Source organism: Oryctolagus cuniculus, chromosome 1 (assembly GCF_964237555.1).
Source record: "Oryctolagus cuniculus chromosome 1, mOryCun1.1, whole genome shotgun sequence".
Classification (NCBI taxonomy): domain Eukaryota; kingdom Metazoa; phylum Chordata; class Mammalia; order Lagomorpha; family Leporidae; genus Oryctolagus; species Oryctolagus cuniculus.
Window position 1 is genome coordinate 24276498 of NC_091432.1, and position 72089 is coordinate 24348586.

Sequence of the window (72089 nt, forward strand, 5' to 3'; positions counted from 1 at the left end):
CAAAGTACAGTTTATGGATTACAATGGCTTTTCCTCTCCATAACTTCCCTCCCACCTGCACCCTCCCATCTCCCGCTCCCTCTCCCATTCAATTCACATCAAGATCCAATTATCAATTGGATCAATTAGTATATATTAAGTAAAGATTTCAGTTTGCACCCACACAGAACATAAAGTGTAAAACACTGTTTGAGTACTAGTTATAGCATTAATTCACACTGGACAACACATTAAGGACAGAGATCCCACATAAGGAGTAAGAACACAGTGACTCCTGTTGTTGACTTAACAATTTGACAATCTTGTTTATGGCTTCAGAAATCTCCCTAGGCTCTTGTCATGAGTTGCCAAGGCTATGGAAGCCTCTTGAGTTTGCTGACTTCAACCTTATTTAGACAAGGTCATACAAGGTCATAGTCAAAGTGGAAGTTCTCTCCTCCCTTCAGAGAAAGGTACCTCATTCTTTGATGGGCCCATTCTTTCTACTGGGATCTCATTCACAGAGATCTTTCATTTAGGTTTTGTTTGTTTTTTTTGTTTGTTTGTTTGTTTTGTTTTTTTTTGTTGTTGTTGTTTGTTTTTTTTGCCAGAGTGTCTTGGCTTTCCATGCCTAAAATACTCTCATGAGCTCTTCAGCCAGATTCGAGTGCCTTAAGGGCTGATTCTGAGGCCAGAGTGCTGTTTAGGACATCTGCCATTCTATGAGTCTGTTGTGTATCCCGCTTCCCATGTTGAATCGTTCTCTCCCTTTTTAATTCTATCAGTTAGTATTAGCAGACACTAGTCTTGTTTGTGTGATCCCTTTGATTCTTAGACCTATCAGTGTGATCAATTGTGAACTGAAATTGATCACTTGGACTAGTGAGATGGCATTGGTACATGCCACCTTGATGGGATTGTATTGGAATCCCCTGGCACATTTCTAATATCTCAGAAGATACTCATCTACAAAATATGATAAATTTCCACTCTCAGTAACGAATCAAAACAAAACAAAACAAGAATGAACAGCAAAGACTCTGGAGAATCTAAATTTAAAAATGAGCTAAGAACTTTCACAGATATTTATTTAAAGAAGACATACAAATGGTCAATATATATATATATATGAAAAATTGCTGAACATGATGAATCATGGAAATCTACATGAAAACTTAATATATTACTTCACATCTGTAATAGTCACTATTATCAAAAACATAAAAGACAATGAGTGTTGAAAGGATGTAGAGAAAAATAAATTCTTTTATATTGTTTATTTCAATATAAAATTATGTGGTGATATGGAGAATCCTCAAAAGCATAGACTACCATATGATCTAGCAATTCTACTTTTGAAAATTTTATCCAAAATAATTGAAATCAGGATCTCAAAGTGATATTAGTATTCCTATGATTATTGCAACACAATTCACAACAGCAAACGTGGAAATAGCCAAAATGTTCCTTGACAAATGAATTAAGTGTTTCGTACATGTACATTGGAATGGTTTTCAAACTTAAAATAAATTCTTCTATATGTAACAGCATTGTCATACCTTGAGGACCATGTGATAAGTGAAACACACCATTCACAGAGAGAGAAATGCTGCATGACTCCACATTTCTAAAGTATCTGAGATAGTCAGCTTCATAGAATTAAAGACCAAACCCTGGTGGAGATGGAAGCAGGGAGTTAGTAATCTGTAAACATAAAGTTTCAGTCTAGCAGGAAAATAGCTCTAGAGATGCTATCCAACACTTGCATATATAAAAACTAAGAGAGGACGCAGGCCACGTTCATTGTCCTTACCAAAATAGTAAAGTCATACAGCTTTTGAAGCAACTTTGTGGTTTATTACTTGAAGGAAATTGCCTTAGACCTAACCTATGAATCTAATGAGGCAGATCTCCTTCTCTTCTTTCTTTTCTTTTTTGTTTTCACAGAAAGTACTTTTTATTAGTCAGCTCTTTGTACCACGTATGGGAACAGTATATTTAATCTGTTAAGCCCACTGATGTAACATCCGCATTTCTTCATTTAACACTTCACAGGAATTCACGGACAGCATCAGGTACGCCAGACAGCTACACTGGACCTCTACAAAGCCATGGCTTTGACTATTAGAACAGTCTCTCTTTTCCAGAGCTGGAGTCCCTGCACCCTCAGCAGCTCCTGCAGCTGATTTACCACATTGCTCGCTGCACCCCAGAAAGCTGCCCGTGGTCAGCTAAGTGACAGAAGACGATATGACTAAGCCTGCAGCGCCGCTTCACACCACGTGGCCGGGACGTCATAGCACACCGGTTTCTGATTCTAACAGGACAGCTATCCCAGGGAAGGGCAGCAATTTCTTCATCAGCCACTTCCTGAAGATCTTTTGGTAAAATGGTATTCTTCCTCAGCGAATTGATCCGTAGCCTCTCATCTGCATACTCATAGGCCAGTTTTCCTCTCTTCAAATCACGCGACGTTTTCCAGTCTAGGTAGTAACCTCGAATTTGCCCTGAAGCTGATAAAGGAACCATCTGCTGGAACCGCCGCAGCACGCAGCCCACCACGGCCACCGCCGTGTCGCCCGCCCTTCTCTTCTTTCACATGCTATGTACTCCACTGCCATACTCGATTCATGACAGACTTTCTTCTGCCCTGAGTAATGTTGTTGGTTGTCTTGTTTCTGGCTTTCATTCACGGTCTCTAGAGGTGAGGCACGGGGCCAGCATTGTGGCTCATCACACACCGGTTAGAGCCCAATATGCTCTGCTTGCAATCCAGCTCACCGCTAATGTGCCTGGGAAACCAGCAGAAGATGACTCGAGAGCTTGGGCCCCTGTCACCCACATGGGAAACCTATATGAAGTTCTAGGCTCCTGGCTTCAGCCTGGCCCAGCTCTGGTGGTTGCTGTCATCTGGGGAGTGAACTAGTCAATAGGCGATTTCTCCATCTATCCCTCTCTCTGTAACTCTGACTTTCAAATAAAAGATCAGTCTTTAAAAACGATGCTCATGCATTTACTTGAATAAACTTCTGATTGAGAAGCAACTCCTTATAGCTTTCATCCTCTCCAGCATGCTCTAGCATGGAGTCTGCTTGCATCCATAGCAGACATAGCAAAATCAGAAAAGCAAACACATTATATTCCATGCAAGCCCTCAACACTTCCCTCTAAAACACTCTTTCCTGTTATCATTCTTTTGGGCATTGGATGAATATTCATCATGCATTGAATCTTTTGAAAATTTTAGATATCTGTCACCATTCTATCAATTACCCTGGCTTGCTCCTGAACATTAGAAAAGTATTCTAATTTCAGGAAGCATATTTTAACTTTAAAACTTTTATTGCTTTTCAGTGGCCTGAAAATCCCTTGAGAGAGCACCAGAAATTATATTTATTTCACCAGGTGTGGGTTTTAATATGAACATTTCTAATTAACCAAGTATTAATGTGACTAAATATATACCTCACCTGTTCCATATAATTTAATGTGGTATTTATTTGCATATATGTATGGGTATTTATAAACACCAATATTTTATTTTTATTTTCTATAAACATTGTCATGTCAAGTCTAAAGCAAAGTGCTTGCCAACAAAACCAATGTAACCACACATAGATTAGGTAATCATTTACACATATAGTGGTAGACACAAATAATGAATGAAAGAAATTAAAGCTTTGAATTTTTAATGCAAGAGTCCAAGGACACTCAGTACTAAATTAAAAATATTTTTTAAATATCCTGACATTGTAATAATTTAAAATATCTGAATTCACATCCTGGAATACTAATCATTAGGAGAGTAATCTGGTATAATTTAAAAATCCCACTGTTGACTTTCATCATTTATAAAATAATGATGTTGGATTAGATAGCCTGTATGTTCCTTTAGACTTTCATTCTGTGCTTCTGTGATTTAAAAAAAAAAAATATGGGCAGTGCATATACTGAACCTGTCCAGCAAGAAATACATAAATGAGCTTCTATGTATTCAATAGAATTTATCAGCCAATCTTACACCATAAATCAAGAGATGCTATCAATCTTTCTTTAAGTTTTCATTTACTTTGTTTCATTTATTGAGGGAATAAGGCACAGGTTCCTTTTGTTTGTTTGTTTGTTTTGTTTTGTTTTTGTTTTTTTTTTTGTAAAATGCTTTCCAAAGGACACTGCATCAGTGAAATAGAACTGGAATTTGGTTGTTGTGGGTAAAATCCACAGAGATTTCTGATAGAGTATATAAATTCCATGGTAGAGTAAATTCTACTCTTAGGAGAGCAACAGCAGACTGAGGGGTTTGCTTGTTGCTTCAAATGGAAGCTCTGAGTCTTTCCATTGCAAAATAGTATCTGACACTGCACACATAAAGAGAAACTTCATTTCTTGTTTTTATTTTCTAAGAAACTACAAAAATGTATTTTGTTTCTATGAAGAGATGGAGATGACCAGATACTTGCATAGTGTGGTTTTAGAAGTGTTACCAAAAGAGCTATCACAACAAATATCTTTCATGAACCAAACCATTTCTTGGCTAGAAATTATGTAAGACTTTAACTGGTATGCATTATTCTGACCACTTTACTCTAGCTCTTCCCACACAAAGGAATAGGCAACTTTCTTCAGCAAAGTTCAAATCGGGTTTAAAAGCTGAAAAGTAACCACATTGTCTAAATGAGAAAGCATAAAGTCCAAAAATAAATCAAGCAATTTTTTCTGATATTGAATTAGTCTGTTTACTGATGGTATACCAAAATACTTAAAGCCAGGTAATACACACAGAAAGGCATATTTAGTTGACAGTTGAAGGCTACCTTAATCATGACCTAATCAATTTCTATTAGGTACCTCTTTTAAAGGTGCCACCACCTATACACTACAATACTGAGAACCAAGTTTCCAGCACTGAACCTTCCAGAGACACAATCAAGACACATCCGGGGGAAGGAGTGCATTTAGCCTAGTGGTTGCTTGGTAAGACATTCCTAACCCACATGAGAGTACCTGAGCTGAATTTGTGGCTCTAGCTGCTGATTCCAGCTTCCTGCCGATGCAGATTTTGGGAGGTGGTGCTGATGGCTCAAGTAGTTGGGTTCCTGGTACCCATGTGGGATTGAATTCTAGGCTCTAGCCTTCCATCTAGCAGAGCCCTGGCCTTTGCTAGCATTTGGGATGGTCTAAGTTGATGGGAGCTCTCTCTCTTTCCCTTTCTGCCTATCTCGCTCTCTCTCTCTCTGTGTCCACCTCCCAAATGTGCCGATCCGGCCAGGAGCCAGGTGCTTCCTCCTGGTCTCCCATGCGGGTGCAGGGCCCAAAGACCTGGGCCATCCTCCACTGCACTCCTGGGCCACAGAAGAGAGCTGGACTGGAAGAGAAGCAACCGGGACAGAATCCAGCACCCCAACCGGGACCAGAACCCAGTGTGCCGGCGCTGCAGGCGCAGGATTAGCTTAGTGAGCTGCAGCGCCGGCCGGGGAAGTACTTTAAAAATAAAAGGTCTTCTTAATTCCTACAGTACTTCTAATGTGAATTGTGTTTATGAATGGTATGCATACAGAAAACTACAACTTACGAGTCTGTAACTTGGCGAATTTTCACAAAGTGAACATACCTAGTAATCAGAACCTATGTTAACAAACAGTGCAGTAGAAACTCAGTAAGATTATCTTCTTATTTCTTCCCACTGTCACTTCATCCCAAGGGTAACCATTACCCTGATTGATTTTTATTACCTTGTATTACCTTTGTCTTTTTTGAGCTTTTTGAAATCATAAATATACCCTTACTTTTCTTATATGAACCTTTATTTCTACATTGTGCTTGTGAGATTCATCAGTGATCTCGCATGCATTTGTGTATATATAAATATATACATAGATACATCTGCACATACACATATCTTTGGAATCTAGACAAAGAAATAGAAGTGCTAGATATACATATGATGAGTTTTACTAGATACTGCCACTGAAAAGTGTTTAAACAAGTTTACATTCACAGAAGAAGTCTTGAGTTTCCAATTGCTGAAGGTTAGCTAGTTGAAAACAGTTCTGTTGTACATATTTTACTAGTCATTGTTGGGTCAATGGACTAGCACATAATATGGGAAAACCTGCAAGAGGGGTGAGTGGAAGTATACATTGTCTCTTCAGGCTTTGGTTGAAAACTAGCATACTGTCATGTATGCCCATATTTTATTGGACAAATCAAATCTCATAGTCAAGCCCCAATATCAATAAATGCCAAATGTTTAGTGGAAAGAGTTGTGAAACAGGCAACAGGCAAATGAATGCAGACATACATTGGGGATAATAATGAAATATAGCACTATAATGTTTATATTACTGCCACACTTATAATGCACTTAATACTTAAGACACTCCAGGTCTAATCTGATCCTCGTATTAGGCTCAAAGACTAGAATTATATATTTTATATAAGACCAGTATTATTCTCCACATGTTTGAAACCTTTGAATAAAAGACACATCTATGCCATAAGCACCTAACTCAGGAACAGAGCAGTCTCTTAAAATAGTGATGAAAAGGGGATTGCAACAATCATTGTATCATGATTTTTTAAATCTTACTGGATAAAAGTTTCTGGGTCTGGCTATCTTTGGGGTATGAAATGATTGCACTCTGATTCTCCTCAGTGGGATGTCTCCTAGTTTCATTTGTCTCCATGATTCTCAGATCCCAGTCTGAAAGAACTTCCTCTCTTCCCATCACCATTTTTCTTGATCAATTCTAATTTAGCATTGTAGTACATATAATCCTTGAGAATGGGATAGTTTCTCTGGTTGATTTCTGGTTATAAAAGTTTTGAGTTGGGGCCGGCGCTGTGGCGCAGCTGGTTGAAGCCCTGGACTGAAGTGCCAGCATCCCATATGGGTGCCTGTTCTAGTCCCAGCTGCTCCTCTTCTGATCCAGCTCTCTGTTGTGGCCTGAGAAAGCAGTAGAATATGGCCCAAGTCCTTGGGCCCCTGCACCCACATGGGAGACCTGGAAGAAGCTCCTGGCTCCTGGCTTCGGATTGGCACAGCTCCGGCCGTTGCAGCCATCTGGGGAGTGAACCAGCAGATGGAAGACTTCTCTCTCTGTCTCTGCCTCTCTCTGTCTCTGCCTCTCTCTGTAACTCTGTCTTTCATTATAAATAAATAAATCTTTAAAAAAAAGTTTTGAGTCATAAGATATGAGCACTTGAATGGATTTAGCCTTATCAACTCTATGTGACAAAATAAAATAAAAATAAAATAGCTAAACTCCATTCAGAAAACATATCACAGGCAAACCTATATTCAAACATTGTCATATAATTTTTGTGGATTAAACAACCCCACAATTCCATCCATTGATTGCCTAGGTTTTAGAGACTGTAGGTTCAAAAATTCTGCTGTGAGATTGTTGACAAGTCAGTGACTTCCATAATTTTTGTTATCATATTAGTAGAGTCTCATATCAAATGATTATGTTCCAACTGTTATTTTAGAAATAAAACAGAGTAGCTAGAGACGTAATAGTTTTAAAGACATTTGAGGGTTTGATTGCCCAACATTAAATTTTCCTTTCTGAAATCAGTTAAAAACTTTAGGGAATTTTTATCTTTATTTACTTTTGAGTAAGTCAAGATGTTTTATGTTAGTATCAAAATAAAGAGATATCCTGGAGACATCCTCTGCCTTGAAGGGTCTTTTTCCAGTAGTACTTTCAAAGTATTGGCTATAACCATGATCTTAGCAATTAGATCCTGCCTTTCAGGACTCTGATTTAACCTGAATGAGGCTGGTAAGAATCAGTAAGAATTAGTGATTAAAATATTTGCTGATATTGGTGTCTGAAAGAGATAGAACAATTCCTGATACTGATGCCTTGTAGAGTTTCACAATGGAATTTGTTGCATGACTTCTCTGTAAGATCCTCATTGCTATCTTTTTAGTAATTTCTTTTTTTTTTTTTTTGCAGCAAACATGCCCAGATACCTACATCAACACATACTCAAGTATTAAGCCTCATCTGAGCATAATAATTCCTCATTATCTATTTCCCTTTCAGATCAAGTAAAAAAAATTACGGAGCACAGGTTATAAGACCGGAATCTTAGTGAAGAGATGAATCCTGAAGACAGAATGGTCATATAGCACCACATGGGGGCAGCAAATGTTGCTATAAATTGAGATAACCAAATTCTGTAAGTTTAACCATTTTTCCCCTATAAGATTAATTCTGAAGTTGATACTCTCAACATCATCACCATCTTCATCTTCATCATTTCCATCTTTAATATCTGATGAACTGATAATAGATTTTAAAGCAAATTCTTGTACATTTGTGTGTTGCTTCTACCCTATGATGATTAAATCAGTATAGTTGTAGTAGAGAGATGTTAAAACATGGATTTTACAGTCCAACAGCCATGTGATTTAAGACTAAGAATGCCGGCTCTTCCTTTCACTCATTAAGTGATTTTATGGGCTGATCTTGATATTTAAACCAGATTTTTCATCTTTAAGAAGGGGATACTTATACATTACTATTATGAAAACTGAATGAAATGGTATACATAACATATTTGGTCATTGGCTGTTTTATGGGAAGAAACCAAAAAATACTAGGTATTACTATTTTTTTAAGAATCTCTTACTTAATTTTAAATTCATAGAAAGTTTATCTTGCCTCCAAGGTAAATAAACCAATACTTTAAAATGTGACAGACCCACCCAAATTCACAAATGAAAATCTAATGAAATAGGACTCTATAGATTTTCATTCAGAGTTCATAATTATACCACTATTATTTGATGTGCATACCAATTAGCTGCTTGTCTTTACCACATGATGAGAAAGAGCAAAATCATATTAAAGTATAGAATATTTTTCCAAGAGAATTATGCTATTATCCCCCTGCAGGAAATTATCTGAGAGAAGTGTATCTTTATGAGAGACATTGGTCTACACATCTTTAATCTAAATATTCTTCAAGGAGAACCCATTATTGAGTTTTGCTAAATAGATCTGGAAATCTCTGCAAATGAAATCAAAGCCTTCTAGACGAACTGCATATTGTTGAAAATAAGAGACAAGCCAGAACAGTTTTACTTTGAATAAGTGGTTTTTCAAATGTGTAAGAGACCACAAAACAGAAAAGGATTTCTAAATCTGAGGAGGGAAATGTGTCTAGTGCATAAAAAGCATACATTCAATTTATTGTAGAGAAGAACATTTTAAGGATGCTAACCTTATGATTTGAGTTGACTTTATTTATTCATTCCAAAGAAGCCATTCAAAGTGTAATAGCCCTTTGTAATGAAAAATAGAAAAACAGCACGAATAGGCAAGGTACAGAATATGCATAAGAAAAAGAGAAAGGATAGCACTGAGTTTGTAGGAAACAATAATATTTTCATGAAATTTTAGAAGTAGAAAGAACTTTAGAGGTGTTAGTTCATTATTTTCCTTTCAGAAATGAGGAAATGGAGAATCAGAGAAGTCCAGTGCTATTTTTCAAGGCTATACAATTAGTTAGGGACAAAACCAACCAGGCCTTCTAATTTCTATGCTATTATTTTCCATTTTCAAGAGAGATTCCTCTTTCCAAACTGCTCATTTGTTAACTTTGAATATGAGCTATAAAAATGTAATAGCTTTTTGATAGCATCTTTATGGATTTTAAAAAGCTTAGTGAATATTTATTTGGATCTGGTCTCAAATATGACACCACAGGCATTGCATGTCCAAATGTTTTCTTGTTTTTCAATAAGTGAAAACAGTTGTAATATGAAATTAAAGTATATTTGAAAGCACATACACAGCATTTAGAAGATTATGAGTGCTGTCTAGCAGAGTATAAAACACAAAACTTAAAATACCCAGACAGTAAACAAAATGAAACTTACTGGCAAAATTTAATTTCCACTGTTGCTTGAATCCATTTGACCAGATTTTTTCTTATGCACTGAGCCAACAATGGATTTTGTGAAAAAGTCAAGATTTAAAAATTTTCTATACACTCCAGGGATGGACTGGAAATAATTGAAGAAATAGATTCTGAGAGAATAGAGAAATTCCTTCTTTCACACTGTCTTCAGAGTCTTAGCCAACCTGATGTTTGACCTGGCTTACTCGTCACTTCTCTTCTCCTGTGGCTGAAAACCATCACTGAGATATCTACAGTTGACTATATAAAAATCATTCAATGCCTCCTGCTGGTTTGAGATTATACATTTGTTGCTCCTATTGCCTAGAACATTTTATCATTTGATTAACCTGTGACCAAATTTTTCTAATTATCCTAATCCCTAATTAAATATCTGTCCCACCACCCAACCACTTCTTCCATTACACCAAATGTCTTGTGCCCCATAGCTTGTTTTATTATCTCTGTCACTTATTGAAATCATCTTATGTTTTTATGCATATTTTACCTTTCCTCCACAAGTAAGCATAATGAAGGAAGACACATTCTTTTATATAGTTCATCACTTTTTCACTTTCTATAGTTATATTTTGGTGTCAACCTATGTCTTCCATATTCTAAGACGCTTAATATTTGTTGCAAGAATGAATAAATTAATACATTATTGAAACATGTGCACCTGCCCTATCTTTGCAGCTTCCTCTTGAGATATTTTAGCTTAGAATTTTAGCTTAAAATTCTACAGTTTTAGAACGTTGATTGACTTACTTAAAAAGTTGTAGGAGTCTGATTAATATTTGCCTAAGGAGAATTTCCTTCCCACAGACACTACATATTTTGAGAGTAAATTGAGAAAGCAATGTGGTTTTAACCACCTCCTGCAATCTCCTTGATTACATAATTACCAACTCCTTGGGCTTTTCACCCTGTTTAGTTTCTTCCCTTTGTAACATCTACCAGCAATTGGACTAAGAGATATTTTTAATTAAGATAATATTTATGAGAAAATACAGAAAATACGAAAGAGTAAATGAGAACTGATTGCTGTCACTTCACCTTTAGTTAGATAATCCATGCCTAAGTTTGTCTTTTGAAATTCTGGAAGCAGACTGTATTAATTTCCAATGGCTGCTATAATGAGTTGCCAACAACTAGATAGCTTAAAAAATGTATTCTCTTACAGTTATGGAGGCCACACATCGAAAATCAAGGTGGTGGCTGGGCTGTACTTCCTTCAGGAGTTTCTGGGAGAATTCATTCCTTGCTCCATCCAGGTTCTGGTGGCAGTTGGCATTCCCTGGCTTATGTGTACATTCATGTCCCTTCTCTTCCATGTGCATGTGTATCCTTCAGCATCTTCTCAAAGGGGTGACTAGATAGTGCTTAAAATTAACATGAAGATGGTCGGCGCCTTGGCTCATTAGGCTAATCCTCCGCCTTGCGGCGCTGGCACACCGGGTTCTAGTCCCGGTCAAGGCGCCGGATTCTGTCTCGGTTGCCCCTCTTCCAGGCCAGCTCTCTGCTGTGGCTAGGGAGTGCAGTGGAGGATGGCCCAAGTGCTTGGGCCCTGCACCCCATGGGAGACCAGGATAAGTACCTAGCTTCTGCCATCGGATCAGCGCGGTGCGCCGGCTGCAGTGCACCGGCCACGGCGGCCACTGGAGGGTGAACCAATGGCAAAGGAAGACCTTTCTCTCTGTCTCTCTCTCTCACTGTCCACTCTGCCTGCCAAAAAATAATAATAAAAAAAATCAACATGAAGGGACCAGCATTGTGGCTCAGGGATTAAGTCACCACCTGCAATGCCACCATCCCATATGGGCCCTGGTTTGTGTCCGGATGCTCCACTGCTAATCCAGTTCTCTGCTAATGCTCTAGGGAAAGCAGTGGAAGATGGCTCAAGTCCTCAGAGCCACACTATCCATGTGGGAAATTTGGATGAATCTCTTGGCTCAAACTTCGGCCTGACCCAACCTAGCCTTTGGGACCATTTCAGGAGTGAACCAGTGGATAGAAGATCGTGTGTGTGTCTCCTCTCTGTAATTTTCGTTTCAAATAAATAAATCTATCTTTAAAAAAAAAAAAAAAGAACAACATAAACCACCCAGGATAATCTCCTTATTTCAAGAGCCTGAGCTTTGTCATATCTTTACCGGATTAAGTCACAATCACAGATTCCGAGAAATGGAACCTGAGACCTTGGATGACCACCATTCAGTGCACTACCCAGAGTTAGAAGGAACATTGTAAGAAATCGGCCAGATCCCATAATGACACGGGAATATTCACAACGATCTTCCAGGAGCCAAGCTTCTGATGTTCTTACATTTCCAGGGTAAGAGTGACCACAATTTCCTCTGTTCATTCTTACTATTATCAAAGTAAATTTCCTTGGTTTCCTGCCACTCAAAGAAGTCAGTAGTTCTTACCTCTTTGAGACAGATTGAGAAGACAAAAATAGTTCGAATAAGATGAAAAGAACGTATTTTCAAATTTATCTGGGTCCATAGCTTTGGCATAGCCGACCTAAATTCTAGACTATATGTCCAAAATGACTTAAAATTCTAATTCGGAAGCGCAGCAGGTTAAAGCCCTGGCCTGAAGCGCTGGCATCCAATACGGGCACTGGATCTAGTCCCAGCTGCTCCTCTTCTGATCCAGTTCTCTGCTATGGCCTGGGAAAGCAGTAGAAGATGGCCCAAGTCCTTGGCCCCTGCACCCACGTGGGGTCCCGGAGGAAGCTCCTGGATCCTGGCTTCGGATTGGCGCAGCTCCAGCTGTTGTGGCCAGTTGGGGAGTGAACCATGGATGGAAGACCTCTCTCTCTGTCTCTACTTCTCTATCTCTGTGTTTCAAATAAATAAAATAAATCTTTAAAAAAAATCTAATTCTAGAGTCAAAGGGAGCACATAAACAAGTCTAGTACCTGCTAACACTAACTGATAGAATAAATAAAGGGGAGAGCGATCCAACATGGGAAGTGAGATACTCAGCAGACTCATAGAATGGCAGATGTCCTAAATAGCACTCTGGCCTCAGAATCAGCTCTAAAGGCATTCGGATCTGGCTGAAAAGCCCATGAGACTATTTCAGGCATGGAAAGCCAAGACACTCTGGCAAAAGATCTCTGTGAGTGAGATCCCAGTGGAAAGAACAGGTCTTCAAAGAAGGAGGTACCTTTCTCTGAAGGGAGGAGAGAACCTCCACTTTGACTATGACCTTGTCTAAACAATATAAGAGTCGGAGAACTCAGAGGGCTTCCATAGCCTTGGAAACTCATGACTGGAGCATAGGGAGATTACTGATGCCATAGACAGGAGTGTCAATTTGTAAAGTCAACAACAGGAGTCACTGTGCACTTACTCCTCATGTAGGATCTCTGTCCTTAATGTGCTGTGCATTGAGATTTAATGCTATAACGAGTACTCAAACAATATATTTCACTTTGTGTTTCTATGGGGGTACAAACTGTTGAAATCTTTACTTAATGCATACTAAATTGATCCTCTGTAAAAAAAAAAAAAAAGAAATTATCAATTCCCAACTTGACTCTCACTGGGATTAAACATGACAATAGGTCTGATCTGATTTCATCATCATTAAAAAAATCATCTATTATTTTTCACTTTATGTTTCTGTGTGGGAGCAAACTGTTGAAATCCTTACTTAATGTATACTAAGCTGATCTTCTGTATATTAAGATAATCGAAAATGAATCGATGTGAATGGAAGGGGAGAGGGAGTGGGAAAGGGGAGGGTTGTGGGTGGGAGGGATGGTATGGGGGGGAAGCCATTGTAATCCATAAGTTGTACTTTGGAAATTTATATTCATTAAATAAAGTTAAAAAAAAAATCTAATTCTCATTTCAACATAACCAAACTCTTGGCTCTCCTCCACATAACTGCTAGTTTTCTCTAGCTAATAATGGACACTTATTCTGCCAGTTGCCCAAACAAAAAATATTGGCATAAACGTGATTCCTCTATTTCTCTTACACCACACATACAATCAGTCCATAAGTTCTGCATACTCTGTCATTAAATACATCCTGGATTTAGCACTTCTTTTCACCTCAGCTGCTATAACTCTAGTTCACTCTACCACCACCTAGATTACTGCGAATGTCGCTAAATTGGTATCTCTATTTTCTCTGCGATCTTTCACTATTTTTTTTTTTCTACATAGCAGAAGTAAACATAAGTCACACAATGTCTCTTTTGTGCTCAAAGCCAGCAGCCTCCTATCCACACTGAAAGTAACTTCCAAATCCCTTAATATGATGTACAAGGTCCTAATATATTTGTTCTCAAATGTCTCTTTTCCCTGCTTCAATATGCTCTCTTTCTCGCATTCACTGTTCTCCAGCTTGGTAGCCACATTATTCTTCCTAGAGCACAACTCAAATATTTGAAATATGCTTGCTCTTAGGGCACATGTGGCATCTCACACATAAAATGTACTTATCATGAATATATATGCATAAATCCATGTGTCCTTTCACTTTGTGCTTTATGTCAGTGTGTCAGTCAGGAATCTTCCATGGCAATCTTACTGAAAATAATATGCTTCCTTACTCTGTAGGCATCATCTATTCATGTATGTGTTTTTTCATAGAAGTTATCATTACCTGATTAATTACACATTGATTTTTTTGCTTACTTTTTTGTTTTCCATAGCCCCTATGAAGAAAATGCTTGGATTAGATTTGTTCTATATGCTGTTAGACCTGAAGTTCCCAGAACAGTGCTTACCACATTTAAGTATCAGATATACTTTTTGTCCAATGAATGGATATAAATATAGTAAGTCCTTACGAAGACCATGAGTTGAGATTTTTATTTTACAAATATATTATTTTACAAATAAATTATTATTAGTTTGTAAATAGTACACATGGTTTTAAATATTTTGTGCCAGAATAAATTTATTTTTTAATTCTGTTTTTCCATTAATTTGTTGACATGCCTTTGTGTGTGTGTGTGTGTGCTTACATATTTATATATGTGAGGGGATCCAAAGGGTCTTTATCACACTTGAAGTGACTTTCAGCTCATAAGTGAGGAAACAGAGCTTATGTACAGCTGTGCTCTGTGAGCATGGGTGCCAGGGCATTTACTATGTACAGGTACTGAGAAAAGTAATTAGCTTTTAAATCCATCATAAGTTTCCAAGGAAGTGGTTGCTATCTCCAATTTGCAGATAGATTATGTGAATCCAGCTTCCCTTACCTGGAAGAATCTTCCTGTAAGCCTGATTTAAGTGGCTATGAATTCTATATTCTTTGTAACATTTCATGCTACCTGCAAATGGATACTGAGATTCATCCTTTCTGAATTATGTATATTCCAGACTCCCTCTTAGTGAGTAGTTGTGGGTATCACACCTTTTTTCTTTTCTTTTTCTTTCTAAGATTTATTTTTATTTATTTTTAAGAGTTACACCAACAGAGAAGGAGAGGCAGAGAAAGAGAGAGATCTTCCATTCACTGGTTCACTCTCCAATTGGCCACAATGGCCGGAGCTGTGCTGACCCGAAGCCAGGAGCCAGGAGCTGCTTCTGGGTCTCCCACGTAGGTGTACAGGCCCAAGGACTTGGGCCATCTTCTACTGCTTTCCCAGGCTGTAGCAGAGAGCTTGATGGGAAGTGGAGCAGCCATCTTGAACTAGTGCCTGTATGGGATGCCGGCACTGCAGGCAGTGGCTTTACCTGCTATGCTACAGTACTGGCCCCATACTTTTTTGCACAGAATGACACAGTAATCTGTGACACTATGGGTTAGGCACGCTGAAAAAAACTAAATGAGATTATCCACGGTTTTGGCTGACCTACACTTTGTCTGGGCTAAAGAAGTGAGTATCTAAACATCATTGTTTGTTATGTAATTCCATATTACAATGTTGGGCTATATGAGAAAAATACATGTGACCAAGCAGATTATCAGCTTCTGCCTCTGTCTCTCCTTTTGAGATTTACCCAACCACAAGAGTATGGATGGCACAAGGAGATCAGTGGCACAGAGAATCCAACCACAGTCTCTGAGTAAGAAGATACTAGCAATTCTCCTTTGTCACATCAGTGAGAACTCTGCAGGATGCATTTCAGAAAATGAGAATTCTCTACAACACCCTTCCACATTTTGACTGTGCCATGAAACACCATATGTATTTATATCACACCAGTGACAATATTTAAAAGAAACCCTTTTAAGTCAGTTTTCACATTATTGCAAATTATGGGAAAAGATCTCTTTGTTTGTCTTCTAGGGCTACATGGCGATTTTTATTCATCATCAGTCATCAAAAGTATCTGGTGTTTCTACACTTGTGACAAGGATCATTAGCATATGCAGATTCTGGGACATGCCAGGGTAGATTAGTAATTTCTGTGTATGATTAGATTAAAGTGGTATGGGAGTGGTGGGTGTTGTGATGGAACAGGTGAAGAGGCTGGACAGGATGCCCACGTCCCACATCAGAATGCTGGTTTTAGCCCTGGCTATTCGGCTTCCAAAAAAGCTTCCTGCTAATGTGCCTGGGATGCAGCAGATAATGGTCCAAGGATTTGATTTTCTGCCACGTTGGGGGCACGAGACCCAGATGTAGTTCCTGGCTCCTGTTTTCAGCATGGCCCAACCCTCACTGTTGCAGTCATGGTCATTTGGGGTATGAAGCCACAGATGGAAGATCTTTCACCCTGTCTCTTAGTCTGTCACTCTGCCTTTCAAATAAATCTTTTTAAAAATGGTGTGGGTTTCCTTCCTTACTGAACAAACTTAGTGTCCTTCCCACCTTTAATTTGAATATATCTATAATCCTGTTTCTAGTCACTTCTGGGAATTATTTCATCATTTGTTTCCTGAATTTTCATCAGGTCTATAGGGCCAGAGTCATGCTTGGAATTAAATTGTTATTCTTTGACAGATCTGTACTTCAAACCAGCTTTTATGTTCTGGGTACTATTTCATCCTAAACTTGGAATTTTCTTCTGTTCCACTGTTACATACTGCTTTCTGTTCTGAACTCAAGGAATAGGACGTGTATCCAGACCTAGGGGTTTCCAGCAGATTGCCTTCTCTATTGCACTGATTCTGTAAATTTTACATAGCTTGAGTTGGGTGCAGGCCAAGAGGCCAACGTTTTAGACACATTATTGTCTCATGTATTATGCTAGGTTTCCAACAAGGGTGTGAGGAGCATTGTTGTCTGAGAGAACTCAGACACTTCATGTCTACACGCGAAATTGCTATATGGAAACTTCGAGTCACAGAAGAGGCTAACCAAGCGTTCTAATGATAATAAAGGGAAAGAAGATCCCTGAGGGGTCAAAAGGTTATGGAAAAGAGTGAACCTGCAGTTCAATAGAACAGTCAATGGGAAAAATGGAAGAAACACTTCTGTGTTCTTTTTTTTTTTTTAATTTTATTTTTTGTGAGATTTAAAAGCAAGATTAGAGTCAAAGTCCAAGAAAGGAAAAAAATCCCAAAGGGGCCTATGGGAAGGGGATTTTAAGCACAATTTTGGGGATGAGAAAAAGTTGACAAACAGTTATAAAGTGGGGACAAAACCCATCAAAAGACCTGATCTGCAATCTTTCACCCTGCCTGGCTAGCTCAGGATAAAACAAAGATCCCTCAGCAGAGTGGGATAGGTAACTTGTTTACCTTAAGCTGTGAGCTCAGAGGGCTGGAATCCCCACTCCCTCGCTATTCTTATGGTAAAACTGGAAACTTTCAAGGAGTAGGCAGACAGGCACTTTTGACCTTGCTAAAGATAACTTTTGGGAGAAAGTAAGCACTCTCAGTTTCCACTGGAAACACCCGGACTGCCTACTAAACGCATCTGACTCCTCGCATTCCAGCCCCCAGGAAACTGGGCAATGGCTGCTCCAGTTGTTCCAAGCTGAAAAGGGATGTTACAGTCAAGACAGGGTTCCAGCATGAGGTGGTTTCTCAGCAGGAGGTGGCTTCTCAAGGAGGATGCAGCGCCAGTCCACAGAAACTGCTTCCATCCCAGGCTGCAGGTGCATGGTCATCTCGAATTTACTGTTTCCAGTCTGGAGAAGACAAATCTAACTAGCAGATTAAACCCACAGGGGCTAAAACAAAGGACAGAGTCATTATTTAGGGGCCCTAAGAAAGGTGCTATCTAATCCACAAGCAAGTTTTCCCATTGAGAAGCAAATAGAAACTGACAGAACGGGCTTGATTGTAATCAGGTGGGTGTTGTTTGTTTTAAATTAAATTTTTTATTTTAATTTTAATTAGTTTTTAACAGATTCAATGTGATTTGTAGATATAACCCTAAGAACATAATGATCTTCCCTTCCCCCCCTCTCCTTCCCATTTCTTTTCTCCCTCCATCCCACTTATACTCCATCCTTCTCCTTTTTTTTTTTTTTTAATTTTTGGGATAAAATACTTTAAATTTACATTGAGGTAAAAAGGCTTAATACTTCACTGAATAAGAAGTTTAACAAGTAAAAAGCAATAAGATCCTAGAAGTAAAATAGACAACAATTATAAACAATAATTGAATGGAAAAATGAACATTTCACAAATACACAGTAAATTTTAAAATAATCACAGATCATTAAAACTATATTAGTGTAACATCCTTAACCACTGGTTTTACAAAGGTGTAAAACAAAGTTTTACAAAACTAAACTGGCAGCAATATTGATACATACAGGTCTTTATTTCTTCCTTTCTTTCCTTCCTTCCTTCTCTCTCATTCTTTCCTTCTTCTTCCTTTTTATATTTGTTCTTTTTTTTTAATTTTAGCTCCAGCATATAAAGGAGAACATGCTGTACTTGTCTTTCTTGGTCCAGCTGATTTCACTTAGCACAATGTCCACCAGTTATATTTCTTTTACTGCAAATGGTAGAATTTCACTCTTGCTATAGTTGAATAATATTCCGTTGTGTGTATATATATCACATTTTCTTTATCCATTCATCAGTGATGGACACCTTGTTGATGGCAAATTTGTGTTATCCTGAACAGTGCTGCTATAAAGGGTGGTGCAGGTTTCTCTTTGATACATTGTGCTCAAGTCTTTTTGATATACATCAGTAGTGGGATTGCTGGATCAATGACAAGTTGATTTCTAGCTTTTAAAGAAAACTCCATACCATTTTCCACAGTGGCTGCACTAATTTACATCCCCATTAACAGTGTACAAGAATTCCCATTCTTCTGTATCCTTACCAGCATTTGTAACTCTGTGTTTTGGATTCTAGCCATTCTAACAGGGGAGAAATGATATCTCATTGTGGTTTTGATTTGCATTTCCCTGATGGTAGTGATGTTGAGCATTTTTTTATGTATTTGTTGGCCATTTGCATTTCTTCATTTTAGAAATGTCTATTGAAGTCATTTGCTCATTTCTCAGTTTGATTGAATTTTTTTGTTGTTGAGTTTTTAAGTTGCTGATACTAATCCTTCTTCAGATAGGTGGTTTACAAATATTTTTTCCCATTCTGTTCTATGTCTCTTCACCCTATTGACTGTTTCCTTTGCTGTGCAAAAGCTTCTGAGTTTGATACAGTCCCATTTGTTTAGTTTTACGTTTGCTGCCTGTGCTTTGAGATTCTTGTCCAAAAAGTTGTCCTCTACACCAAAGTCTTAGACTGCTTCCCCTACATTTTTTCCAGCAATGTCCTAATCATAGGTATTAAATTTAGATCTTTGATCCAGTTTGAGTTGATTTTTGTATATGGTGAGAGGCGTGGATCTAATTTCATTCTTATATACATCCACTTTGCAAGTAGTATTTGTTAAAGAGGTTATCCTTACTTCACTATACGGTCTGAGCACTTTTGTCAAAAATCAGTTCCCTGTATGTGCGTGGATTAATTTCTGGGCTCACTATTCTGCTCCACTGGTCTACGTGTCAATCTTTATCCCATTATCAAGCTGTTTTAATCACTGGATCTTTGTAGTATGCTTTGAAATCAAGTATTCCGATGCCTCCAGCTTGCTTTTTCTTTCTTAGAATTGCTTTGGCTATTCTGGGTCTTTTGTGATTCCATATGAATTTTAGGATTGTTTTTTCGAACTCTGTAAAGAATACTATTGATATTTTGATAGGGATTGCATTGAATCTGTAGATTGCTTTAGGTAGTATAGACATTTTAGTGATATCAATTCTTTGGATCTATGAGCAAGGAATATCTTTTCATTTTTTTATGTCCTTAATTTCTTTCATCAATGTTTGATAATTTGCATTGTAGAAATTTTTCACTACTTTCATTAAATTTATTCCTATATATTTGACTTTTTGTGTCTATTGAGAACAGGATTTCCTTCTTGATTTATCATTCTGTGAGTTTATCATTAGCATACAAAAAAGGCTAATGCTTTTGTATGTTTTTGTGACCTGCAACTTTACTAATTGCTTTATCAATTCCAACAGCTTTTTGGTGGAGTGTTTAGGTTTTTCCGTGTACAACATTACGTCATCTGCAAACATGGATAATTTTGACTTTCACTTTTCTAATTCTGATGCCCTTTATTTCTTTCTCTTCTCTAATTGCTCTTGCTAAAACTTCCAGGACTATATTGAATAAGACTGGTGAAAGTGGGTATTCATGTCTTGTTCCAGATCTAAAGGGAAATGCCCCTAGTTTTTCCCCATTCAGTATGATATTGGCCACTGGTTTGTGATATATAGCCTTTATAGTTTTGAGGAATGTTCCTTCCATAACCATTTTATTGATGGTTTTGGTTATGAAGAGGTATTGAATATTATCAAATGTTTTTTTTGCATCTACTGATTTGACGATAGAGTTTTTGCTCTTCATTATATTGATGTGATTTATGATGTTTATATGTGTCTATAAATGACATAGTGGATGAATCTGCTATAGTTTGTAAGGATAAAAGTGTGACTTTGAGAAGAATGAGGGTTTCCTTGGGTGTGTATCTTTGGGCCACAAGAGATTTCAGTGTCAGACTCCCAGGTGAAGGTGGAAGCCAAGTCCTTGTTCTTGGGGCTGAGGGAGACAGAGTGTCTGCCCCTTGTACTACTGGCAAGGCTGAATGATGCCAGGGCTTGTGACAGCAATTGCTGTGGCTCTAGGATTATGTGATGTTGATGGACCCTTCCTCAGGTCTTGTTAGGAAAGTCCAACTCCTGCTGTCATTGATAATACCAACAGCCCTGGGCCTTGGACTAGGCAATGTGAACTGAACCCTGTTCCTGTCCTACAGGATGATGACAAGGTGTGCAGGAGGTTTTACTCTGGAGGATGTGAGTTCACAGAAGTGGAATGCAGGTAAGTTCTTCCTTATGTCCACTGGGTGGATTCCAGTGGCACCAAGAAATTTAGAATAAATTGTTTAGTAGTCCTGAGGTTCCTTACCTAGATAGTGGGTTCCTTATCCAGATCTCCCAGGGTGGGAGTGGATTTTTTTATGGGCTGCTTCTTGTGTTAGCCCTTAGATGCTAAAGTGATACTCCCTTGCTCACATAGAGTGTGTGAACATAGCTTTAGGGCTAATGTCCCACAGTTGTAGAATACAAGGGTTCTGACTTTGCCCCACATGTTGCCCTGACACAGCATGACTTTGGCTAAGTATGGTACTCTTCAGGAGTCAGGGAGGCAGGGGAAGCAAGTTAGCTTCTTTGCTCCAAGCCTAGCAGTTGCGCAGACTCCAGTAAGCTCTCCAGGCTGGAGTAAAAGTCAGTGGGTGACAGTGGTACTCCCTCTCTGCTAAAACTGTGAGCAGTAGGGCATGCAGCAATTTCTTCCTACTAATGTGGCAAGATTGTGGCTCACAGCCATCACTTGGCTGTGCCACAGAGCTGGCTGCAGCAGTGTCTCTGTCTTCTCTCTTCTTGTCACAAGGTGGTTTTTTTTTTCTCTCTTTTTCATATCTTTGCTGAAAATTCCCATCAGCCAGACCCTTGGAAATGTAGACCTTCCTTTGTTCTTTTCATATCTCAGAGCAGCCTAAGTTAGTGTGGCCATACCCTATTCAGCCATCATGGATCGCTACTTTGGTGTTCTTGATCAAAAAAGGACTGTGAGTTAAATGGGATCTGCATATTAATGGAGCAAACTTCTGTGATAATAGTCTTCAATATAATCTTATGTTGAATTAGAACTTTCCATATTTCAATATCTGGAATAGATTAATAGTAAGTGGCAGAGTGCGGGCAGACAAGAAATATGGATTATTCTGGAAGGCCATTATTCATTACTATCAGTTATATCATTACTTCTGAGATCAGATGAGATTGGGTGCATTCAGGGTGGTATGGCCGTAGACAGTTCTATCATTACTATCAGTTATATTTGGTGATAAAACTAAAAACTGTTAGCTTTAGTCTTGCTAAGAGAAAAATCTCTCCCTTCACCCAAGACTTCATTACTTCAGGAGTAGAATAGTGGTATTTGGAGAATATATTTCCTGGTTTCCTATTGTTAATGAATCCACATACAAATCAACCTCTCTCTCTCTTTCTCTCTCTCTCTTTCTCTCTGTCTCTTTCTCTTTTTTCTTGTTTAAGAGAAACTGTAGAATCCTCCAGTTTTGAGTGGTGCTGTGACATAGCAGGTAGCTGACACCTGCAGTTCTGGTATCCCATGTGGGCTCCAGTTCAAGCCCCGGCTGCTCCACTTCCAGTCCAGCTCTCTGCTGGGGGGCAGTGGAAGATGGCCCAAGTCCTTGGGTCTCTGCACCCACATGGGAGACCGGGGGGAGGCTCCTGGATTCTGCTTCGGATCGGCTCAGATCTAGCCATTGCGACCAATTGAGGAGTGACCCAGTGGATGGAAGACCTCTCTCTCTGCCTCTCCCTCTCTCTGTCTGTAACTATGCCTCTTGAGTAAAGAAATAAATCTTTTCTTTTTAAAAAAATAAACCTCCTATTTTTAGCGGGAGATTTTTCAATCCTTACACCCTCTAACAATTTAGTAACTTGGATTCAAAGTGACACAAAAGGGGACTTCAATATTCCCAATATTTTACATTTTTGAGAACTGGAATACTGTGTAAAAAGTAGATGCTCCTTAGAAGCACAACGTTTAAATGATTTTATACATCATACATATGTGACCCTGACTGCATACTGCGAAGACAAGAGTTCTGTGCTCTCAGAAGAGTTAAAAGCCCCAGTCTCAGTCTCATAAGTTATACTTTTTTTTTTTTTAACCACACATTATATCTCCATGAACTTCACACAGTCTCAGTTATCTTCCAACTTACAGTGTTCGGAGTTTTGCATTTGCCCTCTGGAATTAATGGTCTACTATCAGCAAAATTCCTCATATCCTCAGATTTCCTTTATCTTCTTGCTCTAAGTGAATTCTGGCTGTGCCCTACAACACTACATCCCCTGTAATCCTTTTAACTGTGGCTGTTTTTTCTTTTCTGTTCCAACTCTCAAACCACCAGTACTAGAGATGGGGCAGCTAGCTTTCCTCTTCCTGCTTAAATTTTCTATTTTTTCCAGTAAAAGTGATGATTTGAAATCTCATGTTATCATATTATGTCATTTGTTTACCACTCCTCAATCCTTGCTCACAAATGTTCAATTTGTTTCCCTTAATATTTAAATTATTTTGCCTTTTGATCCCATGCTACTTTCTCCAACATTTCTTTTATTTTTATTTTTGGTAGTTTCAATGTTTATGAAAATATCCTTTTCAGTCCTTCTTGGTCTTAATTCCTTGAGCTCCTGTTCTCCAAATATCTGCATCCTCAGAGCTCACAACCTAATTTAACTGCAGACTTTCTTTATATGTTAACAAGAACATGATAATCCTCACCTCTCTTTTTCCAAACCAATCCTTCCACTACTCTGGTTTTAATAATCAGTGTATACTTTTCAACTTTTCTCTGTCTCTTTTGCCTCTGCTCTGCTCTCTTTCCTTCTTATCCAGCTTAAATTCAATGACAATCATTTTAATCACTTTTTTTCTTGCATTCAACTTCAGTTCCCTTGCCTCTCTCTCCCTTTATGATGTTTTTCACAAAATACATTTTGCTTAAATTCAACTTTCCACCTACCCAATGCTATATCTGTACACTTTACTATGCCTAGAACAAAACCATTTGCATCCTGGCCAAGTCCTGTTTGAACTGATCACCAAAAATAAAAAGTAGGCCGTATCTACAACTATATATTGTTAGCCAATTTGCACTTTTACTCTTCTATTTAAACTCTAGTAATGACCTTTGTAAGGAAAAGAGTACAAATTGGTGCCACCTCACACGGGGAATCAAATGTAAGAAAAAGGTGCAGAATAGAGAGGAGGTAGAATACGAACTCGCAGCCAGACCAGATTTAGTCAGAGAAAATAAACTCACAGAGGTCAACCAACTGTCATCTTGCTTACAGACCAAAAATGTGGCAGAGGCCCAGACCCCAGCAGACTGGGCCTTTTGTATATTAGGTGGGCCAGGGGTATGGGTGGCAGGCAGTAGGTAGAGATGAGCTTCTCCATACTGGTTCTTCAAGTGTGGCCCACTGGCCTCCAAACCTGGTGAAGAATGCAAGGTGGGGTTGGGAACAATACAGGATGAGAGACTGAACTGATCTCTTGAAAGAAAGCAGGGGTAACAAGGACCTAACATGGCTGAGGCTCATGTCCTTGTCCCATCAGTCCTGACTCTGAGTGTAGATAAGGAGATGGGGTGCCATTTGATCTGGGCTTCTGCCAAGTGTTTGGTCTGTGAGCATGATGGCAGTTGGTCGACCTCTGTGAGTTTATTTTCTCTGAATAAATTTGGTCTAGCTGCAAAAAAAAAAAAAAAAATAAGGAAAAGAGGGGCAGATTGGTGCCGCCTCACACAAGGCACCAAAATCCAAGAAAAAGAGGTGCAAAACAGAGAGGAGGCAGGGTACCCATCTACAGCCAGACCAAATTTATTCAGAGAAAATAGATCTGCAGAGGTGGGTGACCAATTGCCAGATTGCACAGACTGGACACACGGCAGAGGGCCTCAACCCCAGGGGCCTGGCTTTATTATATCTTAGGAGGGCTAGGTGTGGGGTGGGGGTAGAGGGCACTGGGGAAGAATGTTGGGGAGGGGTGTAAAAACAAAGGGTGTGAGATTGAATTGAGATTAAGGAATAAGTTCCAATATTTATTGTTTTTTGGGCAATGAGCGATAATGGCTAAGGCATATATCTTTGTTCCATCAACCTTGTTTTGGACTTCGCTAATAAAACTGAAGCAATAAGAGCATAGTTTCCACTCATATCAACCACACTGACCTCACCAGAGTATGACTCTTGAACTATCTATTCCTCTAACTAAACCAATCTGTTTTTGCAGTAAATCCTGTCCCTTTTTAATTACTGAAACACTGTCATTCAATTATCTCCTCTCTTAAATATAAGTTTTATTTCCCTCTCTGCTAGCTGCATTCCCATTAATAATCAAATGTACTATTTTTCTTTTACAAGCAAAAATCTTATATGTTTTGTACTACCATATTTTATATCCTTTCTCCTATATGTTTTGAATCCTGTATCCTCAAAAGAGTTCTCTAATATACTTCTTTACTTGAGAGGTATATACACACACACACAGACGAAGACAGAGATACAAACGTTGATAGAGGGAGTTCTCATCCACTGGTTCAATTCCCAAATTCTTTTTTTTTTTTTTTTTTTTGACAGGCAGAGTGGACAGTGAGAGAGACAGACAGAGAGAAAGGTCTTCCTTTGCCTTTGGTTCACCCTCCAATGGCCGCCGCGGCCAGCACGCTGTGGCCAGCGCACCGCGCTGATCCGAAGGCAGGAGCCAGGTACTTCTCCTGGTCTCCCATGGGGTACAGGGCCCAAGCACTTGGGCCATCCTCCACTGCACTCCCTGGCCACAGCAAAGAGCTGGCCTGGAAGAGGGGCAACCGGGACAGAATCCGGCGCCCGGACCGGGACTAGAACCCGGTGTGCCGGCGCCGCTAGGCGGAGGATTAGCCTATTGAGCTGCGGTGCCAGCCCAAATTCTTATAATTGCAGAGGTCATGATGGCAAAGCCAGGAGTTTAGAACTCAACTACAAACATAATTATCTGGACCATCACCACAGCCTCCTAAGGGGAGCAGTAGCAGGAAGCTGGCATCAGGGGTGTAGAACCCAGGTACTTCCATGTCCAATGCTAATACTTCCTCCTTCTTTTCTTTTTCAGACTCAAGACTTCAGGCTTCTAATTTCACTGAAAGTGTTATTGTCAAGATTACCATGACTCTAAAGAAAAAAGACCCTTCACAGTCCTCACCTTACTGACTTTACCACTGGCCACTCTCTCCTCACTATCACACTCCTGCCATTTGACTTTCCTAGAACATTATTTTTTGGTTTTCTTCCCAACTGACATCACTCTGAAACCCTCCTTTGCTGGTTCTTTCCCTTTTCCCTGACTTTTAGCTTGCTGTCCTGAGACCCACCCTTTATCCTGTCGTTTTCTTCATCTATACTTACTTTCTTGGTGATCTCTGGTCTCCCTGCTATTTGCTATTTTCTAGTTTCCATGATTTACATTAGGATTCAACCCAGTTCCTATTACAGGTGCTTGCTCTACAACTGCATAACAAATATTTCAAACCTCACACATCCAAATTAATTTTGATCTTCTTCCCCAAATCTACTTGATCTGTAAACTTCTCCAACCTAGTTATGAAAGTGCCATTCTTCTGTATCTCAAACAAAAACCATGGATTCTCTTAGAGTTTACTTTGTCTATATCAAACTCCTACATCTGATCTCAGTGGAAATACCGTTGGCTCTACCTTGACAATGTATCCAGAATTTAATTGTTTGTCACCACCTTGTGTGAGCCTTCTTACAGTTCTTTCCATTTTCACTTATTTTCCCTATACTTTCTTCGCAATATTATAACCAGAACAATCCTATAAAAAATAATCTGCAAATACTTTCTTTTCACATGAACCCTCCAGTGGCCTCCATCTCGTACAGAGCAAAACTTAAATGCCTTCCATTAGCCTGCAGAGCTGTTAGTTCTTTGAGGTCAACTTGGCTATTTGCCTTCACTCACTCTCCTCCAGAAGAATCTGCCTCCTTGATGTTTAGAAGTAAGACCTCTCCCTGCTTGTCACCCTTGTCTAGGCTGTTGCCCTGCTTTCCAGTATACTTGTTCTGTGTTTCCACCTGTCAAATTCCCTTGTAATTGTCAAATACTTGCTTGCATATCAGATTTCCAGTGAGACTTATTCTGACCACTTAATTAAAAATTATGTCCAGCATTTACCCACCAAACACATATCCTCATACTTCACCCCTTTACTCTACTCCTTTATCCCTAATTCCACTTGTCATGTTCTAACATAGCATGTATTTTACCTTTAAAATTTAAGGCTGTGGGTTGTTTGCTTTTTTATTTCCCTTCTCTACAAAGTATTCACATGGCAGAATTTTTTTTTCAGTGATATATCAAAATTTCCTGAAATGATGTTTGGAACACAATAAATGTTCAATAAACATTTATACAATTAATTATACAATGAATGTATGAATGGACAATTGGATGAGCTGATTATTCTAAGTTTTATTCCAAGACAGCTGTACCCAGAGAAGGGATATAGTCTTTGACATCCAAAAGGACTGGATCTGAGAACCTGTACTTCTGTGGATTAACAGTGTGGCCTTGTATAAATTACTTTACTTAATCGAGAAAATTGGCACAACAGTATTTACTTCTTCAATGTTTGTGGGGGATTTAATCAAGTATTTATCATCACAGTTCCTGGTGCATATTAAGTGCTCAATAAATGCTGGCAATTACTGTGTGCTTTGTAAACAGAATTTGCTTTCATTTTCCATGGATGTCTTGCTTGTGAGAATAACTGTGTCCCTTTGTGACACAAATCAGCACTTGTGAGGCATCTGAGGGTAAAAGGACCTTCTGATCATATTGTTGTCAACAGTGTGCCTCAATTGAATGGGAAATCACATTGTTTACACAGAAAAAAAATGCAATTGTCTCTGTGTGAGACTCTGATTAGCAACAACAATTGTGTGTCCATTTTCAAGCTCTGGTTCATACAGAGTAATGTTTCTGCAACATATATTAGATTAAAATGAAATTGAATTTTCTTCCTCTGAAAGCATAACTACAAGCCTTTTAAGAGTGAAAAAAAATAATACCCCTACACAGGACATGAGTCCATTTCTTTTAAATAGGTTTTCACACCACAAAAGCATGAAGCAGCCCCGGTAAATGTAGAGTATTCATTTTCCACAGTGGCATGTGATGGATAGATGTGAAAAAAATATCCCCAGTACGATGGACAAGACCTTCAAAATGGAAAATGTGCCAAATTGAGGGAACTCTGGCAGAGTTTCCAACAGTAGAAACAGCATCTTAGCTAGGATCATTCATTCGCTTTTTAAATTTCCATTCAAAGATTAGTTAAAAAGGAGCAGAGGAGTAAGTCTTAAAAGAAAATTATTTGACAAAAAAATCACTCAATTTTTAGACCATGCTAATGTATAAAAAACAACTGTAAATGGAATAAACACTTTACAGTAATTTATATACATTTACTTCTTTGAATTTGGTGATGATCTTTTATTGAACAATAGTTGACTTCAAAGAACAGAAAAAAAAGATAATTAAGAAATCTATCTTTTAAGGGAAAGATCTATTGACTTGTATTATTATTTTTGGCATTTTTAGATGAAGAAACTGTCAGCAGTTTTCAATGTCTTGCCCATGATACATGGGAAGTGGACTCAAATTTAGGATCTCTGATCATCTAAGCCATTACATTTGTACTCGACACATACATACTTTTTTGGTGTATCACAAGAGAAATGGTGACATTAACTTATTTCCTTCTTTTCTAAAGGTATAAATATTTATTTATTTGAAATGCCAAATAAGAGAAAGAGAGAGAGATCTTCCATCACTGATTCACTCCTCAAATGCCTACACACTGCTGGGGCTGATGTTGGCCAAAGCTAGGAGCCAAGAACTGCATTTGGGTCTCTTGTGTCAGTGACATAGCCCAGTACCTGCTGCCTCACAGGTACACTAGCAGGAGGTGGAGTTAGAAACGAAAGTGGAGCTTGATGTCAGACACTCTGTTATAGAATTTGGTGTTCCAAGTAGTTAACCTGTTATGCCACAATGTCCATCTCAACTTTTTAACTAAGCAAAACACGAGTGAAAGAGAAAATGTTCTCCTGAGTTTGGATGAACTTCTCAGGCACTGTTCCTGAAACATCAATGCTACAGCTTAAAAGGAAATGGAAGCTATACTCAGAAGGATTTTTGACATGACTAGAATCCAGGTCTTTAGAAGTGTTGCACTGTAATGGCAGAAAACTCTCCTATGCAATGAAAAGAAAAAGACCTAGCTCAGAATGTTGATGAGGTAATTAATGCAAAATTCTTAACCTTGTGTCTGATATATAGAAGCTATTTGAAACATGCTATAGATTCTCCTTAACCTTCGCTTATGTGCTCTTTCAACTGCATACTAACTTTTTTTTTTCTTAGAGCATCACCTGGGAGCACAAAACCAATCCAGATTAAATTAAAAGTATATTGAAGGGCAGGTGCTGTAGTGCTATGGGTTAAGCTATTGCTTGGGAAACCAACATCAATATTGGAGTGTACAATTTGAGTTGCAGCCACTCTGCACTTTCAATTCAACAGCCTGTTGCCGTACCTGGGAAGCAGCAAATGATGTCCCAATTACTTGGGGCTCCTGCCTCCTGAGTAGGAGACCTGAATGGAGTTCCTGGATCCTGACTTTGACATGGCCTAGCTCTGGCTGTCACGTGCATTTGGGGAGTGAACCAGCAGATGGAAGATCTCTCTTGTTCTTCCTCTTTTTTAAAAAGATTGATTTATTTATTTAAAAGGCAGAGTGACTGGGGTGGGGGTTAGGAGAGAGAGAGACAGAGAAAGAGAGATCTTCCATCTGCTGGTTTACTCCCCAAATGGCTGCAATGGCCAGAAATGGACAGAACCAAAGCCAGGAGACTGAAGCTTCCTCCAGGCCTTGTGCAGGGGCCCAAGCACTTGGGCCATCTTCTGCTGTTTTCCCAGGCACATTAGTAGGGAGTTGGATCAGAAGTGGAACAGCCAGAGCTTGAACCATACCCATATGGAATGTCAGTGCCACGGGCAATGGCTTTACACTCTATGCACTAGCCCCTTAAATCAATGTTAAAAAAATATCATGTTCAGATTTACATCAGTCAATGTCTTTGTTGGAAACAGATTGGATCATTGTTTAAGAAAGGATGAATTAACAGAGGATGGGACAGCATTAGTGGAAACCAACAAAGAATAGTTCATCATGTCTAGTAATAGCAACAGCATAGAACTGTTACCAAACTTAGATCTTGTTGGGGCAAAAGAAACTGTTATCATAATCCAGAGATGGAGAAGCTATAGCAATACACAACAGATGGACAAAAGGAGATGTACATTTCCATTTATAAATCCAACTTTGATTTTGAGATAATTGCGGATTCACATGCAATTTTAAGAACTCTCAGGGTATAGGATTGTTCCATAAGCATAAGGAATACTCATGTTGCTCTTGAATAACTATCATCATGTCCCTCTCCTTCTCCTCACCATATTAAAGACAGACAACTGGAAATCTCTTCTCCATTTCTATATTTTTATCATAGAAATGATGTTTAAAAGGACTTTTTCAGCAGGTAGACTTTTGGGATTGGCTTTTCAAAACTGATAATGATCTGGATATTCATCTCAGTTGTTGGGTGTACAAATAGTTTATTCACTTTTATTATATAGAATTAGTCCATGACATGGATATACCACAGTTTGTTTAAACATCCTGTGGTTTGGCCATTGAAAGACATCTGAGTTCTTGCTAGCTTGCAGCTATTACATATAAAACCATTGTGTATCTTTATGCTTAAGTTTTTGAGTAAACAAAACTAATTGAATCTCTACGATAAACACCCAGAAGTGGAATTGCTGGGTTGAGATAATCGTCTGGTTCATTTTTAAAGAAACTCATCATCAGTTTTACAGAGTACCTGTACTATTTCATATCCAACCAGCAATACCAGAGTGATCCAGTTTATACACATTTTTGCTAGTGTTTGTTGTGGTCATTTTTTTTTATTTCAGCCATTCTTAAATGTATGAATTGATAATTCATTGTGGATTTAATTTGCATTCTTCTAATGACAGGAGTTTTATCTTATCATTTGCTTATTTGACATCTTTACAACCTGTTCATGAACTATTCCTTCATATTCTTTTTTCAATTTGCAATTATAAAGTTGTTTTAAATCAAATTTTCATAAGTTTGTTCACCAAATCTCGTGTCAGCTGGAACTCAGATCCATTTGGTTTCAGATACTAATCCAAAATGTGAGTCTACCTGCTTGAGTGTTCTTATATTCTTAGTTTCAGGAATACGCAACATGGTATTCCTGAAAGTTAAGGCATGAATCAAATTCTACTAAATGCCAAGAGAGTACTTGTACAATTCACAGAAAGGAAGGTATTCCCAGAAATGAAGCACCTGGGAAATTAAAGCTCCTTTTAAATTTAGTACCTCAGTGAAAGTCTTACAAATGTAATATGAATTTCAAAATGTCCCTACTGGAAAAGGAATGTACCTTGCTATTGTTTAAGTCTGTTTCAAATGTTGCTTACTTTTACTTGATTGAGAAGGATGGAAAGACCCTGCCAAGTCTTCCAATTAGATTTCCATTTCATTTTGCATTGCATTACTGGAAGACATGGAGTAACACCTCTGGTGAATCTTTAGGAAAGAAGCTATTTTGGGACTTAATTATAAAAAGTTAATTTTTTTTTTTTGGTAAATGCAACAGAGAATACTGGGCATCTAAAAGGAAGCCATGATCCTTTAAAAAAAAAAAAAAAAAGAATCCCAAAAGAAGACTAGGATGATTTCCCTTACTGTATTAAAAGGAACACTAATACAGAAAGAGGCTTTGTATATTTTTGGCTCAATCCATCCATCACACAGGTGATTCAGTTATTTTTCTAAACCAAAGATAAAATAAGAGAATATTTCCTTGCTCAAAGACTACAGTGACTAACTTGCCTCAGGGTGAAATCCATGCTCCTTATCAGGACATTTGAAGAGGATGGCTAAAACCCATCCTGCATTTATTCAAATGGCAAATCTCTAGGCTACCAATTTCTAAGCACTATGGAGTACTTATTCTCCATGCTTTTGTTCATTGGGCCTCTGCCTTCTGCATTCTCAGTAGTATCCCCAGGACCCCAGGGTGCATGGTCATAAAGACAGATCCTGCAAGTTTTTATTTCTTATTGCAATATTAAGATGGTCTTTGAATGAATAGATTATCACATAACTCTATTTATATCCTACAAATGCCTAAAGTAAATCTCAAAGAAAGCAGCTATTCTCTGTCCTTCTTTGTTACTGACTGTATTTCCACTGTTGTAAATGATCACCGGATGTTCTTTTCACTCTGGGATCTGTATCCACAGGGAGGTTAGTTCAGATGATAAACTGAGACTCTACAACTTGTTTTCCTTTTTTGGTAAGTTAATATTTACCTTGGCAATGTTGACATTTCTGAACTTTCATTTTGGCTTTCATTTAGCAATAAATACTGTCACAGGAAAGCAGACAGGGTGTCCAGCAGGGATATTCTGTGACATTGTGATTTATGTTGATTTGTAGGCAAACACTTTTTCCTCCTTAGCTATTTTTTAATTTTATTGAAGAAAAGATGCTGTGCACTATAGAATGTGGTATAATAATTTGTAAAATTGTGAAACCTTGTTTAAAAATTATATATATATTATTCATATAAGTGCATTATGTATAATAAATATATGTATATATTTATGGAAATAAAGTTATTTCTAATATATAAATATACAATTTTTAATAAATACAAAAACATAATAAGGTCTGCTTTGGAAGAAAAATTTGGGGAGATTATTCCTGATTTGTAGAATAAAATCCTCTAGCCTTAACTTGAGGCTTCATTTTCACAAAGTAAAAAGCTGATAGACTTTTGGGGGAGATAAACCAGAACTGAAATTAATTCTCTATCACTGACTTAGAGTAAATTTCTTTTTTTAAAAATTATTTTATTTATTTGAAAGACAGAGTTACAGAGAGCAGTAGAGCCAGAAAGAAATAGAGAGAGGTCTTCCAGCTTGCTGGTTCACTTTCCAAATGACCACAAGCTGAGCTAATCCAAAGCCAAGAGCCAGGAGCCTCCTCCAAGTCTCCCGTGTGGGTGCAGGGGCTCAAGGAATTGGGCCATCCTCCACTGCTTTCCCAGGCCACACAGCACAGAGATGGATCTTAAAAAGAAGAGCTTGGACTTGAACCATCACTGATATAGGATGCCGGCGCTGCAGACTGATATAGGATGTTGGCACTGCAGTGTTGCGCCACAGCACCAACACTAGGTAAATTTTTTAACTATCCTCAACTATTTTTTAAAGATTTATTTATATATTTGAAAAGTAGAGCATCAGAGAGAGAGAGGGAGGGTGGGGGGAGATATTCCATTGCTAGTTCATTCCCCCCATGATGACAATAGCCAGGGCTGGGCCAGAACCATGCCAGGATCCCGGAACTCCTTCTGGGTCTCCCACGTGAATGACAGGGGCTCAAGTACTTGGCTTATCCTCACTGTTTTCCCAGGCACATGAACAAGGAACTGTAGGATATGAACCAGCACTCAGATGTTGGATGCCAGCGCTGACGGTGGCAGTATAACTAGCTCTCTGCCACAGCACTGAGCCCCATTATTAATTTTTAACAAATTGACAAAGTTTTCACCAGTTCCAAATTCAGTTCCTAGATTCAAAATAGCAAGTTTGCTATTCTACACTCTTTATTCTCATTTGTATTTGAGAACAATTACCTTAGCTATCTCACAGAGTGACAGTGAATATCAAATGTATTATATATGATAAATACTACATAAGTGTTTAATATTAGTTGCATTAATATTCCTGAGAATCTCTTCGATCTTGTCAGATAATTTAAAGTCGTTTATTTAACTAAAAGAAACTGAAAGTAGCCAGTGCCGTGTCTCACTTGGCTAATCCTCTTCCTGCAGCACTGGCACCCCGGGTTCTAGTCCCGGTTGGGAACTCCTGATTCTGTCTCGGTTGCTCCTCTTCCAGTCCAGCTCTCTGCTGTGACCCGGGAAGGCAGTGGAGGATGGCTCAAGTGCTTGGGCCCTGCACCCACATGGGAGACCAGGAGGAAGCATCTGGCTCCTGGCTTTGGATTGGTGCAGCGCACCGACCGCAGTGCACCAGCAGTAGCGGCCATTTGTGGGGTGAACCAATGGAAAGGCAGACCTTTCTCTCTCTCTCTCTCTCTCACTGTCTAACTCTGCTTGACAAAAAAACAAAAACAAAAACAAAAACTAAAAGTGAACATTCTATTCTATCTTCTAAAGTGGGAAGTAAGATGGAACTGTTTCTCTTGTTCACACTTACAGATCAGAGCACTGCCTATACAGAAAACTACCTGCCAAGCTGAGAAGCAGAGGCTGCACGTTGCTTTTCCTAAGTTTTCAGGAAATTCCATGGAAATTAAGAGCTAGTCACCACATAGGAATATTATTTGGAGTCAAGTTTCTCCGAAACTGAATGAATCATCTTTCCTGCTAAATTGGTTTATCACTAACACTGCTTTGAAGCACTGCTTCTGGGACAGATTCTACCTCCTCTGAGAAAGTATCCTCGCATTCTCTCCTCCCTCCTGCCCCTGCCCTTTCCTTATATAGTGCCCTGTGGTCCTAGAACCCCCAGTGTCTCTAACATGCATGTGCTCATAGGAGAGTATATTTTTTCCATCAGCATAGGAGAGTATTTTATTCATGAGCATCCTGTATTGCCGTGACTAACTCTAAGCTCTGTAAAAGCTTGGACTGTGTGAGTATAGCTATAGAGTGAGCACTAAGTCAAAATATTAGCCTCACATCTGACCAGCTACATAGATTAGGCTTAAACCTGTGTTGCTCAACTTAACTGAAGTTCGCAGGTAAAACAAACTGAGTTAACTTTGAATTTCAGTTAAACAGCATCATTTTAAAGAATAAATATGCCACATTTTGCATGAAACGTAGTTATTTGAAATTCAAGTTTAACAGGAAATCTTGTATGATTATGTGATAAATCAAGGATCCTAGACAAAGACTCACCTTTCTCATGCATGAAATAGGCAAGTAATACTATGAAATAGGCAAGTAATAGCTACTAATTTTTCTTTTCTTTTTGCAGGTATTTACTCAAATGTCACCTTCCTTAACATTACTTGTAGATAATTTTCCTAAAATTATAATAGTCTTTTCATGCTCTAATAGCCTCCATTTCTACTTTATTTTTTTGTTTCTCCTTAATCCTCTTACTGTCTAATTCACTATACATTTTACTTTTTTACCATCATCACTTTTGCCCACTATCTTATTCCCAGTGCCCAGAAAGTACCTAGCACATAAACAATTGTTGTTTGAATGAAATGAAGGAACCGATCAATCAACGCTCAGTCTGCTGCTACACCATTTCTATGCCACACAGCAGAGAATATAAAGTCCTGATTCAGTGAATATATTGGTTCTGTGAACCACCGCAGGTTTGTGGTTAGGAAAATGAGGAGCTGATAAAAATCTTACAGGTGGCTCTCTTTATAGACCAGGCATGAAGTAGAGTGGCCTGTAAAGGAGATGAAGGCATATGGGTATTAATAGGAGCCACAGAGCCACAGAAGGACTGCATTTACCATGGGCAAAACTAGCTGCATGTTTAGACACAGTCGATCAATCAAGTGGCTACTCTGCTCTCAATGGTGAAGTGTTCCCTAGGAGATATGATTAAATTACACACACTATTTTTCAATTGAATAAAATGAGACTGAGGGTAAATTAAGAGATCTGACCAAGTTCACGATGAGAACAGGCTCCAAGTCCACTTTGCTACTCCAGTACAGCTGCTTAAGCCATGCCAGAAGCTCTGCAACAAATTTTCTTCTAGCCTTGGGCAGATTCACAATCCTGCATTTTATAGACTCCTTATCCATAAAATGGGATAATGCCACAATCTGCCTCCCAGGGGCCATTAGAGAGATTTATAGGTCACTTTTTCAAGTACTTGGCACTGGGGAGGAGGGAAAGCACAGTGCTGCTTAGTCACAAGTCGTCATTTTACATAACACCTAGAAACCTTAGCTTACAGTAATTTACTTTTTGCTTGTTTGACTGAGGAACAGTGAGCTCAATCCTTTCTCCCTGTCTCCTGGAAAAAAAGCATGCCTGAGAAACTCACAATTGTTGATATTCAAGGCTTAGACTTCTGACTCCTTCAGTGATATGAATCACAGTGTATACATGATTATATGTATTTACCCATCCAACATAGTATAATTTCTTTGGGTTCTCAATTTGATTTATAAATTTCAAGTACTTTTATTAATGTATGTCACTTTTTCAGAAGGGAAAGCCTCTTTGAAACCATTCTTTGTTGTTGAGATTTTCATTGACTCAGTCCTCCACTGTTTGCATGTAGGTAGGAAAGCCTTAACCCACAAACTTAATGCTTATTATTTAATCGGAATGAAATTCCTTTTATATATGAGGTTACCACAGAATGTGCTGTCCACAATTAAAAAAAGAGGCAGAAAGGAAATGAAAGGCAGATTGAATGATCAGGCAATGAGACATCATCTGCATATCTATGAATCATGCAATTAAATAGAGATAAGGATTTCCATTCTGATTCACTTGCCATAATTATTTTCTCATTCTCTTTGTCTTTCCTTTTGTTGCCTCTTTTTCTCTCAAGACTCAAAATATGGGTGTTGGCACTGTGGTGAAGCAGGTAAAGCCACCCTCTGCAGGGCTGGCATCCCCTGTTCAAGTCCTGGCTCTTCCACTTCCGATCCAGCTCTCTGCTGTGGCTTGGGAAAGCAGTAGAAGATGGCCCAAGTCCTTGGGCCCCAACACCCGTTTGGGAGACCCAGAATAAACTCCTGCCTCCTGGCTTCGAATCTGTGCAGTTTCGGCCATTGTGGCTATCTGGGGAATGAACCAGTGGATGGAAGACCTCTCTCTCTCTCTCTCTCTCTCTCTCTGCCTCTGCCTCTTTGTAACTCTTTCAAATAAATAAACAAATCTTTTTTTAAAAATGGCCTCTTTTTGGCAAGCAAAAATTATGTCTACCTCAAATATGGACATCTCTATCTATGTGAAAACAGGTACCAGAGAATCTAACTCTTTACATATCATAAAAGATGGAGTAAATGAGTAAATCAATGGATGGAGAGTTATGTGACATGGATCAGTATGTGCCTTATTATAAAAAAGGCAAAGTATTTATTCTGAATTTTGTGTCCAGTAAACATAATATTAGCAGTTAATGTTCATATGGTATTTACTTTGCATTAGATATGATGTAAGTGTTCTAATTATTGTCATTCATTAAAGCGTTTAATCCTCAGCACAACTCCCAAACTAGAAGCTTACAATTGTTTGGTGCCACAGAATAGCTAAGTAACTTCTCCATAGTTGCACTTCCTGTGAGAGGTGGGGGCAAGATTTGAATTCATGAGGTCTGGCTCCCAAGTCTCTGTTCCACTTAATGTGTTACACTGCTTATGTCATAGATAGAAACTAGCAAATAAGCTGTTGCTTTGCCATAGTTCAGTCCAAAAGATGTCAATGTTCTTTTTTTGGAAGGATGATTATAACTTACAGTGGCGATCAGTCAGCAAAATACTGAGTTTTGAGCAGCAACTCACTGGTTTGTTTTCTAAGAAAACTATATAAGAAAAAAAGTCAAGTTTTAAATGTTGCTTTTATTTTATTATTTTCATTTTGTTTGAAAGAGAAATAGAATGAGAAAGACAGAGACACACCAAGAGCGAGATCTTCTACCTTTTTGTTCAACCCTCAAATGCCCAGCACAGCCCAGGGTGGGCCTGAACTAAGCCAGGAAACCAGAACTCAATCCAAGTTTTCCATTGGGGTACCAGGAGCAAAATACTTGTGCCCACATCTGCTGCTTGCAATCATGCACCCTAGCAGTAAGGTGGAATCAGAAGTGGAGCCAATATTTGAACTTAAAGCATTCTGACACAGGACGTGAGTGTCCAAAGCAACATCTTAAATGTTGCACCAAAAACCTACCCTAAATCAATCTGTTTGGTTTGGGTTTATTTGTTTGTTTCTCTAATACAGCAGTGGAAATAATTTTTACTAAATTGCGACTTTAAGTCAAACATTCCTCTAAGCATCTATAATTATGTTGAATAGAATTGTATAAAAGACTTCAAAATAAGATATATAAAGTTTAATAACTTGCCAAAAGTCATACACCATATAAATGGCAGAACTGGCACTCAAAACCTTGTCTTCTCTTTTCTTGTCCCAAACCTATTAGACACAATATATGAAACTACTAAGAAAAAAACGCAAAGAGTTACTTGCATGTGTGTAAGTTTCAGTATTTATTTAGATAATAGAAACTAAAACATAGGGCAAAACACAGGAAAATATAATAGCAATGTTCATGTTACTCAAATGTGGACAGTCTCACTGTCTACTTTTCTAATTAACTCTATTGCTACAGACCAATACCTTTCCTCTTTTACTATTTTTTTTCACAAGTATTACAGCTTTGAAGCTGCAGGATAGTTACAAGCTGAAGTCTGACTCTGTTGCCTTGTGCCTCCTTGCCTCATACAAGCCATATATGAAACTCTTTACACTTATGTTGCCTAATAACTTTAACTAAGACCTCTCTATTCTGCTCGCTACTATTCATAGAAACTTATCAGGCATGAAAGAAGTGAGCTAACTCATGAGTACTGTTTGGCTATATCAGACCATGAATTCTGTTAACTATGGTTTCTTTGAAAGAGAATAAAAATGGAGATTCATACAATATTACCACTCCAATACACCCTTTAGAGTAGTTTCTATCCAAACTGTGATAGTTTCAAAAATAATGTTGATGGCTTTGAATTTCCCTTGTTAAGTTTCTTAATTGTGTACTAATTTTTAGTGATGATAATCAATAATCGATTTATATGTGCTTTAAACTACCTTTCATACATGTTGGTTTGCATTTTTCTCAAAAAATGTCAATTAAAGGGCGCTGTGCCACTTTTCTAGTAAATATTTAAAAGGACAGAAGATGTAAAAAATTTTAAGGCACTATATACTGATATTCTTCCACTTACTGAGAGTGCTAACATGTTTCATTACATACCCACAGTCATTTTTTTTTTTCCTTCTGGAGTATAACATGTACAGGATTAGCCTGAGGATTTCTGAGTTCACCATCTTTGGAAACTTTATTATTGATAGTCCAGTGATATTGGAATTTATTATATTATAAGGATAATGGACTGTCACAAATGTGAAAGCACATTTGAAAATAAAATACGGAATGCCTAATGTAAATCCAAGCTTCAGAGACCTATTGCAGGATTGGAATACTGATGGCAAAGTTTTCATCTCGTGTGTCTATTGTGTTCTATTGGTAGTACTTGTTTGAAGCTCAACATTGAAAGTAATTCTATGGTCATGTTGAACTCAGTAGGAGTCCCAAGATCAGCTAGTGATGTGTGCCATGATTAGGAAACTAGGGAATAGTGATACCTCAACCAGATAGTTGCCCCATTCGGGCCTAAAACTTTCTATAAAGTGAGGTTCTGACTATTTAGTCCGAAGGATGGCCTGAATAATCCTATACTGACACAACCTTTGTCCATGTTCAAGTAGAGTGCTATTATTTGAGAGTTCTTACCAATGTCAAGCCTACGTAGACTGGGTATAATTTAGAGCTGTTTCCTCTTGTTCACTCCTATTCAGACGTACGTTTGCCATACAATAACTTTTCTTATAATTGAAGGCTGTTACTACAGAACGGTCCTGGGAATTGTCCAGGGACTAGATGGAGGCTACAAATTGGGACAATAGCAATTGGGATATGTATTGTGTTGTATCTCCAGGATGAGAGACTTGTCTGTTTTCAGGGAAAACAGACATTCCTGTTTCAACACAGCAGGAATGAGAGGAGCTTTCTGAACAGAATTCAGGAGTACAATAGGACCCACTTACACAATGCAGACTCATAATGGAAAACAAATTTGACCCATTTTATAACAAAAAAAAACCACTCCCCTTGGTGCTTCCATGCTCCCATTAGCTGTATTTGGGCTCACAGAAATTAACTATACTACATTGGCTGATTATTCTTCTTTTTCTTTCGTTGGGGCCTGTTGGGAGTGGTGGGGGTTGAAAAAACCTTATCATCAGTTGGGTTCAGGTTATATGGATGAACAGAGATATGAAAAAGACAACTGAAGGTGTTCACAAAAAGATAATTGGTCTTTTATTTTATCCTGATGAAATGAAATGTAGTACAGAGAATGGAAAATGGCTTGATGATTTTTAAATCATAAGCATGGGAGTCTGGGGTCTGGGAGAAATGGCCCACAAACCCATATGGTAGATGTTTCAGCTTGAAATGCAGGAGAATTCGGATTTATTAATTGCCTTCCCCCTGCCAGAAGCTGCGATATATTTTCTCTACCTGACCACTGAGGAGGAAGGGGCTGATAAACAATACACTTTTCTTTCCAAATATGAGCTCAGAAATAGCTGAGAGACAGACACTGAGGTTGGAGAGATGCAGATGAAAATTCCAGGTTCATGGGTGACAAAGCTGTGGAAGATTGTGATTGACATACAGCCAGCAATGCATGTAAATACACCCTACCAAAATGAACAATGCTCCAAACTAACGAGCATTCTGTTCAGGAAAGAAGAAAGAGAAAGCGGAGTAGTCAAAAACATAGTAATAATACAGACAAAAAAAGAATTGAGCCTTCTAAGCTCAGCTGATTTCTCCAACTTAGCAATCAAAAGAGTGGCCAGCTTTCAAATGAGGAAAGCAGTGTTTTTGCTTTAATGGAAGGCCCTCACCTTTAAACAATCTTGAATATGAAAGAGGAGAAAATGTTTTTTTTTTTACTTTTATTTAATAAATATAAATTTCCAAAGTACAGATTATGGATTACAATGGCTTTTCACCCCTCATAACTTCCCTCTCACCCGCAACCCTCCCATCTCCTGCTCCCTCTCCCATTCCATTCACATCAAGATTCATTTTCAATTATCTTTATATACAGAAGATCAATTTAGTATATATTAAGTAAAGATTTCAACAGTTTGCACCCACACAGAACATAAAGTGTAAAATACTGTTTGAATACTAGTTATAGCGTTAAATCACACTGTACAGCACATTAAGGACAGAGATCCTATATGAGGAGTAAGTGCACAGTGACTCCTGTTGTTGACTTAACAAATTGACACTCTTGTTTATGGCGTCAGTAATCACCCTAAGCTCTTGTCATGAGTTGCCAAGGCTATGCAAGCCTTTTGAGTTCGCAGACATTGATCTTATTTAAACAAGGTCATAGTCAAAGTAGAAGTTCTCTCTTCCCTTCAGAGAAACGTACCTCAGGAAGGAACCTAGTAAGGCTGATGTCACGAGTTGGGAGGGAATTTACCAGAGCAAACAAAATGAGCTGAGCTAGATTTATTGAACACACTGGAAGGAAGCAGTAGGGAAGCAGGACAGGTAGGGGCTGATAGCTGCTACAACACAGACTGTAATCTGAGGGGTATACTTAGAGTGGTATCCCTTCTTAGGATGAGTGTTACCCGTATGCTTGCAAAGGAGCAGCAGGCAGGACAGCCATTGCAATACGGACTACAATCAGAAAATGTTACTCTTAACTTTTCGTTTTATTGTCCAAATATTAAGAAGAATCTGTTGGAGGCAGAATTGATATTTCCTCAAAGCCTCGCTTGCATACATAAGAAAGAATTTCTAACCCTTGCCCTGGGAAAGAGAAATGTTAGAATATTTCTGGCCTTTCTCTACTTCCTGCAATTCTCTAGTTCTTCCCAGAAGGAGAGGAGGGGAAATATCTGATTGGTGAAATTGAGAGTAAGAACAAAGCATGCTTGGTTTAGCCTCCTCTGGATTTTTCCTTTGTATCTGCCAGCCTTCAGAGAGACTGTTCCTCTTGGCAGCAAAATGTACTTGAGTCATCTCTGCCTGATACTATCCGCAGGTACTAAGAACAGATGGGCTATGTTCAACTATTCAGGTATGAAGTATTAGTACTTCCTTCATGGCTACATATCTAAGTAAGCCTACGTTCAGCGTTATCGGTAATGAAGCTGGCATATTTGATATTTTAGCATTATTTTCATTGATCTTGTATATTAGTTTGTAGTCCTGAGAAAGTGGCATTTGGGGGTACAAAATGGCATGGGTTAAAGGCTCCTGACATGGCCTATACTGGTGGCTTTGGTCTTAGTTCACAGACAAGGATTATGCAAGACATCCTTCTTTCATGGGTAACAGCTGCCATGTGTAGCTTTCATATATGCAGAGTGTGATTAGGAAAATAGGCTTCCTGAGTCTAAGTAAACAACACCAAATCTTTGCAGAATAAGAGGATGTTGTTAACATTGATTGACCTAAGCAGGTTATCTGAGTAAACAAAGCTCAAGTTTGTACTAAAGAGTAAGGCTTTTATTATTTGTCAAAATTATTTCAAACTGGCAGAATATGAAAGTGTTGGTCTCTTGGTTTTGCCTCTTTTAGCATGGGGAGACAGAAAAATACTCGGTTTGGGGGCCTTGTCTGAAGATTGGAATATGACACAACATATTGGTTGGAATATGACACAACAGGCTTCCACAAAGGACCAATATGTTGCTCTTACCAGGCACAGCAGACAAAACTAGATCCCATGACCCAAGTGCTGTTCTTCTGTGTCATTTTGAATAGCATTAAAGACATGGAAAAAAATTAGAAAGGGACTAAGATTTTTTTTTATTTATAGTTCATGGTTTAAATGCTCAGCAAATAATATCAAGTTGCCTCCAAACAGGTCAATTTGAATATAATTTAAAATAGCAGAGTCCTAGATAGACTATTAGCCTTTGGGGGTGTAGCTTAGAAAAAAAAAACAAGTTCTTGTCAGAAGGGCCTGAAGTAGGAACAGGCTCTTGAAGAATTGAGTTTGCTCAGGAAATCAAGGAGGAAGTAGAATACCTGGAAAAAAAATGTCTAAATTTAGCTATAAAGTAAACTTAGCTATAAGAATTAGAACAATGAAATGACAAAAAGCAGAAGGTATGCTATAATCACATTGAAAGAAGTGAGAAAGACTGACAAGCAGACTACATAGATATCTACAAAGCAAATTAGATATTGGAAGCCAAACTTGATACTTTTTTAAGATTGATTTATTTATTTGAAAGGCAGAGTTACAGAGAGGCAGAGAGAGTTACAGAGAGAGAAAACAAGAGAAACGGTGTGGGGGGGGATCTTCCACCTGTTGGTTCATTCCCCAAATGGCCACAACAGCAGGAACTAGACTGATCCGAAGCCAAGAGCCAGGAGCTTCATCCAGGTCTCCCATACAGTCGCGGGGACCCAAGTACTTGAACCATCTTTTACTGCTTTCTCAGGCCATCAAGCTTGATACATTTTAAATGGAAAATAAATATATGCAGGTTGAACTGTTTCTAATAGGAGAATTACAAAATGAAATTTTAGTTGTTATTAGATAAGAAAGGATGGATATGACATAAGTAAGTTTAACTAGCCAAGGAGAAACAATATCACAATGATAGACAGAAATGGCTCCTCCAAAGGTCCTAGGTGAACTATACTAAGGACATGCTCTCAAAGTAGTAGACAGAGGTCACAGGAAGTGAAATTAGATATTGGAAGCCAAACTTGATACTTTTTTAAAGATTGATTTGTTTATTTGAAAGGCAGAGTTACAGAGAGGCAGAGACAAAATGGCCACAAAAGCAGGAGCTGGGCTGATCAGTGAAGTATAGTTGGAAAGAAAAGGAAGGAAGTATTTAAAAGTGAAAGAATGCAATGATCAGTACTGAACAGTTCAATTTCTATGAAGAGACAGTCAGGTTGACATAGTTTTAATGATAAAAGATACTGGGGCTGGTGCTGTGGTGTAGAAGGTAAGGCTCCACCTGCAGTGCGGGCATCCCATATGGGCACCGGTTCGAGTTCCAGCTGCTCCACTTCCAATTCAGCTCTCTGCTATGGCCTGGGAAAGCAGTAGAGGATGGCCCAATTCTTTGGGCCCCTGCACCTACATGGGAGACCCAGAAGAAGCTCCTGGCTCCTGGTTTCGGATTTGCACAGCTCCTACCGTTGCAGCCCATTGGGGAATGAACCAGTGGGTGGAAAACTCTCTCTCTCACTCTCTGTCTCTCTCTCTGCCTCTCCTTTCTCTGTGTAACTCTCACTTTCAAATAAATAAATCTTAAAAAATAATAAAAGATATTTCTTATTTTCTAATGATGTAAGTTGAATATATGGAGTTAGAAATGTATGGAAATGCAGAAAAATAGCCGGCGCCGCGGCTCACTAGGCTAATCCTCCGCCTAGCGGCGCTGGCACACCGGGTTCTAGTCCCGGTTGGGGCGCCAGATTCTGTCCCTGTTGCCCCTCTTCCAGGCCAGCTCTCTGCTGTGGCCAGGGAGTGCAGTGGAGGATGGCCCAGGTGCTTGGGCCCTGCACCCCATGGGAGACCAGGAAAAAGCACCTGGCTCCTGGCTCCTGCCATCGGATCAGCGCGGTGCGCCGGCCACAGCGCGCTGGCCGCGGCGGCCATTGGAGGGTGAACCAACGGCAAAGGAAGACCTTTCTCTCTGTCTCTCTCTCTCACTGTCCACTCTGCCTGTCAAAAAATAAATAAATAAAAAAAAAGAAATGTATGGAAATGCAGAAAAATGAAACATACCAAAGAAGAGGCAAGTAACACAAAACAGTCCATGTTGAAGCCTGGTTTTTGTTGTTCTGCAGGAAAAACATCTTCTTAGCTGAAATTTTCTTATTCAAGGAGTCAGGGTTGTATTCTTTTTGTGTGAAAGTGAATTCTTTTGGCAAATACAAAATTATCCATATCTCATCTCCTATAAACAGAAGCTGAAACATGTAATCTAAAGGTATTAGCTACTAAAAATAAAAGTAATTGAGGGAGGGCTTTGGCACAGTGGTTAAGACACTACTAGAGATACTTACATCCCATTATAGAATAGTTTTAATCTATATATTATGTTATAGGCTAATATCTATTATAATATTATAGTATATATATAATATTATAGACTAATATATTAACTAATATATTACATTTCTTTTTTTTATTTCTAGTTCCATCTCTTCCACTTTCAAGCCGATTTCCTGCTAATGAACACCCTGAGAGGCTGCAGACAATGGCTCAAGCACTTGAGTTCTTGCCACTCACATGTGTGACTGGGTTAGGTTCCTGCCTCCTGACTTCAGGCTGGTCCAGCTCTGAATGCTATGGATACTTTAAGAGTGAACCAGGAGATGAACCATCTCTCTTGATCTGTCTCTCATCCTTTCAGATGAGATGAAAATGAACAAATTCATTAGTTAAAATAAATACAATTTTTAAATGGGGTGAGAAAGCAGTACAAACTAAGTGCTATAAATTGAATGTCTCTGCCAAAGTTCTCCAATGCAACAGTGTTGGGAGGTGAGGGCTTGTTATCTTGAATTGGTTCATGTCATTGTTGTGAGAGTGGGCTAGTTACTGAGAAAGTGAGATTTTTACAAAAGCTGGGTCTGCCCCTCCTCTCTCTTGAATTTGTGGTATCTGAATCCCTTGATCAAATGCCAAGTAGTTGCCAATGCCAAGTCCTTAAGATTCTCAGCCTTCAACATCCTGAGCCAAATGAAATTGGATTGTTCATAAATTACTTAATCTCAGGGATGGAAAATGGACTAAATAGCAAGAAAGAGCAAAGGCTCTCAGATTTCGCATGCACTACTAGCCCCACACATAAGAGGGAAAGAAGAAGCAAAAACAGGATATAATTTTCACTGGTGTTCCTAGATACTGATGGAGGACTGGCAGGGAAAAAGAGGACATTGGAATAAACATTCATATCACATTACTGTAGACAAAAATGTTGGAAGCATTTACTAATTCATTGAAGGCTAGTAACTGTAAAAGTTGGGGAAAATTAAGGTAATAGAAAAGAAAGCAAAACAAATATTTTCACTCTTGTTATGCCACATGAGGTATAAAAATCAGAAGCATCAACAGATCCAATGAGGGTGATCTTTCAGCTAAATCTAATTTAGCATAAAGGGAAACCTTTCCTGTGAGGGGAGTTTTATAAGTTTAGGCAATGCTATAGCAGGAGATAGTGGCTGCAGCCATTTTAACACCAGACAAGAAACGCCTGCTTAAAAATGATAAGAGTAGATAGTATTCACTCTCTGTTTAGAAACCTAAGCATTACAGAGAAATGGGGAAATAGAGATCTTTAAGTATCCTAGATAAAATGAAGAGCAGCTTAAAGATCAAGTAATTGGGAATGCCAGCAAATCTAAATGTACAGAGAGATAGTGGTCAGTGTATGTAAACATATGTGTGTGTGTGTGTATATGTATATATATGTATGTATATATATGTATATATACACATATACAATATACATATTGTTTATATATATATATTTGATGTTATGTGAAAGCATTTTTCTTAAAGATCACATTTAGAATTATAGTTAATTTCTTGAATATAGTTTTTTACAAGATAAGTGTAAGCTCATGTATCAGAGACAAAGTTCACACAATTATTGGCATCCCAGAGAGAAAGAAACCAAGATTCAAATAGTCTACCCCATTTACTTCAGCTGCAACTGAATCTCAGCCTGCTCTTTGGCAGAAAAAATGAGTTTGGCTTACATAAATTGGGGATGCAATGACATCCTTTTCTTTGGAGAGCTCTGCCTGGGGATGGATATGTAGGTACCAAGGTAGACATTAGTTTATATGTGTGACAGGGGCTGTAGTACAAAAATTGGAAATCTTGTGTGGAAGAATGAGGGAAGAAATGTAGAAGAATGCCATGGAAGCAGATCAGCATTTGTACATCAAAAATCTTACCCTTGCTCCACAGTATGCTAGGAAGGACCACTTAGAGGGTCATCCCCTGCCCTGTGTGAGGGAAGCTGTTAGACCCATTAACATTGTGTTGATAAAGTCCTGGAAGGAATTTCATTAATGTAATGCTTGTAAAATCCTCCATCCAGAAATATCCCAGACAAGGGAAGCAAATGAGAAGTGGTGCACCCGAATGTAGACTGGGCATCCTGAGCTGACTGCTTGGTCTTTCAGGTGTATTCTCATAATTGAACTTTGCTAACATGCTTATTTCTTCTGTCTCCCATTTGAGAGTCTTTTCTTGCACAAAGACAAGAACCTCTGATCCAGCGATTTTCTGAAACATATTTGGCAAGTCAGTCGTGAGAGAATGGGAGCAGTGATAAGTCCTGAGCAGCCTTGGCCTGAGGGATGCTCCACGTCTAACCTAATTCTATCCTGTCTCCTGCCAGATGTAGTGGCAGCCAAAGTATCATTGCCACACTCATGCAGGCATTTGCTGAACAGTCAAATGCCATTAGGGTGCTTGCTGCTAGAAGTCTTCTATGACAGGATAAGTTGGGAGTGAAATGGGGAAGATTGTATTAGGTACCCTGCAGGACTCAAGAAAATGGCATCTCTATAGACACACTGGTAAATGACATACCTGCCCACTACACACAGCCAGTCCTCCCTCTCTCTCACTCTCAATCATCTCTCAGAGATGAAGTGTCTTTCTCCCCCCTGCTCCTCTCCTGTTTGCAAACCTTCTCATTTGTTTCAAATATCAGGAAGGGTGTATGGTTAGGATTTTATAGCTGACCATTCAGGTTTCCTGTATAAGCTTGTGAGAGGACTGGGAATATTGAAGTTTTTTTAAAAATATTTATTTATGTATTTATTTTAAAGTCAGAGTTACGAGAGAGAGAGGGAGAGGACCAAGCATTTGGGCCATCTTTTGATGCTTTCCCAGGGACATTAGAAGGGAACTGGATTAGAAATGGAGCAGTCGTGACTCAAACTGTCACATAGGATGCCAGCATCACAGGCAGTGAAGTAACTATCGTTCCATAATGCTGGCCTGCTGATTCTTTTAATCAGTGTTTTTCTGTGTTTTTGTAACAGATCAAGGTTACAAACGATTTTATGCTTCTTGGGGGAGGTTGCTCTTATTTTCTGTTTTCTTTTTGAGTCTTGATTCCATGTGAGAGCTGAGTATTAAAGGAATTAACATTATCTGTCTATTTTTAAATGTTTGAGTGACCACCTTAACTCTGATTATAGCTGACCCTGGCAACTTAGTTAAAATGTTCAGGTTAAATAGATGGCTACTCTTACAGTTATCTAAGATATTATTTTGACCAAATGATTCCAACCTGTAACAATTTTAGAATTAAGGAATCTTAACAATTCTACTTGGATTTCAAGAAGTCTCAAAGGATGGGACTCTCAAACAGCAGAGAAAATAGCTATCTGAGATAATATAGTGTATAAAATGCATTGTTTGGTTATAAAATGATTCCACACTTATGATTATGCTTATATAAAATTCTTACATTTTAAAAGCTAGGGCCAAACACTATTTGTGGAATGCGGTTCCAGAGCAGACCCTCCCCCATTTTATACCAAGCTTGGCTTTTGTAGATAAAGGGTTGGTTTCATGATGTTTAAGGGACAGCAGGATGTGTACTCTCTTCCTTGTCTTTGATATCTGACCATGGCCAGATCAGTGCCGAGACAAGGGGCAGGCTGCTCTCCCTCTGTATTCGCATTCTTGCTTACATTACTTACCCTGCTTCTCCAGGTACCAGGTACCAAACATCCTGGGACTAAGTGTTAAAAACTGCCCAGGAGTGGAAAAAGTTGCCCACCTGTGTAGGGGTTAGCGGGAATGGTCAATGCACCATGAGGTGACTCTTCCAACTTGGGCCTCACAGCTAAATGGGGATGGGGAGCTACCCAGTGGAAGCCAACACAATCGTGTGACAACTGGTTAAGAATGAAAACTCAGGGGAAAAGTTACCTTTACTTCCCCAAGTAGAGAAACGATCTGTGACATCTGACTTTTTGCCCCATTTCTCCTCTCTTCTCTTCCAGATGGGAAGTCAACACTATCCCATGTGACTCTTCATTAGATGCATGGTTTGTCCCAGAGACATTAAAGAAGTTGCTAATCTTTCTCTGTAACATTGCTTAGCTACAATATAAACTAGGGTACAAAAAATCATGGCCAGAATATGAGAGTTTAATTATAATGTAATTTGCCAAATAGATCTTTTCTGCATTAGTAAACGAAGTCTCTTTTTTTATTTTATTTATTTATTTTTTTATTTTTTGACAGGCAGAGTAGACAGTGAGAGAGAGAGAGTCAGAGAGAAAGAAAGGTCTTCCTTTGCCGTTGGTTCACCCTCCAATGGCCGCCGCAGCTGGCACGCTGAGGCCGGCGCACCACGCTGATCCGATGGCAGGAGCCAGGTGCTTCTCCTGGTCTCCCATGGGGTGCAGGGCCCAAGCACTTGGGCCATCCTCCACTGCACTCCCTGGCCACAGCAGAGAGCTGGCCTGGAAGAGGGGCAACCGGGACAGAATCCGGCGCCCCGACCGGGACTAGAACCTGGTATGCTGGCGCTGCAAAGCGGAGGATTAGCCTAGTGAGCCACGGCGCCGGCCAAGAAGTCTCTTTTTAAAATTAAACAAAAGCAGATATGAGAAGCTTTACTGGGGGTCCTAATATGTCCATAGATGGATGGTATAAGGTGACTTATATATGTCCTCATGGGCACCATCTTAACACATAAAGACAGTGTGAGAACAGACATCTAGCTCAGTCCATCCCTGATATTAGAAGGAAATTTTATGGTGGGACTGAGCACCCCCTTTGCTGACATCCTAAAGATTCTTTAAGGGTCTACTTTAACAGAAACCAGAAGGAAGATGAGCAAGGCAGGCAGAAGGAACAAATTAAGAATAAGTGGCAGGCTTAGCTGATAGCTGCTTTACATGATGATCTGCTATTAAAGACTCAACAAGGCCAGTTCACCCCAAATAACATCTTTTATCACAGTGGAAAGCCAGGTGATTGGGTAAGCAGCCATTGTGATAAAGTCAGCCTCTACAGAAGCCATGCCCGATCAGCTGAAAACTGGTTTGTTAGAGATGGAACTGTCCGGAGGGTCAAAAGACCCCATATCAGAAGCACAGACCCCATTGTCTATAAGTTGAGGAAGTCCTTCACTCTGCCCAGAAACAAGTCAGCCATCACTATTGAAGAGATGGAACCTAGGATCTTGGACATATCAGGTATGATTATAAAATTTCTTTTAGATACTAGAAACAAATACTCTGTTCTAACCTACTTGGGGAAGCTCTCCTCATAATCCCGCTAGGTAATGGGATCAATGGGGTGCTTATCCTAAGGAGATTCACCCCTCCCTTGTAATGCCTCTTCTAGTAACCCATGTGAAGATAGATCTGCAGGTCAATCCATGGATCTGGGCCTTACACATACCTGACCAAGCCTTAAAAATTCACCTGGTTATCATTATGCCTAAAAACCCCTCCTGTCAATTCTTATTTAGCTTTGATCAGGTTAGCAAATAACGTATAAAGTAAGAGCTAACCTGAACAATGTTGCCATAAGGATTTAGACAATCCCCACCTTTTTTGATGGTATTTTTGTGGGAGATGCAAAGAACCAATCTCTATTGGGAGTGGGGTCAGAAAGATTATCTAAAGTGTAGATGATTTTCCAGTCTGTCAGTTTTGGACATTTGTATTACATCCTTTTCTTCCTAACAGAATGTAGTTACCAGGTATCCAAGGGAAAATCACAACTGGTCTGTCAGAAAGTAAACTATTTCGTGTTCATTCTCATCTCTTGGAAACAGAAACTGGCTCACAAAAGGATACAGGCCATACAGCAAGTAACCACTCCCAAAATCTTAAGGTAGCTCTGGAATTTTTCTAGGAGTTTATGAATCCCTGGAAACAAGGAAATAACAAAATCCCTACATAAAACTTTCAAGAGGAAGCTAGAACAGTGAGCTCCCCTTTGGGAAAGAGAACAAAACAAAACCTTCAGCTAGTGAAAAGCTGCCACAATGAGGGCCCCAGTGTTAGAATTGTTAAATCCAGTCCTTCAAGGACTTTGGAGCAGTGGGTTAAAGTCCCAGCCTGCATCCCATATGGGCACTGATTCGAGTCCTGGCTGCTCCACTTCCAATCCAGCTCCCTGATAATGCACCTGGGAAAGCAGTGGAGGATGGCCCAAGCACTTGGGCCCCTGCACCCATGTGGGAGACCTGGAAGGAGTTCCCGGCTCCTGTTGAAGCCATCTGAGGAGTGAACCAGTTGATGGAAGACCTCTGTCTCTCTGTCTCTACTTCTCTCTGTAACTTTGCCTTTAAAATAAATTAAATAAATCTTTAAAGAAAAATGCAGTCCTTCGAAAGAGCTAGGCAGTTAGACATGCTAACTTATGCCCAAAGGGGCATCTGTGCCATGTTCTAAGGTTTTTAAACGGGGGGTGGAGGGGATCAATTGAACTGGACAGGTACAAAGCCAATTCTTGAGTAAGGCCAGCCAACTCTAAGACCAAGCCAAACAGGACTGGAATTTCTAGCCTAATACTGGATCATAGAAACCCTGGCAGTTGCCTCTTCTTGACCCAATAGCTTCCTTACCCATAGTGCTTCTCTTTGGATCATGTGCCTTTCTTGCTCTCATTTGTTGTGCCTCTTTCAGAATATAAGCCATCCAGCTCCAGACAGTCATGAGGCAGGGCTCCCAGCCTATCCCTTTTGATAATATGTCCAGCATTTGCCACATAGGACAATCTTTCCCTGGCCATAACCAAACACTATAGGAAAGACAGTAAAAGAAGAATACCTATAGTATTCTCTATCCCCATATGCCAGCTCGAAGACACTACAAAAGACAAACTTTCATACATTCTACCACCATAATATCGGTTACTTTTCTTGAGGGAGGAAAGCTATACACATCAGCCTGTGTGTGAGAGAGGTTTTGGAACAAAATTTGGATTTTTTATGGTTGAATGAAGAAAAAGTTTGTAGAAGCACATGTGAGAAGCAGCCCAGCATTTGCATATAGAAAGCCTTGCCTGTGTTCTCTATCCTTGTTTTATTTGTTTCAGCCCCTTCCGAGGTGCAGCTTAGGAGAATTTCCCCAGCCCTATGTGAGGAAGGCTATTTTAGGTATATTAGTACTGTGCTGAAAAAGTCCTGGTAGGGATTTAATGAATTTTATGCCCAGAAAGCCCTTCACCCAGCAGTATCCCAAAAGATGGACAGGAGGTGAGAAATGGTTAGCCCATAACCATCTCTATAAAAACTTGAGTTGCAGAACAGTGTGGCCTCACAGTTCTTTCCTGAGTGTTAGATGTAATCCCCTCAGCAAACTTTGCTAGCATGCTTACTGTTATTGTCTTTCTCATGTCAGATATTATTTTTTGCACAAAGACAAGAATCTCTGATGCATCCATCTTCTGTAATAGCTATTTACTTAGGTTTCTAAACATGGTAGGTATTGGCTCATGCAGTGATAAATATATTTCCTATTTTAATTTTTTACTATTTGAATTTGAGTGACATTTTAATATTCACTGATAAAGAGACATTTTTGTAGGAGTTTGCTAAAAACTTATAATCTGAAGTTGGCCATATGAAAATAGGAAGCAAATGTAAAATGATGGAGATTCTACAAATCAGTGACCTATAATATTCAAGATGGCCAAGATCATGAACACCAAAGAAAACCTGAGAAATTATCAGGCTGAAGGAGATTGAAGAGACATGATATCTCAAACAAATGCATGATACGGGATCTAACCTAGAAATGTACCATTGATGACACAACCAGTGAAGGCCAAATATAAATAAAGAATAGTAAAATACTGTTATAATATACAATTGTAATATATTAATTTCTTATTATAAAAATTGCATTTTACTTCTGTAAGGAATGTTGTTTTCTAGAGTTTAAATGATATCATATCTTCAATTAGCACTTTTGCTTTTCCCAAAGAGGGAGAGACATAGATAAACTATGGTAAAGTGTTAACATCTAGGGAAACTTTGTGAAGGCTATCCAGGTAAGTTATCAAATTCTGCAAATAAAAATGTAGGACACTTAGCTAAATTTGCATTTCAGATAATGAACTGTTTCTTCATTAAAATTATCACAATATTGCATGATATACATTGGTATTAAATGTTTATTGGAAATTAAAATTTATCTTCGTGGTCTTTATTTTACTTGTACTATCTAGGACGTATTTGAACTAAAACACTTATTAGTTATATTTAATTCAAATTTAATTGAATATCCAGTGTTTTTCTGGCAATTGTATATACAGTATCTTGCTTACCTATCGACAAGTTTTCAACCTTTTTATACTCCTTCATTTCTTTTAAAACAGAAAAGTTAAAATAGTATAAATACATAAGAAATTGGGGTATAATTCACTCAACTTTAGAGGTTTTAAGGGTCTTGTACCTGTGCAGTAAGGGGAAAAATAGCCATAATTCTTGCCCTAGAAGGATCTTTCTACCAAGAAAGTTGAACGAGCATCCTCACACAGGGCAAAGTGCAAATTGGGCAGAACTGTAAAACAAGTGAGATTTAATTTACTTGCATTTTACCACATTGTTTTAAAATCTCACTTAGAAATTTGAAAAACAGAAGGAGATTATAGTGGATTTTTATTTTGCTGACATTATATTGAGTTTACTTTCGTTACCACTTAAAGTCATTAACTAACTTCTGATTAGGTATATTGAACAGTTCTACTGTGTATATTTTGAGATAGGAAATGGAACTGAGTGTTAATTTTCAGCCTATCATACAGAGGGCCTTGGAGTTAAGTAATGTGCCATTTTGAAATATTTCTGAGCTGTCTTGTGGCAGGTGGGATGCAAATTGCTTTCCACTAATTGTACTAGGAGAATCGCCAGAGGGGCAGCGGTTGGTACTAGGGGAGGCCTAATGATGTTCAACATGACTGGGCAGGTAAATCTGTCTCATTCAGGGGTGAAGTGTTAACAAGTAAATTACAGTCTCTTATTTAAGCTGCCTTCTCCAATCAACTTTATCAGTAACAAAGAAAACTCTCACATTTCACTTCCAAATTCTTCTGTCTTTTGACCTAAAACATTGCATGAGAAAGAAAAGAATGTTTTTTGTCTCCCATTCTCCCAAGTTTTTAACAAGATCTGCTTATAGGGTAAAGTTAAGTGTGGTTAAATATCTTAACACAAGTTGCATTTGTAGAATATCTTAAACCCAGACTTAATTCCTGATCTTCCTTACTTTATTGCTCATATTTTTATTTAAATCTCTGTGATCACCACTGGTAAAATAATTATATTATACAATATTTATATAACAATTTCAGCATTCAAGTACAGCATCACGTAATAACCTCATATTCAGGATCAACATTCATTCTTTTCCTTATACCACATTGACTCTATAGTCAGTATGCTTTCAGCTACAGACATGCACAGTATTTAATGATGGAATCAGTTGAATGAGATACTAAGTACTTGATATTTCATGAGCTGCTGTTTTATTTTGTTGGTAAAATGGAAGTTACACACTGTTTTAAATAATTTATATCAAATTTACAAATAAATATCATAAGAAGAATCTTCAAAATGTTCATACAGAATATCTATTACAAAAAAATGCTTAGATTTCAAAAATTTTTTCACACAATAAGCTTATCGGGCCTGGCGTTGTGACACAGCGAGTTAAAGCCCTAGTCTGAAGCGTCGGCATCCCATATGGCTGCTGATTCTAGTCCCGGCTGCTCCTCTTCCAATCCAGCTCTCTGCTACAGTCTGGGCTAGCAGTAGAAGATGGCCCAAGTCCTTGGGCCCCTTCATCTGCTTGGAAGACCCAGAAGAAGCTCCTGTCTCCTGGCTTCGGATCGGCGCAGCTCCAGCCATTGCGCCCATCTGGGGAGTGAACCAGTAGATGGAAAACTTTTCTCTCTGTAACTCTGTCTTTCAGATAAATAAAATGAATCTATTAAAAAATAATCTTATCTTTTATTATTGAAAATTTGGGAAGCTAGAATTGTGTAGTGGGTAAAATTACCGCCTGTGATACCAGCATCCCATATGACCAACCAGATCAAAACCTGGCTGCTCCACTTCTGATCCAGCTCTCTGCTAATGCACCTGGGAAAGCAGCAGAAGATGGCCCAATTGTTTGAACCCCTGCACTCACGTGGGAGGCCTGGAAGTAGCTCCAGGCTCCTGGCTTTGGACTGGCATGTCCCTGACCACTGTGGCCATTTGGAGAGTGGATCATGAATGGAAGATCTTTCTCTTTCTCTGTCTCTCCCTTTATCTCTGTGTAACTCTGCTTTTCTCATTAATAGAAAATAAATCTTTAAAGAATTAATGTTTTTACTTATTAGAGAGACAGACACATAGAGCTCCCATCTGTTGTTTCACTCTTCAAATGCCCACAGTGGACAGAGCTGGGCTGAGGCCAGAATTAGGAGCTGGGACAGAAATCCAGGTCATCCACTTGAGAGACAAAAATCCAATTACATGAGCTGTTACTGCTCACAGGAAACTAAAGTTAAAATTTTGAGCCAGGAGTTGAATACAGGAACTCTGATGTGGGACACGGACAACTTAAACATCATGCTTAGATTCTACTCCCTTAAACGTCGTTTAATCCATTTTTCTATAAACTATTTGAAGTATGCTTATATAAACTTCAATTTACCAATTTTGTTCCTAATTTATTTCATTATTCTGTGCCAGTTCATCCTAAGGTTTTCTCTGAGGTCATGTACTACAGATTCCCTGTTACTTTCCTAACTACTGTTCTTTATAGGTAAATAAGAGAGTATCACTTAGAGAAATCTTACTTGCAAACTGAAGGAAAGACATTCCAAAAAATTTGTGGTCTTTTTGAGAAAGAAAATTAAATGTTTATTTCCAGGAGCCAATGAGGTTTTGTTGATATAGTGTACAGAATATTGCATAGCTAACCTTTGAAAATTACAGCTGATAGTGTTTGAGAAGCCATTAACTAGAAACCAACTATCCAGAAGGAAAGTGCCTTCTGTAGGGAGCCTGTATTAACACATTCTGTGTTCATGTTTCTAACTGCTGTGTATTACAGAAATCGTGACTGTGCAGTGTCATGGGGTAGGATGGAGTGAGGGGTTGGTCACCTGCAATAACAAGTCTCAAGTGTCTTCTGTGGAGAAATGCATGATGGATGGTGTTTACATGAATGGGACATTCCCATGAAGCTACCTTGGAATTCTCAGCAAGACGGATATAACTCTACCTGTCCTTTCTAACTCAAGATAGTACATTGTAATAGATGTAAAGTGGAAAGTGATATCCTACAGATTTACTACCAAATCTACTTTTATGTATATATATTGCTTGTAACATCATTATTTTGTATTTATCTGCCTAATAGTTAATCATGACTTTGACTATGTCTGATATAACAGAGAAATCATTGTTAGCTCCAAACTATTCTTTTAGTCTAACAAGCCCGTTATCTTCTACCTCAGTAGTCAGCATCATATTTATATGTTCAATCACATACTGTTATATCTGGCATACAGTGTACACCCAATAATTTCCAGAGGTAAGTGTTTGACACAGCAGTTAACATGGTCCTTGGGACGCCTGCTTCCTATACTGGAATGAAACCCAGCTCCAGTTCTGATTCCAGCTTCCTGATAATGAATATCTTAAGAAGCCACAGGTGATGACCCCAAGTACTTGGGTTCCTGTCTCCCCTGTGGGAGAACCAGAATGAGTTCTGGGCTCATGGTTTAGCCCTGCTATTGTGGGTATTTTGGGAATAAACAATGAATGGGATGTTTCTTTCTTTTGCTCCTTTTCAAATAAAGATTTTTTTAATTAACATGATTGACCAGAATCTCTATTAATAAATGGAGGAATAAATAAATAAAATTTCCAATTCCTTCCTTCTCCCATTCTTCTTACTCTTCTATTCAGTAGTCTTCTAAAGAAAAAGACATTATAAATCCCGCCCAACTATATTTAGCATGCAAACACTTATTCGAATCTCAGGAGCTACTTTTTTGGGTATGGTTTCATAACCTGGATATTGTAAAGAAAAAAAAAATCTGTGAAATTTCCACGAACTTCTTTGTTAAGTCATGCTCCCTCTCATATGTGGAGGCTAAGAACAAAAATGTCACTCTGAATGTACAAGAGGTTACTAGAGGTTCAGAAAGGTCAGAATGAGGGGAGATAGTGGGTACTAAGGCATTGAGAAATAAGTCTCAGTTTTCTCCAGCAGAGTGGGGTGACTATGGTTCAGAATAGCCTGTTACATATTTGCTGAACAAATAGAAGAGATGACCTCAAAAACTCCAAACATGAAGTAATGACAAGAAGAAGGAAATTTTAATTATCCTGAGTTGATCAGTACAGGTTGTGTACATTTACTGTACCCAACAATTAAGTACAATTAAACTTTTTAATACAATTTCCTGCTGCACAGTGTACTATTTAATGACATCTCATTCCAACATCGTAATGTTGCAGGCACATATAGCTATTAAAATAGACTCATTTCAACTATCATGATTAACTTAGTCTGATCCATTTAAAATTTTTCTTCTCGTATGTTACCTGAAGATTTCCTATTCTACCAGAAATATATTACTTCTCTGGTTCTGGTCCAAGTCTCTAAATGCAAAGGGCTATCCACTTCCCATTTGCATTCTCTGCCTTCAGTGGCCTCATACTCTTTTCTGTGTGTAGTCCACTGTTATGGAATTGAGAGAGAATGTAAAACGTAGCTGTGTAATGGCAGGAGAGCTGTCTCCTTTGTTCTCGGTAGTAAGTGATGCTCATGTCTGTAGCTGTTGATTACTCTCTGAAGTCTCCTGATGCTACAATAACAATGATGAGCAATCTTATCTTGCCTTTGATAGAAAGTGCTCAACTACTGGCTCTTTCATGGCAATGACGGTTTTGGTCCTTTTTGTGGCTCTGTGGTGATCTCTCTTCTCCTAGTCCCTTAGTTATAAAATATCTGGTTGAGGCCGGCGCCATGGTTCAATAGGCTAATCCTCTGCCTGCGGCACTGGCACACTGGGTTCTAGTCCTGGTCGGGGCACCAGATTCTGTCCCAGCTGCCCCTCTTCCAGTCCAGCTCTCTGCTGTGGCCCGGGAGTGCAGTGGAGGATGGCCCAAGTGCTTGGGCCCTATACCTGCATGGAAGACCAGGAGAAGCACCTGGCTCCTGGCTTCAGATCAGCGCGGTGTGCCGGCTCAGTGCAGTGTGCCGGCTCAGGCGTGTCGGCTGCAGTGGCCATTAGAGGGTGAACCAATGGTAAAGGAAGACCTTTCTCTCTGTCTCTCTCTCACTGTCCACTCTGCCTGTCAAAACAAAATAATAATAAAAAAAAAATCTGGTTGACACTCAGCTTCCTACTGCCCAATTGTCTTTAGCCTTTATTTCAGGCAATGATTCTGCAACCCACTTGTTGCTGTCTCCTCATCTAAAAGATTCCCCTTTCTAGAGGTAGGGTGAGGTGGTATGGGCAATGTTATACAAACTGTAACCAGTTGAAGTTCTGGTAACCTATCATGCTCAGTGGTGGAAAAGTAGGATGTTTCTTTCTTTCTTCTTTTCTTTTTTTAGGGCTTATTTTTTACTTACTTGAAAGGCAGAGTTAGAGAGAGCAAGAGCGAGAGCAAGAGCGAGAGACTGGGAGAGAGAGATAAAGAGTCACAGAGAAAGAGAGATCTTCTATCCGCTGATTCACTCCCCAAATGGCTGCAGGGGCCAGGGTTGTGCTAGGAGGAAGGCAGGAGCCCACAGCCTCTCTTGGGTCTCCCACATGGCCCCAGGGGCCCAAGCACCTGGGCCATCCCCTGCTGCTTTCACAGGTGCATTAGCAGGGAGCTGGATTGGGAGGGAGCAGCTGGGTCTTGAACCATCACCAGCGCATCTCAGGAGGTGGCTTAACCTACTACACCAAAACACTGGCCCCTGGCTGTTTAGAACTTTTCCTCTTAACTCCGTCATGTCCCTCTCCTGAGCCTCTCTCTGATGCAGTCATGTGTGTGTACATCTATAAACGCTAGGTTTGATGGAAGTTGTAACAGTAATATTCCTTCTTATAATACTTGTATCAATTTTCTCATTTATGTTTTTAAGGGCTTACCTTTTCTGGATTACAAAAGAAACAAGTTAAGAGTCTTTCTTGAGTTGTGCTCTTCGTTTCAAGGTTATTATTTCTCACTCCTGGTCCCATCTTTCACTATCCTTAAAAATAGGCCCATAAACTGGGTTGTCTTAACATTTATAAAGAACTTAGAATCTCAAGCAAAAAGAATTTATCCAACATTTATGAAGAACTTAGAATCTCAAGCAAAAAGAATTTATCCAAATATATTCCCACATTATTCAATTATTGGGTTCTCAAAGAGCAACATCGCAAGTGTGGTAGACTATCATTGTTTAGCAAAATTCCTCCTCCCCAGATCCATCCTTCCCCTACTAACCTTGAACTTGGGCATGTAATTTTATTTGATGATTCAAAATGAACAGATGTGACTTAGCAGAGCTTTAAATGCACTTGTGTGATTAGTCGTGTTCTCTGGTCACGGCCAGGAGAAAACTGTGCTCCAGTTAGCTACTGCCCTATGAGGCTCAGTTCCAGAATGCAAAACACAGAGAGTATGCTTGAACTCAAGCCCAGGAAGGCCACTGCTGAGTTTTGGCCAATGAATGAGGAACGACTGTTGTTCTAAGTCTCCAAGACTTAAGGATTCTTCGGTGGTATAGCAGAGATTAATACACAAAATCCAATACCTCTAATGTTGTCTAATCTCCAGCAGAACCTCATACTAAACCTGTTAAACAATTGCTTTCTTGGATCTGTAACTGGAACAGTCACATGAGACCTAGGACTTGATTTAAAGCTCTTCCATGAGCAAATTAAAATTTTTAATATTTTTAATAAGTAAGCCATATTTTAATTTTTCCAGAATTGCATTACATTTTTTTTGACAGGCAGAGTGGACAGTGAAAGAGAGAGACAGAGAGAAAGGTCTTCCTTTGCCGTTGGTTCACCCCCCAATGGCTGCCACGCTGTGGCCGGCACACTGCGCTGATCCGATGGCAGGAGCCAGGTATTTATCCTGGTCTCCCATGGGGTGCAGGGACCAAGTACTTGGGCCATCCTCCACTGCACTATCTGGCCACAGCAGAGAGCTGGCCTGGAAGAGGGGCAACCGGGACAGAATCCGGCGCCCCGACTGGGACTAGAACCAGGTGTGCCGGCACCGCAAGGCAGAGGATTAGCCTAGTGAGCCGCGGCGCCAGCTGCATTACATCTTGTAGTTAGTATTATATCCGATATAGAATTTCAAATGGGATTTGGAAAAGAGTGAATGTCAGCTTTTGGCCAATAGCACAATACCTATAACTCATGCTTTAATACATAATATGCACAGGCATGAACACACATATAGCATTGGCTTTGTTTGATGGTAAAATGATTCTCAACAGTGTGACAAGTAGTTGTCCAATTTTTAAAACATTGCTTAGATTCTCTTAGCTAAAGTTAATTTATTTATTAAATGATTTATATAATAAACACCTATATTACAGACATGCTGTAAGAATTAAATCACCGATTTATCAGAGTAAAACATTCCTCATTTTGTATGACATTAGAAATCAATTAATATCACCTCCTATCATCTTTGCTATACAAACTTTCAACTGAAACCAAGTTCTTGAAAACTATTATGAAATATACATGACTGAATCAGCAGATCAAAGGCAAAGTTTCAGGGTAAAACAGTAATGCATTAGTTCCTGATGTGCAATTGATGTGACACATCTATACAACTTTTTTATTGGTGTTTATTTATGTAACTGAGAGGCAGTGAGAATGTGTGTATGTGTGCGTGGGGCGGGGAGGGGCTGCCAGTCTTTGATTCACATCCCAGATGTCAACAAAGGTCCTCATGGATAAAGCTGGGAGCAGGGAACTCATCTCAATCTCCCATTTTGTGGCAAGAACTAAATAATGTGAGCCCTCACTGCTGCCTCCCAGGGTCGGCATTATCAAGAAGCTGGAATCAAGAGCCAGATCTGCAACCAGAATTCAAAAAGTCAAGTTCTTGGATGTCAGACATAGGCATCCTAACAGGTATCTTAACTGCTAGACCAAACAACTGCCCCTCCCCAATTTTCCAATGTAAAAAATTATCTCATTTTACTTTAGGGATTAACCCACTTAATCATCAGGTCGTTGAGTATTTTTATTACTGCCATTTCTATACTTTTTCATATATATTTTTTCAAGAGTGAGGTTCACATTATCATAGTCCATGAATAAATACCACTTTCTGCTAAAGTAGTGTAAGAAAAATGCCCAACATTCAGTCTTACAGCCAGGTCTTTGAACAATATGATATACTATCTTCAATGTTTAGAAAGCAAGAAAAATCAAAGGCATGGAATTTTTCTTTTGGATTGACTAATGTTTACATTATAGTCAGCAAAATGGATTAAATTTTTCGAGAAAATTATTGCTGCAACATTTTAATAGACTCACAATATTCAGAAAAGGGTCATGGAGCTAAAACTTCTCCTGGTTCACTGTTTCAGGATTATGTTTATTAAAACATTGGGTAGTTTTCCTTTTAAAAAATATTTATTTATTTATTTGAAAGAGTTACAGAAAGAGAGATGGAGACAAGAGAGAGAGAAAGAGAGAGAGAAAGAGAAAGGGAGAGAGATCTTCCATCTGCTGGCTCACTCCCCAGATGCCTGCAACAGCCAGCAATCTGCCAGACTGATGCCAAGGGCAGAAGCTTCTTTTGGGTCCCCCAAGTGGGTGGCAGGGTCCAAAAAACTTGAGCAGTCTTCCACTGCTTTTTCCAGGCCATTTGTAGGGAACTGGGTCAGAAGTGAAACAGCCAAGACATGAGCTGACACTAATACAGGACGCTGATGTTGCAGATGGTGGATTTACTGACTAATACCATAATGCCAGCCCCTATAGCGTTCTTTTTTGAATACAGATTGGAGCAAGTGATAACTTAGACTTGCACATCCAAATTTTATAAGTGATTGGGAAAAGTATGCACATAAAAATGATTTTGTTTGTCCTAGTATTCAGCTGGGCTGCTTAGATCACTGTGAATAAGAGAGCCATTACATGCCATTTCTGCTGGAAGTGCCATTAAAGATTGATAGGGATTTGGGGACCTGGGAAAATCTTATTCAGAACTCTATCCATCTTACAATTACCTCCTCTAAAATATGAGCACCAATAGAAGAGAGTCATTGACTTTCAATTCCAAAGAATTGATTAGTAGACTGAGTGAGACCAAGAAAAGGGTTTTTGGAGACAAAATTCATCTATGTACTTCACAATTGGAGGAATGTTGCTCTGTCTCGTACGTTTATTCAACCCATAGATATTTACTTACTGGCTGATCTCCATGGCTATGTAGTGAGGAAAACAGGGTTCCTGCTTTACGGAGCTTAATACAGTAGTTGATTTTGAAGAGGAAAGGAGAGCAGTGTTTTGCCTGGAATGAAAGAATGAAATCTGTTTTTGAGCTCTCTGCTACTGCAAGAAAAAAATACACTGAGCTGCCTCTATGGTAAAAATCAAGTTACATGTAACATTACAGTTTGCATTTGACAGTATTTATGCATGCTCCTGCATTTGACCATGATCTTGGTGAACCTCTTTCAATCACCTTGAGGGATGAGAAAATCAAGGCTAGATGCACAATAAACAAAGAGCTATTGTGTAGAGAGAAGGATAGATTTGTCCTTTCAGGTCACCAGAATCAAGTTAAATTTTGGAAACTATCAAGAAACAGAAGGGGGTGCCTTAGAATGTTGTGAATTGCCTGTCTCAAGAGAGTAGCTAAAAATAGGATGCACCTTCAAACAACAAAAGGACAGATGTAGTTTCAGATTCCTTCCTGACCCAGGACTCTAGACGTATAAGTCCTTTCAACTATTCCAGTGGTTTTCAAACAGGCAACTGCTTTGCAATCATTTAAGAAGCTAATTAAAATAGAGACACCCAGGCCTAACCTTACTTTAATGAATGAGGATCTTCAGCACTGGGGCCAGGGATTCTGTATTATCAATTTTCTCCAAGTCCTCTTGATATTAGTCAAAGTTTGGAGCAGCCATACCACCATAGATTTGTTTCAAACTGTGCTTTAAAAGCACTCAGTGGATTTCAAACACTTCCTTTTTAAAAATTTGATTTTCATATTTTAATTGGTAGAATAGAGAAGTAATGGATATCTTTCATTCACTGGTTCATTCCCCAAATACCCACAACAAGTAGGGTGGGTCAAGCTCAAGCCAAGAGCCCAGATCTCAGCCTTGCTCTCCTACCTGATGACAAGGACTCAGGTACTTGAACCATGATCTGCTTGCTCCCAGGGTGTCATTAGCAGGAAACTGGATGTGAAATAGAGGATCTGGGACTTGAACCAGCCACTTTGATACGAGATGCAGGTGTCTCAAGCAGCTACTTAACTGCTGTGCCAGATACCTACCCCTCAAATAGTTTTTCAGACTGGGAAGAATAGAAAAGTAAATATTCATCCATATTTGAGTAATAATAGAATAACAATTTCCCATAGGGATATTTATCTTTATTACATATGACTAGCCTAATTTTTTTAAACTTTTATTTAATGAATATAAATTTCCAAAGTACAGAATATTGATTACAATGGCTTCCCCCCCATAACGTCCCTCCCACCCGCAACCCTCCCCTCTCCCACTCCCTCTCCCCTTCCATTCACATCAAGATTCATTTTCAATTCTCTTTATCTACAGAAGATCAGTTTAGCATACATTAAGTAAAGATTTCAACAGTTTGCTCCCACACAGAAACACAAAGTGGAAAATACTGTTTGAGTACTAGTTATAGCATTAAATCTCAATGTACAGCACACTAAGGGCAGAGCTCCTACATGAGGAGTAAGTACACAGTGACTCCTGTTGTTGACTTAACAAATTGACACTCTTGTTTATGGCATCAGTAATCACCCTAGGCTCTTGTCATGAGCTGCCAAGGCTATGGAAGCCCCCTGAGTTCACTGACTCTGATCATATTTAAACAAGGCCATGGTCAAAGTGGAAGCTCTCTCCTCCCTTCAGAGAAAGGTACCTCCTTCTTTGATGACCCGTTATTTCCACTGGGATCTCACTTGCGGAGATCTTTCATTTAGGTTTTTTTTTTTTTTTTTTTTTTTACCCAGAGTGTCTTGGCTTTCCATGCCTGAAATACTCTCATGGGCTTTTCAGCCGGATCCACATGCCTTAAGGGCTGATTCTGAGGCCAGAGTGCTGTTTAGGACATCTGCCATTCTATGGGTCTGCTGTGTATCTCACTTCCCATGTTGGACCATTCTCTCCCTTTTTTATTCTATCAGCTAGTATTTGCAGACACTATTCTTGTTTATGTGATCCCTTTGGTTCTTGATTAACCTCTGCTGAATTTTTTAAATTTGGGTTATGCATAAAATTAATGTAACTGTCTGCTAATGGGCCACGACCTACAGTTTGAGAAGCATACCTTTATAGACAGGAGAAGTGATGGGAATTCACAGAACCCACTTAATGCAAACCACCCCTTCCCATCATATTGTTCTTCTTAAAATTCTATATAAAGTGTGTATTCCTTAATTTTTTTGAAAAAGTAAACTGCTTGAGCAGTAGCAAACTGCCCATTACAGTCTTGACACTAAAGGACATCAGAAAAATAAGTCAAATGCTATCTCAGCCCTCAAATTGCTTATCATAAAATTGATGAGCTGTAATTAACCCATGTGAAGTAAATAGTAGGTAATAAAGTGCTTAGGGACATAAGGTGGAAGACCATAATATGTGGAAGTCAGAAGACAGGCTTTAGATTCAACTTAGTTATTGAAATTTCATTGTATGTTAAGCTATATTCTAAGTATTGGGAATGTGATGATGAATAAGATATAGCTTCTACCTTCAAAGAGCTGATAATCTAGAGGGAAAAAGAAGAATTAAAGAGGCTTTTAAGTTAAGATGTGACCGATGCTGTTAAAGAAATGAATAGAAACCCAAAGAAGAGACTCAATGTCCCTCAAAAGAAGGAAGGAAAGACTTCTGACCTTGGAAAAGTAAATTTGAGTTAAAAGGAAAGGAAATATGTAGGCTGAAAGAGCAACATAACAGTTAAAGAGACAGGCGACAGGTTTGTGTTGTGATGGAAATGCTTGTAGTTCAGTCAAGCTAGAGTGCAATGTACCAGGACCGTGCTGGGGGGGCTGAGTTAGAAGGACATGCAATCGACAGGGCTTTAATGTTAGCTTCAGTAATTTGGGTGAAGTGTTTTGGAGGAGCCGTTCAAGTTTCTTCAGCATGTAGAGGGAAAGAACTTAGACTGATGGGTATAAATTGTAGAAAGGACAGTGAGTTGCAGGAATTTGAGAGTGGATAAAGTGGGGATATTCAAACAATAGGGATTTAAGGCATATACCAGACCCTGAAAGTGAGAACAGACCTAATGAGTAACTAGAATTAACAAAACCTAATAGAACATCTAATTCCAGTTTGGCTACTCACTGGAAGTAATATCTTCGGTAAGTCATTTATCAAGATTTTCTCAAATTTAAATAGTGATAATAATAATAGTAGTAGAGGAGATCTCTGTATGTCTTCTCTTTGCTTCAAATTTTAAAACTATAAAATTATCTCATAAATCCCTTACCTTGAGTAACAGAGATGGGTGAGAACTGGGCAATCCAGATAGAACTACTAACTGTTTGCTCCTGAAAAATGTCTACTCATATTTTAGAATTTTATTCTATTTTTGGTTAAATTTTCTTTCTTTTTTAAAGTTTCTTTCTTTCTCTCTCTTTCTTTCTCTCTTTCTCTCTCTCTCTCTTTCTTTCATTCTTTCTCTTTTCTTTAGACTATTTATTTGAAAGGCAGAATTAGAGGGAGAGGGAGAGAGAGAGAGAGAGAGAGAGAGCTTCTATCCACTGGTTCACTTTCTCAATGGCCACAACTGCCAGAGCTGGTCCAGACAGAAGCCAGGAGCCAGGAGCTTCTTCTGGGCCCCACCACTTGGACCATATTCTGCTGCTTTTTCAGTCGTGTTAGCGGGGAACTGGATCAGAAGTGGAGCAGCCTGGGCTTGAACAGGTGCCTATATGGGATGCCAGTACTGCAGGTACTGCCACAGCTCTGGCCCCCATGTTTCTTTGTTAAATTCTTATCTACTTGAAAGACAGAGAAAGAGACATCTGCTGATTCACTTCCACAAATGCCCTCAATAGCCAGGACTGAGTCAAGCTGAAGCCAGGAGCCAGGAACTCAGCTGGTCTCCCTCAAGGGTTGGAAAGAACAAAACACTTAGGCTATAATTTCCTGCCTCCAAGATGCATTAATGGAAAGGCAGATCAGAAGTGGGAGAACTAGGACTTGAACTGATACTTCAACATGGAATGTATGGGTGTAGCAAGCAGTACCCACTGTGCCACCATGCCTAGCCAAAGATTTTTATTAAGATGAGTGTTAGACCTAATAAAAAAGTTAACTTAAAATGTACTAAATAAACTTTAATGAGTTCCTTTACTTACTATTATGGATAGTAGGATAAAATTACTTCCCCCCTCTGCCTACCTCCTTTCCCAGAGGCATCTGAATTCAGTCTTTCCCTTGGTAATCACTAGAAGCTGATGGTAACTTGAGCCTTGAACCACTGAAGTCTGATTTCCCTTACTCTGATATTTTCTTCTAAAACATGTGTTGTGATTGTTGGGTAATTTGTAATTCTCTGTAGATATTAGCATTGCTTCTCTCTGGTAGCTAACTAATGGGCTTATTTTAGGTAGCTCATTCCTTTGATGGTAAAGATTATGTGCTGAGAGATATTGAGTGCTAATTTTGTGGAGAGAGATTGCTTATGCTAATTCTTATGCCTGGGCATTTAATTTAGCACATTTACAGTTCAGCAAAATGATTTGGTTTTTCTTTTGTGGCACAAGAGGAAATAGATTTCTATAGAGTTTTGACTATTATTAAGGGTTATAGTAGTTAGAAGCTAATAATAATAATAATCACTATCATTCATCAAGTGCTTACTGTGTGCCAGAAGTTATTTTAAGGGTTTTTTTCTGCATAATTTCCTTGTATACAATTTCTCATATAATACTCACGGTTACTTTGGAGGGTAGATAAGTTACAATGCCCATCTTAGAGATGAGGAAACTCAGGCTCTTGAACTTGCATTCCAATCTAGGTTGTTCTATCATGGTTTCAAAGGACTGGCTATTTTTGCTCCCCTTCCTTCTCTTCATTCTACTCATTCACCATTATTCTTCCCTTTTCCTCTCTCTCCCTCTGTCTCATTCTCTTTCTTCTCATCATTCCTTCTAATCCTTCGGCTTTTTCTCTCCACTGCTACATCATTAAAATAAACGAAAACAAAATTATTCAATCTCTAGTGGCACAGAACAGTTACGGTGAAATAATTAAAAATGAAAGGACTTCAATAGCCCATGGAAGTGCCTGTGACTTTCAGTACATTCAGCAATTAGTAAGATTATCCCAGGCTTCTCTCTCCACTTCTTGCTTGTGTCTTTGCTCTTACACTTTTCATTGCTGGATTTTTTTCCCCTAGGAATATCCTTATTGCCTTATCCATCTCCCCACAGATAACTACACAATGCCTATCACATAGAGCATAAGATCAATTAACCAGGGCACTAGGACTCTGACATGCTAACTGCTGATCAGTAGGTCCATTTTTGATACAGAATACAGCTACACAGTCCAATTTGGCAATTTCACAAACAACTTTGACTTTACAATTCCAATCTCTTTCGTATTCTGGTCAGAATTTATCTTTTCACTGTCACTTGATAGAAATAGATGGTTCTTACTGCCAAATCTCAGCATCAACTCTCTTAAAAAGATCCTTGCCTGTTTTCTACTATAGTTTTAGGAACAGAGGCTCTGATCTGGATGTACAGTGCCATCAGGATGTGCCTTAACAATGACCAGAATATTAGCCATCAAGACCAAGAAACTCCTCTGCTTGCTCTTCCCCTCTCTATCACTGCAATTGAAATCCTAACATTGGGTTATATTTTTTGTCTTTAAGTATAAAGAGATAGATCTTTCTTCAAATGCAAACATGTCAGAGATGAGTAACAGCAAAAGCTGGGAACTACTACATCAGGTCCAGGCAAACCGGCAATCAGTTGAGCGTTCTCCTACAAGGACACAGGGAGCCAGCAGAAGGCACACTGTACTGCTGCCAAGAATAGGAGCTGTAGGGTAATGAACAATGCAGAGCACCACAGGCAACACGGAGAGGGGAGGAGCTCTCCAGCAAAACAGCAATCTGAGCTGGACGTTAAGTCATCATTGCATTTACTTTTTAATTCAATTTTTAAAACATTTATGCCAGACTTACAAAAATAAAGGATCCTGAGGCCTTGAAAAGTAGGTCATTTTTACCTGCTAGTGTTAAACTGATCATGTGGTCATTTTTATGCAGTAAAATATATTGCAGTAGGAGTAGACCTTAGAGTCCAACTGCTTATGTCTAAAATCAACTTTGATTTTCATCTTTCTGAACATTGCCTGTTAGTTAACTTCCCCTAGCTTCAGTTTTTTTATCTGTAAAATGGGAGCACCAATAGAATATCCTCTTATGTAGATTTAAACAAGATGACTAATTTAATGTAGGAGATATGACAGAATGAATGCTGATTCTGTTTTCCTTAAGATGTTCTTTTCAGAAAAAAAACAAATCATAAAGATTGGTTGGAGTTCAACATAAAATAACTTTGTGTATCATGCTTTTCTAAAATAAGCTACACCAATAGTGTCTTCATTTTCTTTTGAAATAGGATTTTGAATCTCGATTCAAAGGCATTTTTTATGTAAATATTGTTCCACTTACAGCATCTTCTGCCCTCTTCTGGCTTCTACAAGAAATTCAAGTGTATATACAAATTACAACATTATTTCTATTTCAACTTTTTGTTGACATTATTTCTCCAGAACTAAAAGAGATAGATATAACTGTAATATTTTGTTTTAAGATGAAAATCATCAGAACCTTTTATATTTTCCAGTAGTTTGCTTCTGAAATGGAAAGTTAATCTGTTATTTTATTTAAACTTCTTCTTCCAGTATCAATTCAATTATAGCTACTCAATAAATGACAAAATATCAGAGAATCTATAATATGAGGTCCTTACATTTCCAAGGATAATTAATCAGATGTTTAAAATAGAACCTGCCTGTGAGAGCTTTGATTATAGAAAAAGCCTAGGGCTAAACGTTCCATTTCTATTGCAGATTGTATTGGACTTTCACTCATTTTCTGCAGCATTCAAAAGCAAATAAATAAAAGCATAATTTTCAAGGTAGGTCAATTCAAGCAGACAGATATCTGGAGAAGGTTTCATTTTGATTTTCAGAGACAGTATGTATGGAGCACTATGCTTTTGAAATGGCAGTATTTGAAGTTATCTGCACACTCCCACACCCAGCCGGAATCCCATGGCATGACTAAAGCTTTTCTTTTAGAATGTAACAAGGAAACACAAGTTTATTTTGGTAAATACAAAGGAGCCAGGAGACAGCTTGCTGTGACAAGGCTGACTTGCACACAGTCAGCAGAGATCAACTTGCTAAGGGAAGTCTTAGGCATCTCTGCAAGTCCTGTAGTTGAAAAGGATTAGCCAAATGGAATGAAAGGACATTGGAGGGGAAGCCCAGTTGGCATGAAGAGAAAAGAGACCAAATAGATTAAAATAGTAAAGCATTTGTGATATCAGCTGTAGATTTCCATTTGTATCTTAGACTATGCAAGCAGGTACTGTGTACCCAGACTGAAGAATCATAATCTAGGCTATCATTTCCCGGGCAGTGTCTACGATTTATTTCATGCTTAGATTGCCCTACTTGCAGCAATTTCTATAGCAAGAAACCTTGATTAGTAATTAAAGCATTACCATTCATAAGAATAAACTCTTGAAAATAGCTACTGTTGTATAAATAAATAATTATGTGAATGTTTCTCATACTATGAATTAAAAGTTATTAAAATTACAATGTTTAAAAGTATTAGAATAACTCTAAATACTACAGACAGATTGACAGAGTAAGAAATAAGATTTAGAAATCAATGATAGCTTATGACAAAGATGTTATAAATGTAGGAGGATCAGCTCCAAGATGGTGGAATAAGGAGGGAGCTCCCTGATAGTCCAGGAAAAGATAGTTTAATAAAAGTGAAAATACTGTAGTCTTAGGGAAGAGTTAGGGAAAAAAGCAACAGAGGAAACTCTTCTAGAATTAGAGGGACATGGTGGATCTACGTGGAGGGCACGAGCACCCACAGCCCAAGAGCCCAGCTGCTGAGAGTCTCCACTGACCAGCGTTGGAAGATGAGGTGAGATGAAACCATAGTAGCCCAAGACACTGGCGGAAAAGCGCAGAAAGAGCCTAGAGAGAACGAGGTTTGAAGACCCATGGGGGAAATACACCAGCCTAAGTAGAAGAGAGAAAAAATAAAAAGGATGGTATGGACACGATTCTCTCTCTCCACTCATCTTACAAAGGCATGTGAGACAATAGAGCAGGCACCATTTTGGACAAACATAACAGGGCACCAGCTCCAGGCTGCGTCCGCCCTCAGCCAAGCAGAAAAACTTGACTCTGGTGGGAAGAAATACAGGGGCCAATGTTGTGGTAGAGTGTTTTGTGGCACTACTTGGGGCACCCATATCTCATATTAGAGTGGAGTTCCAGCTACTCCCCTCCAACTCAGTTTCCTGCTAACATATCTTTGAAGGCAGCAGATGATGATCCAAGTGCTTGTGTCTTTGCCACTCATATTGTGGGCATTTTGCATTTGGGGAATAAGCAAGCTGGTGGAGATCACTCCTTCTCTCTCTCTCTCCTTTCCTTACAATCTCCTTCACGCTTAGTCAGTCTTCAAACAAGCGAATAAATGAATATTTTTAAAATAAAGATAAATTGAGTGAATATAAAGGAAATAAATATTTCTAAATATAAGTCTAAATACTCATGGCTTATTGAAACCAATAAAAGGATAATATGTGTGGGTCTGTTAATGTTTCTATAAATTGTTGGCACGTGACAAATTCAATATTTCTTTATAGTTACTAGAAATTAATATACTATATAGAAAAAATTTATGTATGATAAAGTTTGCTAAAATTAAAAATTGTTCATAGATTTCTTAAGCATTTCTTTCACCTTTGGTAACTGGCAAAGGAAACAAAGATTTTGTTTTTTCAAGATAATCTCTTGTATTCTTTGCTGTGTTTGTTAGTTTTTTTTTTTTTTTCATAAAGATTTTATTTATTTATTTATTTGAGAGGTAGAGTTGCAGACATTGAGAGGGAGAGACAGAAAGGTCTTCCATCTGCTGGTTCACTCCCTATTTTGCCTCAACGACCGGAGCTGTACCAATCTGAAGCCAGGAGCCAAGGTGCTTCTTCCAGGTCTCCCACTTGGGTGCAGGGACCCAAGAATGTGGGCCATCTTCCACTGCTTTCCCAGGCCATAGCAGAGAGCTGGATAGGAAGAGGGGCAGCTGGGACTTGAACCGGCACCCATATGGGATGCTTGTGCAGCAAGTGGAGGATTAAACCACTGCACCACAGTGCCAGCCCTGTTTATCAGGTTTCCATTGCTTTATTAGGTTTTGGTCTTAATGAAGTTAGAATTGCTCTTGATATCCACTTATTTTCAAACGTTTCAAATGATCACTTCATAATTGTGGTTACATCTGTTCTATAACACTGATTAAATCACCCTGATTAAAAGGATAGACTATAATTTCATGGCTATCTGACATTCTGTTTTGGTCAAATGTTTTATACCTTTTGACATTTTAACAGGCTCTCTGGATGACAAAATTTTGAAAGTTAGTTTATTTATTTACTTACGAAATATTTACTTTTTTTTTTTTTTTTTTTTGTTTTTTTTTTTGTTTTTTTTTTTTAAACTTTTATTTAATGAATATAAATTTCCAAAGTACGACACTTTTTAATTTGAGGTTTCTATCCGGGCCCTTGGAGATCCTCAAACTGTGTATCTCTCATCTGGAAGGAGAAAATAGCTAATTATGTTTATTTGGATTGTATGAAA

General features: G+C 38.8%; 1 pseudogene; it reads right to left on the minus strand.

Moving 5' to 3' along the window:
- Positions 1–2166: 2166 nt before the first annotated feature.
- Positions 2167–11234, minus strand: LOC100341918 (small ribosomal subunit protein uS14m pseudogene; annotated as a pseudogene).
- Positions 11235–72089: the final 60855 nt, after the last annotated feature.